At 44.5% G+C, this 65,695-nt stretch overlaps 1 protein-coding gene and 2 non-coding genes across 3 annotated transcripts; all 3 read right to left on the bottom strand.

Annotated features, from left to right (window-relative positions):
* Positions 1 to 8,643: 8,643 nt before the first annotated feature.
* On the bottom strand, positions 8,644 to 37,221 carry LOC140207889 (uncharacterized). Its single transcript, XM_072276433.1, has 4 exons — positions 37,143 to 37,221; positions 36,833 to 37,042; positions 27,656 to 27,726; positions 8,644 to 9,888 (listed from the first exon to the last, which is right to left on the bottom strand). Exons 1-4 carry the CDS (start codon positions 37,219 to 37,221, stop codon positions 8,644 to 8,646), a joined length of 1,605 nt encoding a protein of 534 aa, XP_072132534.1.
* An 11,701-nt stretch (positions 37,222 to 48,922) lies between these two features.
* On the bottom strand, positions 48,923 to 49,036 carry trnal-cag (transfer RNA leucine (anticodon CAG)). Its single transcript has 2 exons — positions 48,999 to 49,036; positions 48,923 to 48,957 (listed from the first exon to the last, which is right to left on the bottom strand). It is a non-coding gene; the product is annotated as a tRNA-Leu (tRNA).
* Positions 49,037 to 50,825: 1,789 nt separating this feature from the next.
* trnas-uga (transfer RNA serine (anticodon UGA)) lies at positions 50,826 to 50,907 on the bottom strand. The gene has a single exon. It is a non-coding gene; the product is annotated as a tRNA-Ser (tRNA).
* Positions 50,908 to 65,695: the final 14,788 nt, after the last annotated feature.

Here is a 65,695-nt window from a genome sequence, read left to right as displayed (position 1 = left end):
AGTAATCATTTCAGATAGCTGGGGGAATGGGCACAGGAGAATAGAGCAGCCACGATCATTAGATTCAGCAGGAGAATTCCTCCTCATGTTCTAAATTGAGGTCCCTCTATTCTGAAGGTGGTCCCCCTGATCCTGGACTCTGCACTGTAGGAAACATCCTCTCCTCATCCACTCTGTTTGTGTCCTCTGGTCCTAGACTCCCCCATCATAGGAAATATCCTCTCCATATCCACTCTATCTGTGTCCTCTGGTCCTAGACTCCCCCACCATAGGAAATATCCTCTCCATATCCATTCTATCTATCTGTGTCCTCTGGTCCTAGACTCCCCCACTACAGGAAACATACTCTCCACATCCACTCTATCTGTGTCCTCTGGTTCTAGACTCCCCCACTACAGGAAACATCCTCTCCACATCCACTCTGTCTGTGTCCTCTGGTCCTAGACTCCCCCACTACAGGAAACATCCTCTCCACATCCACTCTATCTGTGTCCTCTGGTCCTAGACTCCCCCACCATAGGAAATATCCTCTCCACATCCATTCTGTCTCTGCTTTTCAATATTCGAGAACCACCCCCCAGCCCCCCCACCCCACCTCATTAAACTCGAGCGGGAACAGGCCCAGAGACATCAAATACTCCTTGTGCTTTAACTCTGTCAGTCCTGGAATCACTCGCATGAACGTCTTCTGGACCCTCTTCAAATCCAGCACATCTGTTCTGAGATAAGGGGATTCTACCGTTGGTGTCTCCTTCCAATCAACTTTGGTGAGCTCCTCTCTCGTGAATCTGCAGTTCATCTTACCCCACTAATCATGATGAATCTTTTTGTAGCTTTGCCTCTCAAACTGCAGGGTGAATTCTATCATATTGAGATGACTGACTCCTCAGCGTTCCCTTACCTTGAACTCCCAAATCAAATTTGATTCATTGCACAACACCCAATCCAGAATTACATTTCCCATCGTGGCACAACCACTGGCTGTCCTAAAAAGCCATTTCATTGGTATTCTCCAAATTCCCCCTCAAGAACAAACACCAGCCTGATTTCCACAATCTACCTCCACCCTCCCAGCTCATGGACAGCTTGTGCCGTGACCATCAGGGAGGAGACTACATAGCATGAACATCAGGACTACCAACTCTGAAACACCTAATTTCCCCAAGCAATAAGGCTGATCAACAACTCCACCCACTGATACACCCTTCCATACCGCTAAACCGCTAGTTTATCATTTCCTGTCAGTCCACTTATGGACAGGCATCGTGTGCCTCGTGTCACTTTATGGACATACAGTCCATCTGCAGTGTATAAGCTGTGGATATATATTTTTATTATTGTGTTTTATTTTGCTGCACCGGAGCCAGAGTAATAATTATTTTGATCTAATTTACACTTGTTTGCTGGAAATAACATTAAACAACCTCGAATCTTGAATAAACATTTCCTTATATATTGGAGACTGACGTGTTAGATGCTATTATGAGTATGAACCCTTCGACGAAGGGTTTTATTGAAATAATTTATGACTTATTATTACAATGGGATAAGCGTCCTTTATCTAAGATTAAACAGGATTGGGAAAAAGAACACAATTTGACTTTTATGATGGACGATTGGACGCGAATTTTGAAGTTGGTTAACTCTTCTTCGATTTGTGCAAGTCATTCATTGATTCAATTTAATATTGTACATCATTACCATTTGACGAAGGAGAGACTCTCTGAAATATTTTCTAATCTTGATTGTTATTGTGACAGATGTAAATCTGAGATAGTTACACTGACACATATGCTTTGGTCTTGTTATATATTAGAACAGTTCTGGAAGTCAGTTTTTTTCAACAATTTCTAAAGCACTTAAAATTAATCTACAACGTAATAAATTAACTGTGCTTTTCGGAGTAATTCCTCAAAATAGTCATGGTATTTCTGTGTCTGACCAACATGTTATTGCATTTGTTACATTGATAGCTAGGAGGGCCATTTTGTTGAAGTGGAAGGATACATCAGCTCCCACTTTGTCGCAATGGTTCTCTCAAGTGATGCTATGTCTTAGTTTGGAGAAAATTAGAAGTCGAGCATTTGAATCTTTATTTGATTTTGAGAAAAGATGGGGCTCGTTTGCTCGTTATTATCATTTGAGCTGATTGTTAGATTGTCTCCACAGTCTAACTGTAAATTTTCTGGTATATTTTTCTTTCTTGCTGGCGGTTTGATGTTTATTTTTAGAAACTTTTTGTATGACGCCTGTCTCCGGGTTGTACACCTAATGGGTCCCCCCCCCCACACACTTTTTCTGTTTAGTAGTGCTTTTTTATTATAACGTTTTGTTTTCAATCTTTAAAATAATGTCTTTTTTCTTTGAGACATTGTAAGTGTTGTTTCTTCGATGTACTGGTGTTATTTCTTTTGTATAATATAACAGTAAAAAGATTTGAAAAGAAAGGACATTTCAGCAGGCTGCAATATCAGATTTCTCTCTCTCACCATTAATATGGCAGAGCAGAAGCTGGTGACAGCGGTGTCCAGAAATCACGAGGGCCTGTTATCACCACCGGGTGGCAGTGTTGTCCACAAAAGGGAGAGGTTTACAGCGATAAGAAGGGTTGTAGGGGCTGGAAGTCAACCCTGCAAGTGGCTGAAACGCTACACCTGCCCCAAACCGCTCTCCTCACCACTACTCAGGGTCCCAAACAGTCCTTCCGTGTGAGGCAACTCTTCACCTTCGTGCCTGTTGGGGTCATCTACTGTTTTCTGTTCTCCCGGTGTGGCCTCCTCTACATTAGTGAGACCCGATGTAGTTTCTGCACTCTCCACTCTGTCCCGATGAGATTCTGCAAATGCTGGAAATGCAGAGTAACATACACAAATTGTTGCTGGAACTGAGGAGGTCAGGTAGCATCCATAGAGGGAGGGGAGAAGCATAGCAGACATTTCTTGCGAAGACTCTTCCTGGGAAATGGAAGGGAAGGGGTGGGGGTGTGCAGAATAAGACGTTGGGCGGAGAAGAAGGAGAACAAGCTGGCAGATGATAGGTGAAGCCAGATAAGAGTGAAGGTGAGTGGGTGGGGAAACGGGGAGATGAAGTGAGAAGGAGTGAGGTGGTAGGCAGAATATGCAAAAGGCTGAAATTAAGGAATCTGAGAGGAGGCGAGAGCGGACCATGGGAGAAAAGGATGGAAAGGAGGCATCATAGGGAGATGATCGGCAGTGGGCAAGAGAGGAGGTAAGAGGGGAGACAGAACCGAGAGGGCAGGGTGTGGATGGAAGTAAAAGTGGAGGTAGAAGTTAAAGATATCGATGTTCATGCCGTCAGCTTGGAAGCTACACAGATGTATTATGAGGTGCTGCTCCTCCAACCTGGGAATGCTATCATCGCGTCAGTCCAACAATGATCCGGCATGTTGGAATGGGAAGGGAGAGTGGACTAACCACCGGGAAATACGTTTTATTGTGGACGGAATGAATGTGCTTGACAAGGAGGTTTTCCACTGAGGTACAGACGGCTGCACTGGGAGTTCTGGGTACAGTAGGTGAACCTGGCAGACCCACAGGCGAAGTGTTCCTCACCTGGACAGACTGTTGGTGATCCTGAATGGTGCTGAAGGAAGAGGTAACTAGGAACGTGTAGCACTTCCCCCGCTTTGCAAGCATACATTCCAGGAAATAGATTAGTGGGGGGAGACGAATGGACAAGGAAAGCAGAGAGTTGTGGCGGGGTGTAGGAAAAGATGTGTTTGATGATTGAAGATAAGAAAAATTGTGGAGGTGTGAGGTAGGCATCAATGGTGGTGGAAGGGAAAATGTATTCTTTGAAGAAGGAGGACATCTCTGACGACCCAGAAAGGAAAACCTCATCCTGTCAACAAATGTGGCGAAGACAAAGGAACTGAGGAAAAGAAATAGCTTTTTTACAGGTGTCAAGGTGCAAGGAGGTTTAGTCAAGATATCCGTGCAAATAGGTAGGTTTATAAACAAAAATCGTGAGGGTGTTTTATAAGCCCTGCTATCCGCCACGGGCAGTGTCTTTCTCGGGTCAGCTGTCGCCTGAATGCACCAGGGTGGATGGTGGAGAGTTTTGCAGAGATGGTGAGTGCTGTAGAGGTCGGGGGGTTTACAGAAATGGGGTGTGGTAACTAACTTCCCACCGTTGCTTGGTCTGTTATATGCCTTCTTTTTTGGCTCTTATGTTAGCTTTGCCTTCTCTTTGGCCACAATTGTATCATTTTGTCTTTAGAACACTTCTTCCTCTTTGGTACATATGGTTTATCCTGTGCCTTCCGGATTGCTTCCAGAAATTCCAGCCATTCTGTCATCATCCCTGCCAGTGTTCTTTTCTGAAAAAAATGGACAATTCTTCTCTCTGTAATTCTCTTTATTCTACGGTTATACTGACACATCTCACTTTAGCTTCTCCTTCTCACATTTCAGGATGAATTCCCATATTTTAGGATCACTTGTCCCTGTGGTTCTTCGCCTTAAGTGTGCTAATTAATTCTTGTTCATTGCACAACACCCATTTGAGAATAGCTGATCCCCAGCTGGGCTCAACCAGGAGTTGCTCTAAAAAGCCATCTTGTGGGCATTCTAGGAAACCCCCTCTGGGGATCCTGCGCCGACCTGATTTTCCCAATATATCTGCTGACTATCTCCCATGACTCTTGTAACATTGCTGTTTTGTCATGCACTTATTTCTCCCGTTCTAATTTGCAGACAATATACTTACTACTGTTTGGGGGTCTCCCAAAAAATCAAGATCTTTTCACTCTTGCTATTCCTTAGTTCTATCCACGTTGACTCAACACATTCCAACACCATGTTAACTTTCTGATGATTTGATTTAACTTTTTTACCAACAGAGCCACAGCACCCTCTCTGCCTACCTGCATGTCCTTTTTGGAAACATACAAGAATATGGGACACAAGAGATACTGCAGATGCTGGAAGTCTTAAGCCATACTCACAATGTGCTGGAGGAGCTCAGCAGGTCAGGCAGCATCTATCGATGGGAATCACCGTTTTGGCCCAGGCATCTGTAATATAAACAGGCAAAGAAAAAGAAAATACCGCGAAAACGAAAAAAAAGACAAAATTAACTTCAGGGCTTAATAAGATTTCCCAAGCTGATCTCCATGGCATAGCAAATATAACAAAGGCAATATACATCTTTGTTATACCCATTATTAGCGTTTTCTTTCAGCAAAATATCTTGGTCCCATTCCAATCTGGAAACTTCACAAATAAAAATAAGAACTTAAATGACATATTTAGAAAAGACTATTCACACTCAAACACATTTAGATTAATACCACTGAGATCATAGTCATAGTCATAGTCATACTTTATTGATCCTGAGGGAAATTGATTTTCGTTACAGTTGCCCCAACCAAGAATAGAGTATAAATACAGCAATATAAAACCGTAAATAATTAAATAGTAATATTTAAATTATGCCAGGAAATAAGTCCAGGACCAGCCTATTGGCTCAGAGTGTCTGACCCTCCAAGGGAGGAGTTGTGAAGTTTGATGACCACAGGCAGGAATGACTTCCTATGGAGCTCTGTGTTGCATCTCGGTGGAATGAGTCTCTGGCTGAATGCACTCCTGTGCCCACCCAGTCCATTATGTACTGGATGGGAGACATTGACCAAGATGAAATGCAACTTGCACAGCATCCTCCTTTCAGACACCACCGTGAGAGAGTCCAGTTCCATCCCCACAACATCACTGGCCTTACGGATGAGTTTGTTGATTCTGTTGGTGTCTGCTACCCTCAGCCTGCTGCCCCAGCACACAACAGCAAACATGTTAGCACTGGCCACCACAGACTCGTAGAACATCCTCAGCATCGTCCGGCAGATGTTAAAGGACCTCAGTCTCCTCAGGAAATAGAGGCGGCTCTGACCCTTCTTGTAGACAGCCTCAGTGTTCTTTGACCAGTCCAGTTTATTGTCAATTCATATCCCCAGGTATTTGTAATCCTCCACCATGTCCACACTGACCCCCTGGATGGAAACAGGGGTCACCGGTGCCTTAGCTCTCCTCAGGTCTACCACCAGCTCCTTAGTCTTTTTCACATTAAGCTGCAGATAATTCTGCTCACACCGTGTGACAAATCTTTCTACCGTAGCCCTGTACTCAGCCTCATCTCCCTTGCTGTTGCATCCAACTATGGCAGAGTCATCCGAAAACTTCTGAAGATGACAAGACTCTGTACAGTAGTAGATCAGAAGGAGGAAGAGCTGTAACAGACATTTAAAAAAATCAACCAACTACCTGATAATATTTCTAAAGTATATATTTTCATACAAAATAAAAAGGATTCAGCACTCCATGCAGGTATATGCAATTCTGAGAAGAAATACAGACCAGAAAACTTAAATGAGAGGCCAACTCAGAAAAATGAATCATCACTATGGAAGAGCACGTTAACCGGTGGAATGAGTATGACCCTCCATGGGAGGCATCTCAATGATCTCAGCAGATTAGCTGGTGACAAGGAAGTATAGAGAGCCCGACTCAGAGTTGGAGACCTCTTCCCAGAAACAGGGTTTCCTTGGGGAAATACAGGTCAAGGTGGTTAACATTCTCAAACATTAAAAAAAAATCTTCGGCTGTCCATTAATTTTCGATGATGACTGCTGCATGGGCAAGGTTGTATGGAAGACCGGCAGTTGCCCATGCTGCAAGTCTCCCCTCTCCACGCCCCTGATGTTGTCTAAGGGAAGGGCACTAGGACTCATACAGCTTGGCACCAGTGTCGCCGCAGAGCAATGTGTGGTTAAGTGCCTTGCTCAAGGACACAACACGCTGCCCATATGAGGCTCGAACTAGCCACCTTCAGATCACTAGACCGATGCCTTAACCACCATGCCATATACCACATATATATCAAAACTACATAAAAGACAAACAGACAAGGCAATAAATGCAGAAAATGCCAAGAGAAACCAGACACAATCCGACACATTCCAGAATCCTGCAGCAGTTTAACTCAATCTGATTACTTACAAAGGTAAAATCAAGTGGCAAACATCATTCACCAAAGTCTTGCTTTAAAATACAAACTCATGAATGACCACCTAAACTTCATTAAGGCACCATAAATTCAAGCCTGGTTCAGCTTTAGAGTCAAAATCTTACAAATTTTATGATAATAAATACATTGTTACATATAGGACAATCCATAATAACCACCCGGATATAATATTACAGGATAAACAAGCAGGAACAACTCCCTCAATAGATATAACCATCCCAACACACACATGTTCCTCGAACAAAGGAGCACCTCACAACAGGCATTGCTTGTGTCATCAGTCAGACAACCAAATTGTTTTCTCTGTCAATCAGCTTCCAAATGTTGCTCCTCTGACATACGTTGCCACGCCCCGCTGCTAATTCCCTTCTCCTCATCATACGTTCTTACCCCGACCATCGTCTAGAGCCCCAAACTCTGCCCTGTGCAGACCCGCCTCTGGTTTCTGACCCTGCTTTGTTGAACATCCAACCAATGGTTTCCCATTCTGCTTTCAAACTTTAGAGGACAGTGGTGTTTTCTAACAACCCTTTAGAAGCAGGGAAAATGACCCATGATGTGGAAATCAGCCATGATTAAGGAGGTTAACTACCAATGTTATTCTTCCTCAGCAGAGAGATTAGAGGGACGAAGAACATCTCAGACAGAACTGCAGTCAGATTGACTTCTTCAGTCTGCAGAAAATTCAAGGGAAACCTCTTCACCCACAGAGTGATGACTGTTTGGAACTCATCACCACAGGGAGAGTGAGAGGGGAACAGCAGGGGAGGATTTAAAAGGACCGTTGTGGAACAGAATCACTGGCAGGGTCCAGCCGTCCTGAGTTGACTCTCTATTGTACACTAGGTGTGTTATAAATTCACTAGTACCAAAGACAGTGTTTAAAATAGAACTGATTTGTTTGTCTCAGATCCAGAATATTAAACTCCAGTCCCATTAAAGGTGAATATGCAGCAGAAGAAACTCCTCCCATACCCAGTGACCAGGGTGCAGAACTGGGTGTGGGGAGCAGCAGCAATAATTGCAGAGCTCAGCTCCAACAGTCACTCTCGAAATTGCATTCAGCAACGGTGATGGACAAATATACAGCATGCAGCTTATTGAAACTTTCTCCCCGGTGTGAACCCGGTAGTGTGTCACAAGTGTAACACGTAGTAGGGTTTCACTGTTAAAGTAACGGCCTCTCAGCAATGTTTCACTGCTGAGGTAATGGTTTCTCTGTAGCAGCAATGCTTAGGTTATGACTAGAGATAACAGGGTTTTGGAGTTCGGTCTTTTGCCAGGGGTAGATAAAAAGATGCGAACAGAGAGAATGGACCCTTTTGCTTTTTTTTTGTTTTATTTTCTTTACTAACCCTATAGTCAAAGTAAGAATTATAAGGCTCAATCATTTAATCACATATTGTGTACTGTTTGTTATTTCGGGGTACTGATTTGTAACAGGGGACACATCGCGCAGCATACACCCAAACGAGATTTCTTAAGTTTGGCTGGGCTGGGGGGCAATTACCCCCTATATTAACCTGCTAGCCAACCGATAGATAACTGAATGAATCCCTTCCCACATTCACAGCAGGTGAACGGCCTCTCCTCAGTGTGAACTTAATGATGCACATTTGGTTGATTTGGTTGAGAGAATCTCTTCCCAATGTCTGAGCAGGTGATCGGCCTCTCTCCAGTGTGAATTCTCTGGTGTCTCAGTAGATGAGATGACTGAGTGAATGCTTTCCCGCAGACTGAGCAGGTGAAAGGCTTTTCACCAGTGTGAACTCGATGATGTAGCTTCAGATTAAATGACCTAATGAATCCCTTCCCACAGAATGAGCAGGCGAACGGCCTCTCCCCTGTGTGAACTCGCTGATGTACCATCAGTTGAGATGACTGAGTGAATCCCTTACCACAGTCTGAGCAGGTGAATGGCCTCTCTCCAGTGTGAACTCGTTGATGCAGCTTCAGATTAAATGACCTAATAAATCCCTTCCTACAGACTGAGCAGGTGAATGGCCTCTCCCCTGTGTGAACTCGCTGATGTACCTTCAGTTGAGATGATGAAATGAATCCCTTCCCACAGTCTGAGCAGGTGAAAGGCTTTTCTCCAGTGTGAACTCGTTGATGTACCTTCAGTTGTGATGACCAAGTGAATCCTTTCGCACAGTCTGAGCAGATGAACGGCCTCTCCCCAGTGTGAACTGACTGGTGTACTTGTAGGCCAGATAACTGTGCAAATCCCTTCCCACAGTCTGGGCAGGAGAATGGCCTCTCTCCAGTGTGAACTCGCTGATGTACCTTCAGTTGAGATGATTCAGCAAATCCCTTCCCACAGTCTGAGCAGGTGAATGGCCTCTCCCCTGTGTGAACTCGCTGATGTACCTTCAGTTGAGATGACCGAGTGAATCCCTTCCCACAGTCTGAGCAGGTGAACGGCCTGTCCCCAGTGTGAACTGACTGGTGTCTCAGTAACTGAGATGACAAAGTGAATCCCTTCCCACAGTCTGAGCAGGTGAACGGCCTGTCCCCAGTGTGAACTGACTGGTGTGCTTGTAGGCTAGCTAACTGTGTGAATCCCTTCCCACACAATGAGCAGGAGAATGGCCTCTCTCCAGTGTGAATTCGCTGATGTAACTTCAGTTTGGTTGAGCAAGTGAATCCCTTCCCACAGTCTGAGCAGGTGAATGGCCTCTCTCCGGTGTGAACTGACTGGTGTCTCAGTAACTGAGATGACTGAGTGAATCCCTTCCCACAGTCTGAGCAGGTGAACAGCCTCTCTCCGGTGTGAACTGACTGGTGTCTCAGTAACTGAGGTGACGAAGTGAATCCCTTCCCACAGTCTGAGCAGGTGAATGGCCTCTGTCCAGTGTGAACTCGCTGGTGAGCCATTAGGTCAGATGACCAAGTGAATCCTTCACCACAAATTCAGCAGACAACCAGCCTCTACCCACCGTGAACTGACTGGTGCGTCCACAGGTGGGAAGACTGACTGAATCCCTTCTCACACACAGAACAGGTGAATGGCCTTGTCCCAGAGTGAACTTGCTGATTGAATCTATTCCCAATGTCTGAACAGATGAATGAGTTCCCCGCTGTGTCAAATGACAGGCATGCCAGTCGGTCAGATAATTGAGTAATCCCTCCGCACAGTCTGAGCAGGAAGGATGATCGAGTGAATCCCTTGCTCCACTTCTTAAATATCTGGACAGAGACAGCAAAACTGGTGTGTTTTGTTCGAGGTTCCCGTAGATAAATTCCTTGTCATTTTTAACCTGTAAAAAGATTTACAAAATCCATCAATGGTTGTAGGACAATATTTCAGATGCGATCACTTGAGTTGCCAAGGTCTGATCTGGCATCACATTGTTACAGTGAAGTTTAACCCAAGTTGGAGAGAGATATCATCTTCTAACTGGGCACAGTGCTGGTTTCTGGAATGGCCATCAAACTCTCTGATGCTCTTCCTGTCTCTATGAGAATGGGGCATTTCTGCCATCTCCAATCTGTGACCTGGCTCAGTTTGACTCTCTCCATTGGTATTATTCCCTGTTCCCACTGAACGGCATGGGTGCCTGGCCCCACAGTAACTGAAACACTCTCACACGAACAGCCAGCAGTGAATTCCACACACCCACCACTCTCTGTCTAAAAAAGTTACCCCTGACATCCCCTCAGTATCTATTTCCAAGCAACTAAAAATTATGCCCCTCGTGTTAGCCATTTCAGCCCTGTGAAAAAAAAAAAACTTCTGGCTGTCCACACGAACAATGCTCCTCAACATCTTATACACCAAAAAAAGGCTCTAAACATAAATGAGGAAATTATACATAGCTTTGAGGATTTGTTAGAAGTATACAAAATTATGCAGGTATAGATAGGGTAAATGCAAGCAGCTTTTTCCACTGCGGTTGGGTGGGATGACAACCCGATTCATGGGTAAGTGGGGAAGTTGAAAATTTAACGGGAACATTTGGAAAAGCTCTTTACTGAAATGGTCATGAGAGCGTGGAATGAAATGCCAGCACAAGTGGTGAATGTGAGCTCAGTTGAAAAATTTAAAAGAAGGTTGGATGGGATCCTGGATGGTGGGGGTACGGAGGGCAATGGTCCCGGTGCAGGTCGTTGCATTAAACAGCTTAAATGCTTTTTCGGCATTGACTAGATGGGCCAAATGGCCTGTTTCCATACTGATCTTCTCCATGTTTCTATGACAGAGAAGCTGGCCAAACTTGTTTGGAAGGGAAAAGGTAGGAGTGACAATGGAGCAGCAATGGCTGGTGTTTCTGGGAGCAATTCAGAAGCTGAGTGATCGATACATCCCAAAGAAGTGGAAGCATTGGACAGGCAGGAGGACACAACCGTGGCTGAAATGAGAAGCCAAATCCAATATAAAAGCCAAAGAGAGGGAAAATAATGAGCAAAAACTATTGGGAAGCTGTTAGAAACCAACAGAAGACGACTAAAACAAAGTCAGTTGAGCTCAGGGGGTGGAATTATGATATTGTAGTCATTAATGAGTCTTGGTAGCACTCAAAATTCTAGGTATTTAGAGGAACAAAGTACTCAGGTCCTCAATATTTCTGGAAAACCAAGGTTCCCTGCATCAGTTACCTTTCCACTTTTATTTTGACAGGCACATACAAACTCTACACCCTCGAAACTTCACTTCTGAAGGCCTCCCACTTACCAAGTACTCCTTTGCCAGAAAACAGCCTGTCCCAAACCACATTTGTCAGATCCTTTCTAATACCATCAAAATTGACCTTTCTCCAATTTAGAATCTCAACCCGTGGTCCAGACCTCTCTTTTTCCAAATTTACTTTGAATTTCATGGCATTATGATCACTAATTTCTGTCACCAGACCTGGATCATTTCCTAACAGATTATTGGACACTTTTACGTCAGGACTTCTACGTACTGTTTAAGGGCACATTTGACAAACTCTACCCCATCTAGTCCTTTTACAGTATGGAGTCCCAGTCAATATATGGAAAGTCAAAATCAGTTACTGAATCAGGCTTTGCTTCTTGGCATGGTCTGCAATCTCTCTACAAATTTGTTCCTCTAAATCTCTCAGACTGTTGGGTGCAACCAAGTCCCAATAATGGCTACAATATCATAATTCCATGCCCTGGGCTCATCTGGCTTTCCTACGATGCTTCTTGCATTGTGATATACTCAGCTCAGCACATTCATCGCACTATGCTCAGCCATTCGATTGCTGACTCTGTCTGAGGTCTGAACAACATCTGACTGGTGTCAAGAAACCAACCGCTCCCTCATTGTCACAAAAACAAAGTAGCTGATTGTGGACGACAGGAGGAATGGAGACAGTCTAACCCCTATTGGCATCAAGGGATCTGAGGTTGAGAGGGTGAACAGCTTTAAGTTCCTCAGCATAAACATCACCAAGGATCTCACATGGTCTGTGCATACCGTCTGTGCTGTGAAAGGAGCACAGCAGCACCTCTTTCACCTCAGATGGTTGAAGAAGTTTGGTATGGGGTCCCAAATCCTAAGAACTTTCTACAGGGACACAATTGAGAGCATCCTGACTGACTGCATTACTGCCTGGTATGGGAACTGTACTTCCCATAATCACAGGAACCTGCAGAGAGTGGTGCAGACAGCCCAGCGCATCTGCAGATATGAACATCCCACTATTCAGGACATTTTCAGAGACAGGTATGTAAAAACGTGCCGGAGGGATCATTGGAGACCTGAATCACCACAACCACAAACTGTTCCTACTGCTACCATCCCGGAAACGGTACCACAGCAAAAGGATCGGCAGGCTCCGGGACATCATCTTCCACCAGGACATCAGACTGTTTAATTGATTTCTATGTTATATTCACTGCTCTTTGTACAAACTATCTATTATAAATTAATGTAAGTTCCACATTGCTCATTTAGATGGAGTCGTAACGTGAAGATTTCTACTCCTCGTGTATATGAAGGATGTCTGTAATAAAGTCAATTCAATTCACCCTGTCCATTATCTGTTCTGTCATTCTGGCTCCCATTCCCCAAAGAACTTATTTTAACCACATCACCACCCCTCCCCCCACACTAGCGCCAGCAAACCTTACCACTGGGATATTAGTCTCCTCTTGTTCTGTTCCGCTAACTAACAAATCCCATTTCACCCCTTTGACTTTCCTCTGTCAGTAATCCCCTCCAACAGTTTCTAAAGTGTTTCACCTGATGTTTTGCGGGATAGCAACAAGAGTACTCTGCGATGGCTGTTTAAACTCATTCCCCTTCCTGACTCTCACCTAGTTTCCTGTGTCCTGCACCTTGGGTGTAACTCACCTCTCTTCATGTCATATCTATCACCCCCTCCAACTCCTGGATGATCTGGAATTCATCCATTTCAAGTTCTAACTCCTTAAAGTACAGGGTTACAAGCTGCAGCTGGATGCATATCTTGTAGGTGAGGGCATCAGGGACACTGGAGTCTCCCCACCTTCCCACCAATGTCCCCTTTAATTTGTAATGACCAGTGTGGACATATATCTTGTACTGTGTATTTTTTATGCCGTGACATAATGTGCACAGTGAATTTTATATAGGGTGGTATTCATTTTAACAGCTGGCAAATAACTGTCGAAAAGAACTTTGATCTCCTCTGGGTTCGATGGAGTTAATCTGCACTCTCACACAACCTATGTAGCAGGCCTGAAACGGGTAATGAATGATCTTCTCACCAGAGCTTTTGCACACTGTCCGTATGAAGTTTGCCTGCTAAGTTAAGCTTCAAATAGTCAGATTTCCAAATATCACTCCACTTCTTCCCACTTGTAGATTCTCCAGAAACTTTTGCATCGCCACAATACACACAGGTAACAGCAGTTTCTATATTGGACATAAATATTTCCCCTGAATCCTCCTGAGGAATTGAGGATATATATAAAAAAATCATTTTGAATCAATGTAACCTCTGGGTAAAAGAATATTAGGGACTGAATTGGAATGTTTGAACTGAAGTAAACTCTGTCTTCAGCGGTTAGCTAAGACATGCTCATTACCAGTTCTCTGCAGCTTGCAGAGAGACAGACTGAGAGCTGATAACATTATACATTGTATTCTCATTAGATGATAGCATTATGTATTGTACGCTCGTTTGAGTAAAGGGAGGAGGACTCGCCGATAAAAACAGGAATGAACATTTGTCTGTAAGTAAATCAGGGCCTTGCAAAGGGAATGACTGATACAGACTGGACAGTACATCTATCTGTAATTAAAACCTTGATTTAGCGAACGCTCTTATCTAGTTAATTAAGTTTCGCACCAACAGACTTTGTGGGCGTACCAGTTTAAATAACATCTTCGAATAGTAATGTATGGGGCTACTATGTATAAATACATGGCTGTAACCTGACTAAGTCATTCCACTTGTCAGTTGGTGACAGAGCTTACGTGCCTTCCCTTTGACAACTGGGTCTCAAACTCCTGCAGGAGAACGTGCAATAAACTGTGGTGATGATCTGGTCTCCCGAGTTTTATTCAGATTCGACTTTAACATTTGGAGTCAAGAACAGGATCCCAATATCGGGAGTGCCAAGCAGACTGTGGTGGGATATTATCTCATGAGAACAAGCAGTAAATTCGATATGGAAAAAGAACTGTGGAAAGAAGTGGAAATTGTTAAAAAGGGAATGGAAGGAAAAGGCAGATGTAAAGAGGAACAGTATATTATTAGCAAGTTGGAGGAATAATGCACGTGACAAAGGGATCGAAGTATGTACTGCAGAAGGAACGCCAAAGGTTGGGAGACACTAAAAAGCGGAGTGTAAATGGGTGGATGGGCACCGGAAAACGAGAGCAGGAAAAACAATGTAAGCAAACCAAGGCTGGCCATGATAGGAGAGAAGGGCAGGAACGTCAGTCTAAAGTTCGAACTGATAGGGAAACAAGTGATCCCGAACCCATGTCTGGCATACTGACCCTGTTTGAGGGCAGTCACCGTGATGAGGAATGGGCACCCACCGTACCCTCCCCAGCTTACCAGGGGCCAAGTGCACCCAGTGCCCGTGAACCCCAATCCTCGGGATACTCAGATACGGTGGCGGCTCGGGTAAAACAGCAGCAGCAGGGAAGGGGAGGCTCTCTGTGCCCTGAGATCCAGAAAGGGAATACCGAGGATTATTCCAAGACAGGGAGGGAAGAATCCAATAAAACCCCAGAGTTAATGGCTCCACAAAGACAATTGCCCACCCGAATGCTGCCCAATCCACGAGCAGGAGGAGGGACAGCCCTCAGTGATTCCTGTGTATGCACCCTGGAAGCCTCAGGTAATGATAATGATCATGAATCAGGCCCCAGATAGAAAAGAAAAACCAGCACTCTAACGGTGGAGACTGGACTCACTTGGTTGAAGGCCCCACTAGTCCTATTCCACATGAGGGTTACCCCACCGGGGAAAACAGGGTTGTCACCAGCTGAAGTATTTTATGGACGGCCCATGAGGACACTCTGAGGACCAAGACCTTGTGTACCATTGTTCCCGGAAAGTCTACCAGCAAAATTGGATATACATACACTAGGGGAAGAGATGGGGAAATATATATGCCAACTAACCAAAATTCTCCAAGCATTACATTCACAGGTACGACAGGCTTACAAGGAAGAGAACTACCCCGCAGAGAGGGGTGACTATCCTACCATAGGACCTGAGAATTTTGTCCTGATCAAGAACTGGGATCGAGGGAAACTCGGACCTCGGTGGAGAGGACCATATCAGGTGTTACTGACCACTCCCACGGCTGTGAAACTGAAGGGGGAATCTCGGTGAATACATCAAACAGACAACAAACGTGTTACTGAAGGAACATTGTGGATGGACTCTCTCGGACTAAAGGAAAATGTATTGGTGTACGTGTTTATGTCTTTGAGAGGGCTCACCCCAGAATCCGGGGGCCCCCATGTTAACACCTTTCTGTCTCTCTGTCACACCTACGCCAAACAGATAGAACTAGGGGCCTGCTGGGTTTGTGGTGAAATTCCCCAGCATGGTAAAACTATGATTCCAATGTCAGTAATCCCACTCAACCAGAGTGAGGAACTCTCAGCCTGGGCTTTCTTAAATAACACCCGGGGAAGTGAGGTGACGAACTGTGGTCCAGTCAGAGATGACTGTGGCTGTCAGTGTTCTGAGGGATGGTATCTCTCAAACAGAACTTCCTATACTGGGAAACATGCATCCTGGCCATACTTGCAGGTGCCCAGCAGCAGAGAAGCTGAGACTGAGTGATTTTGGATGATCACTTTTCTCTCCTATGGAGTAGCCAGGAATTCATGAGAGATAATCAATTTGGCTACAGCACTTGAGGAGCTGGCCACAATACTGCAGGGGCCCTGACAGAAACATAGGCCCAAGTAACAGAAATATCCACTGCAATGATTGCAATTCGGCAAACATTCCTACAGAATTGTATGGCTTTAGATCTTATCCTGGCTGATAAAGGGGGAACCTGTGCTATTATTGACACAGAATGCTGCATCTATATCCCTGATGACTCTACTAACATTACATCCCTCTCCGAGCACACTGCCAAGGAGACTGACAACATCAAGAAAGTAGGGCAGGATTTACACGGGTTCACCGAAGGGTCGAAATGGTGGTCTTCGAAGGCCTGTTCGGTAATATGTGGGGCGAGATATTGCATTATGGCCTAATAGTTGTACATATCATTGTTATCATTACTGATGTCTGCTGTTTTTACCCACTGATGAGTCAATGCTGTACTCGGTTGCTTTTTTCTGTAAATAAGTTACTGCTTTGTTGATCATGTAATGATCAAAATGAGGGAATGATAAAGTATGTAAAAGGGTTAACACTTCGTTAAACAATAGCAGCCTGTTCTTCTGAATGAAACTGCTGAGGATCAATAGATGTGCAAAGCCATGCTGAGCCATATTTCTTCTTGAGGGTCGCTAGCTAGGGTTTCAGGATGCTTATCTCCATGTGCACTCCTGAGTAGAGATAGGACAGCTTCAGTCTGTTCTCTGTGTTTAAGCCATGATGAATATTTTGTAATTTGTCTTTAGGGTCTATCATGTAGTAAATTACTTTGGCTCCAGCCTGTCTTGCTGTGGCGGGGGGGGGGGGGGGGGGGTGTTATCTGGACAGATATATCTGAGGTGTAAGGGGAATTTTTCGTCATTTAGTGGATTGGGCGGGAACAATCATAGACTGTTCCTGTTTGAGTGACTAACTGAGTAAGTCCTGGGTGCTTCGAATAAAGAGTTTGTACTTATACGGTCTCTGAGTGACATTATTTGGATTCGACTTCCACAGAATGGGAGTGGTTTTAAAGGGCTGAGCTGCTGGAAGCACATTACCAGACCTGGAGTGATTGCAACTTGATCTGCCAGAGGTATAGCTGCTTCTTTTGGGGACATTCCTACCTTCCTTTGTACAGGTATGTAATGTCTACAGGACCAGTGTTTGAGTAAATGAGACTCACCAAACTTTCTCCTGACTGAATCACTGGAATTTCCAAGTCAGATGGGTTCTCTCTAGTTGAGGCTCTCAATCCTCGGGCTGGTTCACTTATTGCTGTTCTCTCGTCTTCAGTTGTGCTTTGCTTCCAGTTGGGGTTTTTCTTCCAATAAATCTCTCACCGCAGGTCTAACTTTAACATGAAAGATAACCAAGCACATTAACAATAGAAAGGAGAACCAAACATTTCTGCTTAATGTTGCTAAGAACAAAACTCACTGAAATTTAAACGTTGAAGGCAAATATAATGATCTCAGTGAGCAATCTTTTATTGTCCCTCACACGTCACAAAACGATATGGGATAAGAAGGAGCCATCATTCAGACATGGTAAGACATAAGACACAGGAACAGAATTAGGTGTTTCGATCCATCTGGTCTGCCCCACCACTCAACCATGGCTGAGTTTTATTCCAACACCATATTCCTGCCTTCCTCCTGTAACCCTAAAGCTACTTAGCAATCATGAATATATTAATCTCTGTCACAAATATACCCAAATGGCAACAAATTCCGCCGATCAGATATCTCTTAGCCAAAAATTTTCTTATCTCAGTTTTAAAGGGAAGCACCTTTATTCTGAGACTGTGCTGTCAGATCACAGGCTCTCCGTCTAATGGAAACATCCTCTCCATGTCCACTGTGTCCAGGCTTTTCAGTTTTCAGTAGATTTTCTTAATCATACATCCCTCCACCACACCACCGTCCCTCCGAATTCCATCAAGCACAGGTCCAGAACCATCAAATGCTCCTCATACATAATGCCGATCATTCCTGAGATTATTCTTGTAAACCTTGTTAGCAACAGTTCCAGGAATAACAAATTGGTACCAAGACAATTTACAGGGAAAATTTGTGCTTTCTTTACTGTTCGACTATCACAGAACAAGCTATTTCCATTTCCAGGTTAAATGAGGTCCATTTCAGGAAATATAAACCATTGCAGGGTGAATGTAATAAAAACGAATCTGGAATTACCACAAACTCTCAGCAGGTAAGGAACAGCTGTGGGGAAAGGAATAAACTTTACAATTCAGGTTAATAACGTTTTGCCATAATAACTTTTTACGTATCCCGTAATGAGTTTAAGGAACCAGCAGGAATGGAACACACCTGGAGTCTGGTTCTGCTGTGAAAACACTCTAATTTTTATTAGTAACGACGCAATACAGTGGTATAAAACCGAGATAAAGCCAACAGGTTAGCACAGTTTCTGCATATATACAGGTGTGTAAATATAAAACCCAAACTTCTTCAAACTTAGGTGGTAAAAGGTACAGTCTTACGATGGAAGGTAAGACAGTTCAGTTCAATGCTCAGGTTAATTAATGAGAGATATTTGTGACCCAAAAGGCGAATGTTGTGAGAAGGCAATTACGTCGACATTCCACAGATCCCACAATAACAATACAAGATAACAACAGCAGAGTAGGTTTTATCTCCGAAGTTGTTCCACCCCACACACGAAGTATCACCGACAGTGATCTTCAACGAATATCCTTTCAACACAAGTGGTACCACACCAGAATTCAGCTACGGGTCATCCCAAAGTGGTGGTCACAGGATACTCAAACAGAATCCACGTATGGATTATCACCAACAGTAGCTTATCACAAAGGGAACTCTGTTCTAGGGAACCACCACCCAGGCAAGGGTCGACACACCGGTGGATTCCACAAGGTTACCCACAACGTGATAGCCACTTATCCATTTCCGTGAATTACGAAATACCTCCAACAGTGATTTTCCACAGAGGTGCCTTTCTTCAGTGAACTACCACACCCAGACAAGGGTAACACACACGTCGCAGGTTTCCCCTCACCAGAGAACCCACTCCTGTGGATTAAATACGTGACAGTCACACCTTCACATTCGAATTGAACTCAAACTCACCCCTTACGAGCTACTTGGAGAGAGAGTCCAAACAGTAACGTCTTTGTCACTCGGTTTCTTCTGTTTCAAACGTTCCTCTCCTCTCTATTCTGCAAACTTCCATTTGCAGCACTTGTGGGAGTCAATTATCAATACTCCGGATCGATCTCAACTCACCCCTTTGGGTTACTGAAAGTTTAAACCAGGACCTCACTCACTGGTGTCCTTCATTGACCGAATCCAACTTGACTCTGAGCATCTGTTTCTCCGTGTCTGTAAGTGCCCTTGAAAAAAGCAAACACGCTGCAGAGAAACCATAACATGAGCTGCTCTCCATAGCAACCGAGCAATTCTGCAGACAGTAGAAATCCAAAAGTGTCCCAAAAGTCAGACCATTTCTCTCGGCATCTTAAAGTGACAGTCCACCTCCTAGGAGTACATAACAGACTCAAACATGTTCACTTTTTCGTGCAGATCTCCATCAGCTTGAGATTCTGCTTGATTTCCACGGAGTGACAGACAAGTGACAGTGAATGTGGTGGATTTCCAAACATAGTTTGAACGCCAAACTCAAGGGTCTATAGAACAGCCTATTTACTCATAGCCTCTCCCTGTGAGAATGGAGTAGCAGCTCATCCTCTCCTCAGATTAGCAGTCATTGCTTCCAAAGGAACTCCAGAAACAAACATCTGATCCCAGACCAGAAATACTCGCTCAACACCTCATGAGCCCAAACAGCTCGATCCCTGGGTCCATTTTACCTGGATCAAAAACAGTGATATCCCAGGACCCAACCTCACAGAGTCACACAGCTGAATCTGCCACTCACCGACCTTGAGAGTCTCACACATTGTCCCCACGTCTCACACTGGGTAGTGCAATCCGGGATTTCCCCACAACCAATGTCCAGCTGCTCGAAATTTCTGCTTCACTGCAGAAGGACAACCATCCAGCCCCATCTGTAGAAGCACTAACCAAAGTCAAAGCCAAAACACCGACAGTCCATTATGCCTGGAATGTAGATCACAGGATTATAGCCCAAGCACCAACTCCCCCAGTACTCTTTGCTGCCAGTAAAATTCTACAGTGTGTCAGCCAGTCACAGTTAAAAACTAGCTCCTCCACACCAATGTACAACAGAACTGGTACCTGATGACCCTCAGGCATTCCAAAAAACGATTTTGGAAATAAATCAGCGAGGCAAAAGGTGCAAAAGAACAGTTCACAATGAAGACAAAGGTTAGAAGAAAGACTGCTGAGGAGGTGGGATGCAGGGTGGACCGAGGTTGATGTATATCACTGAAGCGGGGTGGGGGGGGGGTGTGGAGGAAGGTGGGATGAGCAGACTGGACAGAGTTTGAACAAGATGGGCAGAAATGAGCATATGGAACCAGGTGGGAGAAGGGATCACGGACAATCACTGATGGTCCTCCAGCAATACACAGATACTGTATGAATAGTACTTATAGTTTATACTTTATTGTCGCCAAACAATTGATAACAGAATGTATAATCATCACAGCGATATCTGATTCTGCGCTTCCCATTCCCTGGATTACAAATATTGAATATTAAAAATAGTAAAATTAGTAAACATTAAAAATTTAAATTATAAATCATAAATATAAATTAGAAAAATGGAAAGTAAAGTAGTGCTAAGAAAACGAGAGGTGTGTCCGGATATTTGGAGGGTACGGCCCAGATCCAGGTCAGGATCCGTTCAGCAGTCTTAACACAGTTGGAAAGAAGCTGTTCCCAAATCGGGCCGGACGAGTCTTCAAGCTCCTGAGCCTTCTCCCGCAGGAAGAGGGACGAAAAGTGTATTGGCTGGGTGGGTCGTGTCCTTGGTTATCCTGGCAGCACTGCTCCGACAGCATCAGGTGTAAGGTGAGTCCACGGACGGAAGATTGGTTTGTGTGATGTGCTGAGCCGTGTTCATGATCTTCTGCAGCTTCTTTCGGTCTTGGACAGGACAACTTCCATACTAGGTTGTGATGCACCGTAGAAGAATGCTTTCTACAGTGAATCGATAAAAATTACTGAGGGTTTTAGGGGACAGGCCAAATTTCTTTAGTTTTCTCAGGAATTAAAGGCGCTGGTCGGTCTTTTTGGCAGTGAACTTTGCTTGGCTGGATCAAGTCAGGTCATTTGTGATATTGACCCCGAGGAACTTAAAGCTTTTGACTGTTCCACTTGCGCACCACCGATATAAATTGGGTTGTGCGGTCCGCTACTCCTTCTAAAGTCAACAACCAATTCCTTCGTCTTGCTGACGTTGAGGGATAGATTATTGTCTTCGCACCATGCCACCAGGTTCTTAATTTCCTCTCTGTACTCAAACTCATCATTACCCGAGATACGGCCTACAATTGTTGTATCATCAGCAAACTTATATATTGAGTTTGATGGAAACTTGGCTACGCAATCATGGGTGTACAATGAGTACAGCAGGGGGCTGAGTACACAGCCTTGTGGGGCACCGGTGCTCAGAGTGATTGTAGAGGAGAGCTTGTCCCCTATTTTTACAGCCTGGGTCCTGTCTGTGAGGAAGTTGAAGATCCAGCTGCAGATCTGAGCGCTAAGGCCCAGGTTCCGGAGCGTAGGAATCAGTTTATTTGGAATGATGGTATTAAAGGCAGAGCTGTAGTCAATGAAAAGGAGCCTTATGTATGCGTCTTTATTCTTCAGGTGTCCTAAGGAGGAATGTAGGGCCAGAGAGATGGCATCTGACGTAGACCTGTTGCTCCGGTAGGCGAATTGCAAAGCGTCGAGGTTGGCTGGTAGGCTGTGGTTGACGTGTGCCATAACCAATCTCTCGAAGCACTTCATAGCAACTGATGTCAGAGCCACAGGTCGATAGTCATTCAGGCATGCCACCTTGCTCTTCTTCGGCACTGGGATTATCGTTACCTTCTTAAAACACGAGGGGATCTTAGACTGAAGCAAGGAGCAGTTGAAGATGTCAGCAAACACTCCAGCTAGCTCGCTTGCACAGCCCCGGAGAACCCGTCCTGGGACGCCATCTGGGCTCGTCGCCTTCCTTGGATTTATCTTCATGAAGGCCCTTTTATCGTCCTCCTCGGCGACGATGAATCTCGATGCCACCAAGTCCGGATCATCCGGAGGGAGCGGGACGCTCCTCTTCTGTTCGAATCTTGCGTAGAATACGTTAAGTTCGTCAGGAAGAGAAGCGCCACAGTTATTGATATTCCCAACCTTTTCTTTGCGCCCAGTGATCTCATTTAGACCCTGCATCCCTTTGGTTATCCTGGGCTTCCAACTTGGCTCGATATTGCCTCTTGGCGCCCTTAATGGCTTTCCGGAGTTCACGCCTGGATTCCGTGTAGTGACTGGTATCCCCGGACCCAAAAGCAGCAGCTCTAGCCTTTAAAAGGGACTTGAGCTCATAATTCATCCAAGGGTTCCGGTTAGGGAATACCCGGATCGTCTTGCGAGACACACAGTCCTCCGTGCATTTCCAAATAAAGTCCGTGACAGCTGAGGTATACTCATCGAGGTTAGCTGCCGAGTCCTTGAATAATAACCAGTCCACCAATTCAAAGCAGTCACGGAGGACCTCATCCGTTTCCTCCGTCCAACGCGACACTACTTTTGACACCGTTTCCTCCCGCTTCAGTTTCTGTTTGTAAGCCAGGAGGAGGAGTACGGCCTGATGGTCCGATTTTCCGAAGTGAGGTCGTGGGACGGAACGGTAGGCATCCTTGACTGCTGTGTAGCAGTGGTCAAGTATATTCGGGCCTCTAGTGGGGCAGGAGACATGTTGGTATAACTTTGCAACGCCTTTCTGAGGTTGGCCTGGTTAAAGTCGCCGGCTGTAATGAGCAAGGCCTCCGGATACCTGGACTCAAGTTCACTGATGTTGGCATACAGTATGTTCAGAGCACACTTCACGTCCGCCTGGGGGAAACGTAGACCGTTGTCAGTATGACAGAGGTGAATTCCCGTGGCAGATAGCAGGGACGACACTTCACCGACAGGTGTTCCAGGTCCGGGCTGCAGGAGCTTGTCAGTGCCACTGTGTCCGAGCACCACCCAGTGTTGATCAGTAGGCAGACACCACCTCCCCTCGTCTTGCCCGAAGACGCCGTACGGTCCATCCGATGGATCGAAAATCCTTCCGGTCGGATGGCACAGTCGGGGGTGGCAGGGGAGAGCCAGGTGTCGGTGAAACAGAATACACAGCAGTTCTGCATCTCCTTGCAGTAGGTGAGTCTCCCTTTAAGATCATCCATCTTGTCCTTTCCTGTAATACCATGGCGCCTTAACTTGGTAAGCAGCCTCATGTGTGGCACCTTGTCAAAGGCCCTCTGAATGTCTAAGTATCCACGTCCATGTCCCCTTTAGTATCGAATGTTTAATTTCCTCAAGAAGTCCCAACAGGTTCGTCAGATAGGATTTTCCCTTTAGGAAACCATGCCGACTTTGTCCTGTCTTGTACTGTGTGTCCAGGTGCTTCACAACCTCTTCGTTGACAATTGACTCCAAAACCTTGGCAATCACTGTTGTCAGGCTAATTGATCTATAATTTATTTTCTGCTGTCTTCCTGCTTTCTTAAAGAGTAGAGAGACATTTGCAATTTTCAGTCCTCTGCCTGATTAATGTTTGAAAGATCATTACGAATGCCTACACAATCTTGAGCGCTACTTGCTTCAGAACCTTAGTGTGGCTCTGACATCAATTGCTATGAAGTGCATCGAGCGATTGGTTTTGGCACAGATCAACCACAGCCTACCAGTCAACCACGACGCTTTGCAATTCGCCTACCGGAGCAACAGGTCAACGGCAGATGCCATCTCTCTGGCTCTACATTCCTCCCTAGAATAAAGACGCATATGTAAGGCGCCTTATCATTGACTACAGCTCTGCCTTTAATCCAATCATTCCAAATTATCTGATTCCTAAGCTCCGGAACCAGGGCCTTAGCACTCAGATCTGCAGCTGGATGTTCAACTTCCTCACAGACAGAACCCAGGCGATAAAACTAGGGCACAAGCTCTCCTCTACAATCACTCCGAGCACCGGTGCCCCACAAGGCTGTGTACTCAGACCCCTGCTGTACTCACTGTACACCCATGATTGTGTCGCCAGGTTTCCATCGAACTCAATATATAAGTTTGCTGATCAGAGAACAATTATAGGCCGTATCTCGGGTAATGATGAGTTTGAGTACAGAGAGGAAATGAAGAATCTGGTGGCATGGTGTGGAGACAATAACCTATCCCACAACGTCAGAAAGACGAAGGAATTGGTTGTTGACTTCAGAAAGAGCAGTGGACCGCACGACCCCATTTACATTGGTGGTGCGCAAGTGGAACAGGTCAAAAGCTTTAAGTTCCTCGGGGTCAATATCACAAGTGACCTGACTTGGTCCAACCAAGCAGAGTCCACTGGCAAGGAGCCCCACCAGCGCCATTACTTCCTGAAAAAAAATAAAGAAATTTGGCCTGTCCCCTAAAATCTTCACTAATTTTTTTGATGATCGCAGAAAGTATTCTTCTAGGGTGCATCACAACCTGGTATGGAAGTTGTCCTGTCCAAGAGCGAAAGAAGCTGCAGAAGATCGTGAACACAGCGCAGTACATCACACAAACCAATCTTCCGTCCGTGGACTCACTTCACACTGCGCGTTGTCGGAGCAGTGCTGCCAGGATAATCAAGGACACGATCCACACAGCCAACACACTTTTCGTCCCTCTTCCGTCCGGGAGAAGGCTCAGGAGCTTGAAGACTCGTCCGGCCCGATTTGGGAACAGCTTCTTTTCAACTGTGATAAGACTGCTGAACGGATCCTGACCCGGATCTGGGCCGTACCCTCCAAATATCCGGACCTGCCTCTTGTTTTTTTTTTTCTTTTTTTTGCACTACCTTACTTTCCATTTTCTATTTTCTATTTATGGTTTATAATTTAAATTTTTAATATTTACTATCGATTTGTACTCCAGGGAGCGGGAAGCGCAGAATCAGATGTCGCTGTGATGATTGTATGTTCCGGTATCATTAGTTTGGCGACAATGAAGTATAAAGTATAAAGTATCTGGTCCGGCTGACATATGCACCCTCAGGTCTTTCAGCCTTTACTGCACACTCTCCTTGTTATAGTCACTGCACTCACGTCTGTTCCCTCACAGCCTTTAACATCCGGCTTTCCACAGTGAAGTCTTGTGCAAAATATTCACTTGGTTCATCTGCCATCTCCATGCCCCTCGTTATTTTTTCTCTTTCCTCATTTCCAGTTCTGCAGCATAACACCGATATGTCACTCTCCTTCATTCCCCAGGTGTGTGACATTTTTGCCTTTTTAATAAAGGGTTTCAGTTCAAGAGTCAGGAAGCAATGCTGCAGCGTTATAAAACATTGGTCAGGTTACATCTGTAATATTGCATTTAGTTTCGGTCGCCCCGCTATAGGAAGGATGCCGAAACTTTGGAAAGTAGGAGTTGCACAATTTTGTATTGTTCTTCGCAGAGTGCCAGAAGAGAAACGGAGACAGAAATGTTTATACCATTCGTAAATAGAGTAGGAAGCTGGTATCATTCTCACAGCATCAAAATACCGAATACCAGGAGGCATGCAGTTCGGTGAGAGGGGAAAACGTTCAAAGCACACGTCGTTAAAAGAAAGCAAACAAAGAGTTGTGGGTGTCTGGAACCCATTTCTGGGGTGGTGCTGGGGGTAGGTGAAACAGTGGCGTTCATGAGGCTCTTAGACAGGCAAAGAAACACACAGGGAACGAAGGGATATAGACAACATGCAGGTGGATGGATTAGTTTGTGGGGATCTGGGATCTGGTTCAGTCTCTCCACCTGTACGACACAGTGATACAGAATGCAATTAAGATAATGAACGTGTGTGGTTCAGTGTAACAGTGGAATATGTAATTGGCTTTTGCTCAGTGTGAAACTGAATGACTTCTGTCCGAGACAGTGGAACTGATGAGCTGTCGGTATCCCTGTGTGTGTGTGTGTCTGTGTGTGTGTGTGTGTGTGTGTGTGTGTGTGTGTGTGTGTGTGTGTGTGTATGTGTGTGTGGGGTGGGGTAGGAGCAGGAGGGAATTGAAGCACAATAGGACAGTTGAAAATGGGAAATCGAAGGGACAGAAGCACAGTGTCGGTGAAATCTGTTTGCTGATGAACAAAAGCATGAGCGCTGTAAATTGGCTGCTCTGAGAGAAAACTCAGACATCGACATTATTTCCACCGAATGAGTCACAGCTGACGTAACACCCAAGAATTTTGATATATTTCTCTTCAAACTGCCCAATATTTACATCAGAGTCAATGGTGTTGATTTAAAGTGTTTGTTCAAGTAATTTTAACTAATGAAGTTAGTCAGAGGTATCTCTGGAGACTGATCCTTTGTATAAATCAGGAACGTCTTGAATACATCAGCGCAGAGTTTCTGCCGGAGCTGTGAATTCAGGAGCGACAGGTCAGGTTCTCACTGAAATGGGGTATCCAGTCATCTTGAGAATAGGGGAAGTTTACTATCCTTTTATTTCAGCCGTTGGAATTCCCGGTAAGCCGCCGTTTCAGCCTCTGTAGGTGGGAACTGAAGTTGAATTCCAATGTTGTGATTGTTTCTGTCGCTGGATTCCACTGCTACATGTCTTTTCCCAGTCTTCCACATTTCAGGAATGTAATGAACACCGGGAAAGTGGATTTGGGGATCTGGATCTAAAAACAAACCGACGCTGGAATTCAGCGATACTGGAATTCATGGATCAGGCAGAGTTCTCCCAGCTGCTTCGGTTCAACAGTGTGATGTTCGGGTTTCTGTGCTTTTGGTCCGGTAGTGGCTGCACTGAAATCGCAAATATTGTGTTTACGCTGCATCCGGTGTTTATGCGATTGATTGTCTGCATTTGTATGTCAGCGGTCGTGAGAGGTGCAATAATCAAAGCTTCGACTGGTAGTGACACTTTAGTAAATGTGAGGAGTTCCATATTGTAGCGTGAAACTTGTGGATTTTTAATAAATGTGTGCGCTGTGACTGACTGTGAAGCAGTTGATGGACAACTCAGCGAAGTCATTACTAACCCAACTATCATAACCGAACCACCGTGTGGCTTCATTGTTATCAATACTATGAAATGTATTATATTATATCTACATCTCACACCGATACAGTTATCTAAAAGCGACACTGAGTTGGCTACTGGACGATGAATTCCTCTCCCCTGCTTCCCTGTGATGGTTTCAATGGGAGGTGTCCTATCTCTCTCTCACGTTGTCTGAGATTGCGTTGTAATTGTGGTAACAGTCAATATGCTGTTGTAAAGTCACTGAGGTGGCAAATACTGGATTAAGAAAGAGACTGGGAAATACTTTAAACACTAAACCCTAATCTGCTTGAATGGAAAGAGAAATTTTAAGAGGTTTTTCAGGGTCCCCTCTGAGAACATTTATGAGAAGATACAATTTAACAGTTTATCCCACATATTCTGTTTTGACTGGTCGCGTGTTTCTGCATTTCTCGTATATTTTTGTACCGTCCTTCGGTTGTCCTGACAGGGAGAGCCATGGAAGTTGATGATTGTCTCACGGAAGTATCCCGCAGTCAGGGTGCGGATTTATTCAGTTTATGACACGAAACGCGGAGGCGCCGTTAGAAAATGTTCCATCCAGTATGGACTCTGAGGAGGTAATAACCCAGTTTTAACGTTCCACTGCCACTTCATATTTCGGTCATCAGTAATGAATCCGTATACAAATTATATTGATTTTATTTTACAGTGTAAAATCCTTCTCTCTCTCGTCCAGATCTGCGCCCTCTTTGGACCCTTCCACGACTAAGCGCAACAATATCATTGAGTTATTAGAGCATCCCCTCACACTGCTGCATTGGCCCCAGTCAGTGTTTTTTTCTTCAACTTGCTGCTCCCTGTCTCTCTTTCAGCGAACCTGCTGGCCATTGTGATTGTGTCCCGGGGAAGGTGCGGTCTGTCCAAATGCGTCAATCGTTACCTGATGGGAATGGCCGCGGCCGATCTCTTGATGGTTATCTCCTATCCGCTGCTGACGTGGACTGCTTGGATTTATTTTCCCCGATCATTCCGGTTCATCACTCCTGTGTGCAGATTCGGTGCATGGTTAATTTTTTCGAGCACCGCGGCCTCTGTCTGGCTGACTGTCGCTTTCACCGTCGATCGATTTGTGGCTATTTGCTGTGAGAAGCTGAAAACAAAATATTGCACCGAGAGAACGGCGGCTGTGGTTATCGGGACAGTGAGTGTGCTGGCCTGTTTGGAGTGTGTCCCCTGGGGATTTGTATACGAGCCTTTGGTAGTAATTGATGGTGTTCCCTGGTATTGTGTTTATACATCGAGCTACAAAAGTTCCCCCTCATGGGCGGCATTTGCAATGTTTCACCGCATTTTAACCCCTTGTGTCCCATTCTTTCTGATTTTGCTGCTCAATATTCGAACTGTTAGGAAGATTCTAGCAGCCAGCCGAGCCCGCCGGGGGCTCCGGGGACGAAGGAATGGAGAGAATGACAAGGACCGGGAGATGGAGAACCGACACAAATCCATCGTTTTGCTCTTCAGCTTAACCGGTAGTTTCATACTGTGCTGGATAACACGGCAGGCATTTTACATCTATCAACGGATTTCAATGAGTTTTGTTTATTATTCTGTGACAGATCCCCGCTACCTCACTGAAGAAATATCGGGAATGCTGCAGATTCTCGGTTCCTGCACCAACACTTTTATTTACGCTCTGACCCAGAGCAAATTCCGAGAAGAAATCAAGAATATGCTGAAATACCCAATGAATCGGATTTTGAAACTCGTTAAACGTTCGAAATAAATACTGTAAATTATTACAAACAGACTGTCTTCACGATCCCTGTTCTGTAAAGCCACTTGTGTATAAATGGAAACAATGTGATGAACAGACTTATAGAACGAAAACGGGAGAAAATCTGCTGATGCTGGAAATAGAAAACAACACACACTATCATAATTTACTCTTTTATATATTTTCTGTCTGGTCTGCTGAGTTCCTTTAACATTTTGTGTGTTTTGTGTTAGAGCAATAAACCAGTTGCTTACAGCTGATTCCGGCGGCATCACTTGCTTCAGCGTCCCAGAGAAATCCACCTTGTCCCTTACCTCACGCCCCGATTACATTGAACATTGTGGCAAATCTGTTACCCTTGTTTCCCTGTTCTAACAAAACTGCCTGATCATGTGGTATACTTTCGTCAGTAACAACCACTCCTGCTCCTGTCATAACCCGGCCTTTCATTCACCCTCGTTTTCTCCTCTTTCTCAACCTGTAGGTTCTCTTTCTCTCTGACATCATGAACTATCTTCCAGTAGCACAATTGTAACTGTCTTACATACAACAACAAAATATCATTGTCTTTACTGCAGAGAGTGTGTGTGTGTGTGTAAGAGAGAGAGAGAGAGAGAGAGAGAGAGAGAGAGAAGTGAAGACAATGTAAAGTTTGGGATGCTGAAATTGTACTGGGTCTCGGAGGAATATGAGGAATCAACAAGCAAGTCAAATTGTGAATCGCGAGAGAGAATAGAGATGAGGAAATGACTAGAGTGAAGCGTATTGACAGGAATCCCAGGCAATTTTATCCATACAGTGTAAATAAAAATGGAAACATTATAAACACACCATGATTAAATTGAAGCTTGTGGTGAATCTGTTACCCCTGCTTCCCGGTTCTGACAAGAAGGCCTGACCTTGGAGTATATTTTCATCTGTAACTATAATATCCCCCATATTGACTGGGATCTTTAGTGTAGAGGCTCAGAGGAGAAGAATTTGTCCGCCGATATCCTGGAAAGACTGAGCAATATTTACCGTCTATACTACGTCGGTTTGTACAGATTTAGCATGTCACCTGAACTTAGGCCAACTTCTAGAGTGGTATAGTGGAGAGTACCCTGACTGGTTGCATCATTGTCTGGTGTAGAAACACAAAGTTCCTTGAATAGAATAAACAATGGAAAGTTGTGGATGCAGCCAGTCCATCAGATGTACATCCCTCCCCACCGCTGAAAACATCGACAAGGAGTGAAATCACAGGAAAGCAGCATTCAACATCAGGGACGCCCATCACCCAGGTGATGCTCACTTCTCCATGCTGCTGTCCAGAAGGAGTGACAGGAGCGTCAGGTCCCATAGCAACAGGTTCAGCAATACTTCTACTCGTAAATGATCAGGCTCCTCCAGTAGAGGGGATAATTTAACTTACCCCAACTATGAACTCACATGAGAGTTCCTTGCCCTTCCCGTCGCCTATTGTTGTAGAAGGTACTTCACAACGCCCAGAGTCTCACCAGTGTCCTCTTTGTCCTATTCCTCCTCTTCACCCCGGCCCATCGGTGCCTCCCCCACCCCCGAGGAACATATGTACACATGTGAATTCAATGAGTCAGTTTTTAGAATTAAATCATATATACGCAAGACGATATTAAACAGTCCATTACTGTTTCAAGGTTAAATACCGCTATTGCCATCTGGAACACAGTCGATCCCGGATTGTATCGGTGGACATTGGATGTTCTTTCGCCAGCCATTCTGTGTCCGGCAGTAGCCACTGTAAGTGAATGTCTCACCGCATCCCTGACGCTCACATTAACCAGGGATTCGCCCATTTTAAGTCAGTACGTCACTCCAAACTTTGTGCTCATTTCTACCATCACTCCCTTTCCAGTGACGCGGCGGGCATTTGGAGTCATTCTGGGCTTCTTCTCGTCCCTAGAAGTCAAATGTGATTGTTAACCGCTGTGGTTCTGAAATCCACCCGTAGCCTCTCTGTGTCACAAACACGGATTCGGCAATTGCGCTTGTTGACATGCACGTGTTAAGTAATTATTACTTCATTGTGGTAATATTGAACTCCACACTCGTCTTCGTAGTGCTTGTTCGAGACTTGGACATAGCTACGCTTTGTTATCTGTATTCCATCTTGGCTGAAACATTGGACTGTGGATTCAGCTGACTCTGAAGACTGGCGGTGTTCGTTTTATTCTCGGTTGTTCTTTTCAGCCGCAGTATTGGCTTCGTTTTCCATTTGAGCAGTTTGGTCAACGGCCCTGTTTGGTCTAGTGGTTATTGTTTTCTTTTTTCCCTTTAACACTGTTCGCATTAAGGTCTGTGAAATATCGACCGGCTCCAGTGTCTCTCACTCCGCACTTGGGTCATATCCGAACCGGGTGACGCTCTGCCCCTTCCGCGTCCCTCCTTCTCCTGCGCCCCTGCCTGTCTCAGTGACTCTCCCTCTTCCACACCGCTCTACGTCTCCGCTGACCTTTTGATGTGTCATTCACACATTCACTCCTTCTCTGCCGCTCACTTTAACCAAGGCGTCACTAACTCCTTGGTGCCCCTGTCAACACAACCGACGGGTTCTTTTTCAGCCAGTACACCTCTCCCTTTGCCTGGACAAAATTAACCGTTGTGACGGTCGTTTTCAATCGACGTTTTACTCCTTTCCTTCCAGGCTCTCTTTTTAACCAAGTTATCACTAACCCAACCAGCCCATCAGACACTTTCGGTCAGTGCGTCATTCCTTCCCAATCGACCATTTTACATCAACCCATTACCCTCTCTTTCTTCTCAATGTGTCAGTCCTTCTCCTTTGGCCATTTTATCCGGTGGGCCTCTCCTTCCCTTTTTGCCCGTCACTCCCTCCTTTCGGCCAAAATAACAAAGGCGTCAGTGATCATTTCATGTCGGCCCGCCACGCCCTTTGGATTTCAGTAAGTCGCCACTTTCCTGATATCCATTTTCTGTCTGTGTATTTTCCATTTTCTTTCTGTGTATTTTCCCTCCCTGGTGACCATTGTCATCCCGCTTCCTAGTGACGATACTAACTCGGCGCTTCACTCTCTCCCTGGTGACAATTTTAAAGTCTGGCTTTTTAACTCCGTCCCTAGCTCCAACACATAACTTCCTCCCTGGTGTTGGCCAGAAGAGACTACATTCTAATCAAGGACAGGAGACGCAGGTAGACTAGTTGTCATTGTTTCCCCCTATTTTGTGGACGCTGAATTGATTCTTGCTGTTGGATAATCTAATAGGAGTATTTGAATATGGATATAAGCAATAAAGTATTGACCTGCTAAATCTGAGGCGTTCTCACGGGAGTATCTACTTGTTATGTACAATGCCAGATTTACCAAAGAAGCAATCTGTAATCTCGTGAATCTCTGCCTGGGTTGCCTTTTTTAACTGTACTGGACCAGTCAGAGTGTAAAGGCAGAAAGATACAGGGCTAGGGTGGGCAGAATCACGAAACAATGTTGGTTGTAGCCCTGTACAATGACCAGTGAGAAGGTCACCCAGGTAGTTCAGCTGAGCTTGAGCCAAATGGACGGAGATCCAACAGTCCAGTTGATGAGGGACGTTATAAGACTCAGGAGCTCCAAATACGCAGGGGCGATAACTCTCCAGCAACCAGAGACCTACCGCCGCGGATAAGGTGGATCCCAGGGACACGTGGTGATCGGGACCACAGGCAATGCCTGGACAGCCAAGTCACCTTTTCCAGGGTAATAACTTTTCTCTTCATTCAAGTAGGGTGCACGCCTGGGAGATAGTTTGTGAACCCGCGCTTTTTAGTTCAGAAAATAGCAGATACTTTTCGGCAAACACTGATTCTCTGTGCCTCACTGATCATTATTACAAAGGGTAATTCTTGTAACAGAACTGGCGTCCCTGTTGGGGTTCGAGGATAAATCTCTTTGTTCAGCTGGAGACTCGAGTCGGACCCCGTGTGTGAGGTACAGAGAGATCTGAGACTGGGTAGTTAGCGGTTGCTTCCACCTCCAACCCCCCAGGAAGAAGAATTCAGGAAATTCAGAAAGTCCAAAAGACTTGGATTGTTTTGAATGGAGGATGACTGGCAGAAAATTTAAACAATTACAAAAATCAGTCGTAGTTGCTAGTTTAATGGATGATTTGATTAAATTACGAGAAAGTGCTAACGCAGAATGGCACAGATTAGAAGGGGATGACGAATGTCAACATAAAGCAGAAGCCGAGCGACATAGGTTACAACAGGAAGTTCTGGAATATCTGCAAAGAGCTGACGCCAAGCGAGAGAGGTTAGAGGGAGAACACAAAAGGTTCCAAAAGGACATAGAAACCTACTATTTGAGATTGCCTTGGAGCCCTTGGCAATCACTCTTCGTGATTCACCCAATATTTTTGGCATTATTCGTGGGGATGGGACGCATAAGGTATCATTATATGCAGATGACCTGTTAATATATATCTCTAATCCAGAGAAATCCATCCCTGCAGTAATATTACTACTTGCTCAGTTTAGTAGTTTTTTTTCTGGTTATAAATTGAATCTTAATAAGAGTGAGCTTTTTCCATTAAATATTCAAGTTCCAATCTATTAACAATCACCATTTGGACTGGTTACAGATTATTTTACTTATTTGGCTGTTAAAATTATTAAGAAGCATAAGGATCTATTTAAAGTTAACTTTTTACCCCTCATTTGTCATGTTAAACAATTGCTTACCAACTGATCCCCATTGTCCTTATCATTGATTGGTCAAGGTGACTATTTTACCTAAATTTCTGTATCTATTTCAGGTGGTACCAATCCTCATCTCTAAATCCTTTTTTGATATTATTGATTCTAAAATTTCTTCATATATATGGCAGAATAAAAAATCCTAGATTAGGTAAGAAATATTTACAGAAATCAAAAAACGATGGCGGTTTGACATTGCCGAACTTTAGATTCTATTACTGGGCAATTAATATTCAATGTCTGATGTTCTGGATACAAGATTTGGATGAAATTCAATGTCCACGATGGGTGAACCTCGAGTGTGAGTCTGTACAGGGGTTCTCATTGGCTTCTATTTTACGGGTTTGTCTTCCCTTTGTACTTAATAAACTAAATAAACAAAAGATTAATCCAATAATTAAACATACAATACGAGTATGACTTCGATTTCGTAATTTTTTTTAGATTGAATAAATTTGTCCTATCAAGTCCTATTAGATCCAATTTTGTTTTCTTCCAACCATCCAGAACTGATCGAGCTTTTCTTTTATGGAAAACGAAAGGAATAACATGTTTTCGTGATTTATTCATGGATAATTATCTCATGTCCTTTGAACAGTTGTCCAATAAATACAATTTGCCTACATCACATTTTTTGAGATATTTACAGATTAGAAACTTTTTGAAGGTTATTTTACCTACTTTTCCAATATCACATCAAGCTGAAATTTCAGAAAATATTTCAGGTTTAAACTCCTATCAGAAGAGTTTAATAGCAATTGTTTATGATTTAATTACGAAAATACCTTTAGGTATGGCTGATAAAAATAAGAATGAATGGGAAAGAGAACCTCAGGCATCTTTACCTATAGAGAAATGGAAGAAAATTATCCAACTAGTTCACACTTCTTCAATGTGTGCCAGACACGCTTTGATACAATATTATGTGGTTCATAGGGCCCGTATGTCTAAGGATAAGTTAGCTGTTTTTTATGGTCATATAAATCCTGTCTGTGACAGATGTAATTCTGAGCTAGCTCCCTTGACACATATCTTATTGTTTTTCATGCTTTTGGAAAAATATTGTAAAGACATTTTTGATATTATTTCAGTAGTTTTGCGGATTCATTAACAACCTCATCCTATTACTGCATTTTTTTTGTACTGCCAGTGATGGACTCCAGTCATTTATCCCCTTCAGCTTGTCGTTTGATTGCATTTGTTACATTAATATCCAGAAGATCCATTTTTTTCAATGGAAAGATTCTAATCCCCCTACTACATTTCAATGTTTTTTTCCCCAAACCATAACATGTTTAAAGTTGTAAAACAATTAGGAGAGGTACTATCGATCCTTCCATTAAATTTGAAAAAAAAACGTGGAGGCCATTTATTCAACATTTTCATATGATGTCAGCTGACCTTTTCCAAATCTTTTTAAATAACTTTTTGTTTGTGTATAGAGGAGCGGAGTTAATGACAAATAATGACTTTAACCGATGAAATATGGCAGCCCAGTCTTTGTTTTGTTTTATTTTGTTTTTTTTTAGTGTAGGGGGTAAAAATTTGCTTTATTTTCTTTTCATGTTCAGTTATTAAGAGATTGGGAGGTTTAAATGAAATATATTACTCGGAGTCTGTGTCTGTACACGTTAATCGTTATCAATGTAATCCCGATCTATTTGTATTGTTATCATTGTTATGTTTATCAATTTGAAACTCAGTATAAAAGATTGAAACAGAAAGAAAGGAGGTAGAAACCTTCAGAGGAAGGATTACTGAGTTACAGGGTCAGAGAGGTACGGGCTTGATGCATGTGAAACAGCTTCAGTTGAAGTGTGAGAAATTACTTGAAGAAAATAAAAGTAAACTAGATATCAGTGATGCGTCACCGGCGGTCTGATCGTTCCGTTTACTGTATGTTGAAGTGATGGGTCACTTTGAAGGAGGAAGTCCTGCCAGTGACCTCACTCACGTTCGAGAAGTGTAAAGAAATTAATTGCTAATCTTCACGCTCGATGGCGAAACTTTGCTTTCATTCATGAAATACCTGAATCTACAGCATATTGTTTGCGCGCATTCACAGTAACCTGTCCAGTTCAGGAAACTGTCAATATGACCAATTGGAGATGAAGGGAATTCCCTGGCTGACGACATTAGGATTAATGCAAAGGTTTTTTTTCAGCATAACATGGACACGCAAACGCTGATGGAAAGTGCTGGTACCGTAGAGGTACAATATATTCAATCTAAACGGAGAGCAGAAGTTCTAAACATAGAGACAGGACACAAAAATAATACTTCCTGTCGATATTCGTCAGAAAATCGGTCTTTGCAGTTGTAGTGCTCACTAAAAGAAAGAGGAAATTCTACCGCTGTTCTCCATAAATAATTATCGATATTCTCATGTCCGTAAAAAAAGAACAAATTCCCAGGGCTGAGACAGATCTTATCCCATGGCGTGTGTGGTAGTCTGGGTGGAAATTTCTAAACACATGGAGAAACACAGCACAGAAACAGCCCACTCGGCTCGTGTAGTCATGCTGAACTATTCTGCCGAGTCCCATTGACCTGCACCATGACCATAGCCCTGCACTCCATTTCCAAACTCCTGTTGCATCTGTACTTATCCAAACTTCTGTTGCATGTGTAGCCGACTAGGCTTGCCCGCACGTTCGTCTAGGGAAATCAGCTTTCGGCCCCACCAAAACAGAGCATTCAAACTTGGGTGGATGTTGTGTAAGTACCCCAGTTCAAGCTCACAATGCAAATTTCAGACAGTACGCAATAACCGAGTCAATGATGACACGTTATAACTCTTATTTTGTTGTGTGGTTAGTAGAAATATAAAAGACAAAAGCGCCACTCTTATTAAAGTTAACATTTCGTGCACACAATTTGTTGAAGCTCACGCCTCTGGGGTCCCTCCTTTAACGACCTCCGCCGAAACGCCACCATTCTCCGGACGCTCGAATTCCCATATTCTCCGTCCGCTGAACACCGAGCGCTCCCCGCACTCGTTCTTCCTGTTTCCTCGCCTCGACCGAAAGCCCGCGAGCAAACTCGGTTCCCAGACATACAAGATAGAATAACATGTCTCCCATTGGTTAGTTTCCCGTTATCTGTAAGTATAACCCAAACATCGCAGCTACAGAGAAACCAGTACATCAGCAGTTCGCAATACAAGGAAGCCACTACAGCAGTCTTAGCAGCTAACATTACTGAGAACCCCACACATGTTGTAATCAATCCTCCGCTCGTTACTCCCGAAGCCAGCCTGTTCCACTCTCACCACCCGCATGTTCCCCTTAAGAATTTCACCCTGCACCCTTAACCTCTGACCATTAGTCCCACCCAGCCTCAGTGGGAAAGAGCCTGCCCACAATTACCCGATCCAATCCCTAAAAATCTCTATGAACTCATTCAATTTCATTGCTATCTTTCCTTCCGAAAGGTGACCAGGACTGCACACAATATACCTAATCGGCCTCACTAACGTCTTATTCAACTCCAACATAACATCTCATCTCCGATACTCAATACCTTGACCTATTAAGGTCAATGTACCAAAAGTTCTCTTTACCACCCTGTCGACCTGTGATGACACCTTCGAGAGATTATGGATCTCTATTCCCGGATCCCTCTGTTCCACCGCACTCATCGGTGCCCCAACATTCAACGTGTAAGCCTCCCAAAGTTCAACGGCTCGCAGTTCTGTGCATGAAATTCCATCTACCACTTTTCAACTCAATTTTCCGGCTGATCCAAAGACGCTAAGTGACTCTAACAGATTTTCGGGAAGTCTGATAAATTTAGAACTCACGCCAATGACATTAAATCTGTGATAAGTCTGAAGGAACGAGCTGTTCCAGAGTTTTAAGTCTACAGATCCCCATAGGCAAAACACCAAAGAATATGCGCTGTATTTCCCCCGCGTTTCTTTACCCAGACCGGGGTGAGAACAGAACGGCTTCCTGGATGTAACAGATTCCCGGAGCCAGTGAACGATGAATCCCCAGCCCAACATTTCCATCTAAACTGGAATGCATGCTTCCTTTAATTACATGAGACACGGCGCACAAGAACAGAGACATGATATTGTTGTACATCCTTCTACTCAATACACTGTGTAATCATTGGAGTTTCATGGAACAAAACGCCAGACACAGTTCCACTGTATCTCGGTACACGTGAGAGGACTAATCCGAAACCAGCACGAAACCGATGAGCCGGATAGGTTTGTGACTGCTGTAGCGAAACACCCTGAGGCTGAGAGGATCGCGATTATTGGCAGATGATAACCAGTTTGTAATGTATCCCACGCAAGGAGGCGTCAGCATCCAGGCACCATAGCTGGTTCTGAAGTACAGCGAACACAGAGAATATCGGATCGCTTTGTTCCTCACCGGGTGAGTTGCTGCAGATCTGAAACCGATTGCGTGAGCGCCCGGCGGCGGCAGAGAGTCTGACAGATCAGAAGGATCTGGGTGAGGATTTGGATAGAAGGGGCATGAAAGTTTCGGTATCCACTTCTAGTCATGGAGAATACCTTTCCCGGAAATGACGTGACGCCGTTTCGTACTCTGAGAACTTGCGAACCTGTGATATCCAAGTAGCCGCTCACTTCTCACTGTGATCCGGAAAAGGGAACTCCATGTGAGCGGCCTGATCTGTCCACGTACTGTGACTCCCCCATGGCGGGGAGACCGATTCAGATTTGCTCTCCAGATAGATGGAATTGGAATCGGTTTAATATTGTCACATGTACTGAGATGCTGTGAAATTCCAGTCCTGTGTACAGTTCAAATCATTGTATAGAGCCGTGAAGTAGAATAAACAGAACAAGGTCAAACAATAACAATGCTGAATAAAATGTAACAACTACAGATACACTGAACAACTAGGAGACAAAAAAGGAGGAAAATCACAACGGAATAAACTGGGAGGTGAAGAAACAATATTATCGTACTCGGGATCATTTCAACAATATTTTATCAGCGGAGTAGAAGACCTGCCCGAGCCTGTAGTTATGTATTTGCTGTACTCTGTAGTTTTACTCGTGCTTTCCTGATCTTTCCAGAAAACAGCTCCTCGGTCAGCTTTCCTTCCTCTCTGCTCAGTGAGACACATTCAGTGATACAGTTTCGGTCTAATCCGGCCTCTGTGATGGCGGCAACCCGTAGAGTTTCGGCTCTCTTCAACCAGCCGCGTTCGATAAAACCTGATAGCGGCCGTGCTCTAAAGAAATTGTTAATTTTGTCACCACACAGTACCGTAAGATCGAACAATTTAGCTGGGAAAGACAGACAAAGCTGGAAATCTGTACCAACACCTGTTCTTTTGCCCAGGCCTTGCAATAGCCCTGTCGGGAGAGACTGCAAATGCAATGCAAATCCCTCGACATGTCTGCCCTCGGATGCCGCTGCGGCCAAAGTAAAACTAAAAAAACCGAGAGCAACTGCACCCCTCATTGCGGATTGGCATTCGCATTTCCTCAACACTAACATCGATTTTTCAAACTTCCCTTAACATTGTGATCGCATGATGCTTCTGGAATGCTAGAATTTATCAGAGCGGTACCCGGGACAAGAGCTAATTTCCAGTATGACCTGCGAGCTGGGTGAACCGGACCGTCCGCAGTCACTGTTAAACGGGAGAGGTATCGGGAACACAGGAGAGGGTTCACGCTGGAGCGGAGCAGGGCGGCTGGAACGGGCGAACAGTGGGACTTTGACGTCAGAACTGTGGGTCACAACGATGGCGCTGGTCTACACTAACAAATATAGGTCGTTCCACTGGGGAGGAGAGGGGGGATAGAAACTGGTGAATGCAGGAAAAAACGATTAAAATGATCTTCAGTGAGCCAGTGCGAGGAATCATGCCGGCGATGAATGAGACAAACAAGGAGAACGCCTGTCTCCATTGGTGCAGAGATTGCCTGCAATGGGTAGTGAATTATTTGGGCCAGGCAGGGAAACATCACTAACTCATGACATCCTTGCAGCAATGAAAGCCAGGGGATGTTTTATCGCGTCCTTCAGTTGCTCCCTGAACTTGGTCTGGGTGACGGCGTAAAGAGCCGTGTTTGTGCAGCAGCTCAGAAGCTGCAGCATCGAGCCCGGTTCTCGCAGAGAATTATCTGGAAGCGTCACGGCAGACAAAGCAGACAGTCGGTTCCAAGCAGTATAAACAGTGAACGGTGCCCACAGCAGGACGAAATTGCCAGAGATGATCAGCAGTAAAACGAGTGATTTTCTGCGGTTCTCCATCTCCGGGTCTCTGGCACTCTGACCCTTGTCAGCACACCGGAGTCTCCTGCGCCCTCTGCTGGTGAATAGAACATGCCGGATGGTTAATGCATTCGTCAGGAGGACCAGCAGGAATGGGATTACAGGAGTGAGAAGATTATGAAATAAGTCAATTGACATTGCGACAAATAAAGACACATAATCTGCGGTATCTATACAAATAAATGGAGCGATCAGCATTGCATAATACCCCGAGAGTCGAAAATACCGCAGTCACTGTCCCCAGAATCACAGCCGCAGTTTTCCCGGTGCAATATTTTGTTTTCAGCTTCTGGCAACAAATGGCCACAAACCGGTCAAATGTGAAAGTGACGGTGAACCAGACCGAACAATCGGTGGCGGCGTAAAGTAGGACGGCGTGGATTTGACACACTGGTGTGTCCGCAGCCCAGATGAGAAGTTCAATTGGCACGTAAATATTCGGAATCTTGCTTAGTATCAGGTCCAGGACAACAACCATAAGATCCGCCGCTGCCATGGCAACTAGGTAGCGAGTGACAACTCTGGAGAGACCGCACTTTCCTCTGGACAGGATTAAAATCGTCACCAGGTTCACTGCAAGAAGCATAAATCACAATGAATGGAGACACACCCGGAAACATTCTCTATTATCATACAATTTATCGGATTTGTTCTCTGTGTCTAGTCACATGAGTGAATAAATGTTCCTCGGGAAGTCTACCAAGAAAATTAATTATTAGAATCAAATCGTAAGTGAAATCATGAAAAATCAACCGCAATATTTTCGGGCCGATATCGCACAGGAAACAGCAGTGAATAACACAGATAACGATCACTGGTAATTGGGAACTTTGTATATGTTGAGGGGAAAGATGCAAATGGAACTTCAAATAGGAAATCTACAGAAACTTAAATTCCAGTTGATAAATTTTCTCAACAATGACTGTTTAGATGAAGGGCAGACTCCCTCCCCTGATCATTATACACTACTCTGCAAAAGTCTTTGGCAAACATATATATAGTTCGGTAGTCTTAAGCGTTTTGCACAATACCATATTGTCAAGGTAGAGCGGAGAACCAGGTTGCAGATCTGGCGGACGAAAATGATGTTGAAAATTATTGCCAATTACAGAATGTCTCCCCGGTGCTTCCCGCTCCCTCCCTTCCTCCGAGTTGACAGTCAAATGTAAACGCCGACGATAATAACATCATCAGTTGAGGACGGTTTTGAATTTCAATAGGAGAATGGAATCAGTTTTGTACCAGGACTACTCTAGATTACTGAGATCACAGCCAATTTTCGCGGGTCAAAAATTCAAAAAAAAATAAAACACACAGAAATGACAGTGGCATTTTATAATTGTTGAGTTCCAATCATAGAGTCAAATCCGATACAGGTATGGATTGGAGGTGGATCGTCAGAGGAGAGCGAATGATTGTGAGAATATTTTAACGATAATATAGTAAAAATGAGATCTCTTTCCTTTTTTTTTGAATAAAATGCCACTGGAATTCAAGGAAGAATTCTGAACTTCGAATGGGATTGCAGAATTCAGTTCATACAGACAACTACATTTTCCGCTGCACAGTGTTATTCAGATTAATGTTGTTTGAAATAACCAGAGAATAAGAGAGTCGAGAATATTCACCATAATGTAACTTCGCTCAGGAGAAGACAGATAATAAGCAGTCTCTCTTTATCATTATTATAACCCAGTTCTGCGAAAGCCTAGAAGTGACATTTGAAAAGCGAATCAAGGATTGTTTTAAATCACGTGAATTACCGCAGGAGAGGGCAGAGGTGAAACAATCCAGACATTTGCTGACAAATTCCGATAATGCAGAGATGGAGCTGCAGCGGGACGAATGCCAATGGTGATCCGTCAGGAAAGGTCCACGAATTCCCTGGACAGCCCGAGAGTTTTAGAACAGACAGTCGGTTCTGGGAGAAGTGGGAAGGCGGAATGTTCTGTTCGATACCGTGGCAGGCACGTACGAAGCTTGGCGGCGCTGGGTGTGCAGTGAATATGGCGGGTAGTTGATAGTCAGAGCGGTTGTCTGCGAGAATAATCCGTATTTGGAAGTCAGATTAAATTCCGTTGCAAACACAAGGAGCTTGAAGCAACTTGATTCAAAAGTCGATATTTTCGAGCGGATGATGGAGCGACTGAAAGGAAGCAACGCTTCCAGAGGCAAAATATCAGAACCTCGTTCATGAACTGATGTGAGCAACGATTGAACGGAGTTTACTGTTTGGATCATTGGTCATTACACCCGCACAATTACAAGAGCCACAGTGAACAGCATCGTTGCAGAATTTGAACGTTTGGAGATTTCTTACCTGGAGTGTGCGACAGTAGCAATAATTTCGAAAGGGTGATAAACATTAGAATTGTAAATTTAACATTGTATAGTTGAGCTTTGAAGAGACACTCACCGGGAAGAGCAATGATAGCGAGACCAGGGTAGTAAATCACTTGAATGACTTTTAATGCGTGAGCGATTCGAAGATCCAAGGTCATCCATTCATACTTCGCAAAGATCAACTGAGCAGCCCAGAAGACATTCTTCGTAGCTTCTGTCGCATTCCACGCTGCTATTCCCGGATTCTGGCCCATTACGGAACGAGCAAGCCTTCCTTCCGCAGATGTGCTCTCTCTGTCCCGCTGTGTGGATCAGCGAACCGCTGTGAGTTCCGGAGCGGCTGTTCAGTGAGAGCTCAGTGATTCCGATGCTTATTAGTAATAGAGCGAAACTCTCTTGTGACTCCAAAACCCTCTGTGGAAATGACGTCATTGGCATTTAATGAAATAACAGATGCAGTTAACCCCTTTTGCACAGCAGCTGAGCAGCAGGTGTGGGGAGCTGTTGTCAAATAACTTCCAGCATTAAAGTTTTATATATTCATAATTTACTTGGATGCCTTTCAGCAGATTTAGCAAAAAATGAGGCAAAGTAGATTTCGAAGATGAAGTAAAATGTGTAGTTTCCCTTATTAATCACGTTTAAAAAGAAAACGATATTTGTTTCACAAGATTTCTTTTGAATCTTATGATTGTAAAGCAGAGGGGCTTGAGTCTGGCTGAGAGAGAGAGAGGGGGGAGAGAGGATAATGGGAGAGAGAGAGGGGAGAGAGAGAGACAGGAGAGAGAGGAGGAGGGAGAGAGAGACTGAGAGAGAGGAGGAGAGAGAGGAGTGAGAGAGAGAGAGAGACAGAGAGAGAGAGACGAGGGAGAGAGGATAATGGGAGAGAGAGAGGGGGAGAGAGAGAGAGAGAGAGAAAGAGAGACAGACAGACAGACAGACAGACAGACATTGTTGTAAATTGCAAAATCAGTTGCATTGGAACAGTTTCACTCTCTTGACCTCAGAAGTCTGTGTTCAATGGTACAAACAACCGTCACAAACTGACCTCTTTCTTGTTTCCAGTGAAGAACCGTGCGGTCATCTGTGTCTTGTCATGTCCATCACTCTCTCCGGATGCAAACAGATACTTACAGAATCAGAATCAGGTTTATTATCACCGGCATGTGCCGTGAAATGTGTTAACTTAGCAGCAGCAGTTCAATGCAATGCATAATATAGAAGAAAGAAATAAGTAACTCAATGACAGTATATGTGATATTTAGGAATCGGATGGCAGAGGGGGCGAAGCTGTTCCTGAATCGCTAACTGTGAGTCTTCAAGCTTCTGTATGGTACCAATGAGAAAAGGCCGTGCCCGGGGTGCTGGGGGTCCTTAATAATGGACGCTGACACCGCTCCTTGCAGATGTCCTGGGTACTTAGTAGGCTGGTACCCAAGATGGAGCTGCCTAAATTTACGACTATCTGCAGCTTCTTTTGGTTCTGTGCAGTAGCAACCCCCCACAACCCCCAACCCTCCATATCAGACAGTGATACAGCCTGTCAGAATGCTCTCCCATCTATAGAAGTATTTGCGTGTATTTGTTGACATACCAATTCTCTTCAAACTAAAGTATAGCCACTGTCTTGTCTTCTTTATAGCTGCATCAATATGTTGGGGCCGGGTTAGGTCCTCAGAGATCTCGACACCCAGGAACTTGAAACTGCTCGCTCTCTCCACTTCCGATCTCTCTATGAGGATCGGTATCTAATCCTTTGTCTTGCCGTTCCTGAAGTTCACAATCAGCCCTTTCGTCTGACTGACGTTGAGTGCAAGGTGGTTGCTGAGACACCACTCCACTAGTTGGTGTATCTCGTTCCTATGCGCCCTCTCATGTTAACTTAGCAGCAGCAGTTCAATGCAATACATATCATAGAATAAAACATTAAGTAATCAATTACAGTGTATGTGTATTGAATAGACTAGAACATCGGGCAAAACAGAAATTGAGGCAGTGTTCACGGATACGGAGCCCATTTAGGAATCGGATGGCAGAGGGGAGGAAGTTGGCATGTCGCAAAGGTAATGCTACATTTGTTATGGGGGACTTCAACATGCAGTTAGAGTGGAGGAATTAGGTTGGTACTGGATCCCAAGAAAGGGAGTTTGTGAAGTCCCTCCGAGATGGATCCTTAAAACAGCTTGTACTGGAGCCTACCAGAGAGAACGCAATTCTAGATTTAGTGTTGTGCAATGAACCGGATTTGATCCGGGCCCTCGAGGTAAAGGAGCCATGAGGAGGTAGTGACCATAAGTGAGGGCGTGGAATAGCACGGTAGGCATACTTGATGATGGTGTGACAGTGTTTCAGTGTGTTGTTTCCTCTGCTATTGCAAGTAATCTGTTGACAGTAAATCATCGTGATTTTTTTCCAGACTGGCCTGGCTGACGTCCCCCAAAACACGGGTGAAGGCGTTAGAGTGCGCTGTTTCGTGCATGTTGATCCCATTGTTCCTTCCTTATGCCACTGAATGTAGGGTTCACACCTTTTAGATTTTTGACTGAAATGTATGTTCTCGCTCTTCTCCCTAAGTTCGTCAAGTATTATTATTATTATTATTACTATTACTATTATTACTATTTATTATTATTATTAATATAATATTACTACCCGTATACCTATCTTTGAAATCCACACGCATTATCACCTTTACTTCCTGCTTCGGACTGGGTGTCCTGGTGTGCTATCCCATGTATTATGGATTGCCCTACACATAATACTGGATCGGTCGTCATGTTATTGTAGGACCCTGACTATGAAACATGACGAGGATTTATAGTAATGGATGGCACCTTTTAAAGCAAGATTTTGGTGAATGAAGTTTGCCGCGTGATTGTGTCTGTGTAAGTAACCAGATGACGAGCTCCCGCGTGGGAGGTTGGTCACGAGGATTCAGTCGCTGGGCATTCATGATAAGGTAGTAACTAGGATAAGACATCGGCTTTGTAGCAGAAGCCAGAGAGTGGAGGTAGATTGTTGCAGCTCTGACTGGAGACCTGTGTCTCCTACAGTCCCTCAGGGATCAATGCTGGACACATTTTTGTTTCTCGTCTATATCAAGCACCTGAATGATAATGTTGTTTCCTGGATATTTGCGGTTGACAGTATGATTGGAGCTGTAGTGGACAGCGAGGATCTGCACCAGCTGGAAAAATGAGCTGAAAGATATCTGATGGAATTTAGAGCATAGAAGTGCGTGGTGTTGCCCTTCGGTAGAAATAACCGGGGAGATTGAACGGTAGGGCACTGGGGAATGCAGTAGAAGAAAGGGAGCTGGGAGCTGGGAGTGCAAGTCCATAATTTATTGAAAGTGGCGTCACAGGTAGTTTCTACTGTAGAGATACTTCCTTCATTTTCATCTTCGTACTTTCAGTTAATTTCAGTTTCGTGTACTTCCTATCACAATAGTATATGTTCGTTGGAGTTGTTAGTCATGTTTCTGTTAATGAAAGTATATCCTTAGAAGTTTTATCTGACTGTTCTGTAAAGTGTTTATGTCTTATTCTGTTCATCCCTCTTCTGTCCCCTCTAAACCATTGGAACTAATCAGGTGCCGATCAATATTAGGGAATTAAAAGTTACCCATGATAACAACACTGTTATTTTTGCACCTTTCCAACAGCTGCCTCCCAATCTGCTCCTCGGTATCTCTGTTGCTACCACGCGGCCGACAGAATACCCCCAGTAGAGTAACTGCTCCTTTCCTGTTCCTGACTTCTACCCATATCGACTCAAAAGAGGATCCTGGCATATTACCTCCCCTTTCTGTAGCTGTAATAGTATCCCTGACCAATAATGCCACCCTCCTCCCTTTATCACCCCTCTCTATCCCTTTTAAAACACTGAAATCCAGGAATATTGTGAATCCATACCTGCCCTGGTGCCAGCCAAGTCTCAGTTATGGCCACTGCATCATAGCTTCATGTATATATCCAAGCTCTCAGTTCATCACCTTTGTCCCTGATGCTTCTTGCATTAAAGTACATGCACTTTAGCTCTTCTACCTAACTGCATTTACACCTTTTATTCTGTTTCTCTTTCATCAAACCCTCTTTATATTTTCGATCCGGCTTTTCTCCATACACTACAGTTGCATGACCTTTATCCCCCTCCACCTCACTATCTGCTCTAACACTGCGGTTCCCCTCCCCCTGCAAATCTAGTTTAAACCCGCTGGAGCAGTACAAGCAAACCTTCCCGCAAGGATGTTAGTCCCCCTCCAGTTCAGGTGCAACCCGTCCCATCGGAACAGGTCCCACCTTTCCTGGAACTAGGCCTAATTGTCCAAAAACATGCAGTCCCCCCTCCTGCACCAACTCCTTAGCCACGTATTTAGCTGAATTATCTTCCTATTTCTAGCATCACTAGCACGTGGCAATGGTCGGCTTCCTGCGATTGTAACCCTGAATGTCCCGTCCTTCAACTTTGCACCTAACTCCCTAAAATCTCTTTGCAGGACCTCCTCCTTCTTCCTATACACGTCATTGGTCCCTACATGGACGGCAACATCTGGCTGAACACCCTCCCTCCTGAGAATACCGAGAACTCGATCCGAGATATCGCCCACCCTGGCACCAGGGAGGCAACAGACCATCCGGGATTCTCGATCTCTCCCACAGAACCACCTATCTGTCCCCCTAACTATCGAATCCCCTATCACTACTACTCTCCTCTTTTCCCTCCTTCTGTTCTGAGCTAAGGGTCCAGTCTCATTACCAGAGACGCGACCACGGCAACTTGTCCCTGATAGCTCGACCCCACCAAACGGACCGTGCTTTGATGACTGCAATAACATTGCTGTGATTGAATTGTGCATTTGTAAAGCACAGTTGTTGTCAGGGGTGGGGCTCGATCCCACCCCTCTAGGTGGCGACCAGAGCACTCGCGTTTACAAGGAAGCGATGTTCTCGCCTTAAGTCTGGGGCCTTAGACCACTCGGCCACCCTGACAACCCTGCAGTAATCTCTTCACATCGAACATAAACAGCTGTGTCTCAGAAGATTCTGTATGACTGTTTTGGTGAGAGAGTATGCATACAAACACACAGTATATCCTGGGATTTGAAATGAAAATGGAATGTTGCATTTCCTCAGGTTGCCAAGCATGTGCGAAATTAAAACATACGGCAGTACAGCACTGGAACATGTAGTGCATACAGTTCAGGCTAATGGTCATAGAAAGAGTGACGAGGCTTTCGAGAGTGCAGAAAGGCTTTACCAAAATGCTACCTGAATTAGACGATTTGGGCGATAATGAGACTTTGGTCAAACTTGGGTTGTTTTCTCTGGAGTAGCGGAGGGCGACCGGGAATCTGATAGATGTTTCTGAGACTATGAGAGGCATAAATAAAGGTAGAGTACACAGAGATTATCTCCATCCCACGGTCGACATGGCTTATACCATCGGGCATACATTTCAACTAAGAGGGGATAATTTTAAAAAAGATGTGGCAACACCCCGTCACTCAATGTCAGCAAGAACAAGGAAGTGATTGTGGTCCTCGGTAGAGGGAAAAATGAAATTCCATGAGCCAGTTCTCATCCGAGGATCAGAGGTGGAGAGCCGAAGTTACTTTATATTAGTGGGTATTACAATTTCCTCTACTTTCTCAGGAGACTGCGGAGATTCGGCATGAAATTAAAAAGTTAGACGAACTTCTAAAAATGTGTAGTGGAGAGTATATTGTCTGCCTGCATCACGACCTAATACGCAACAGCAAGGCCTTTGAAGAAAAATCTCAAAAGCAAGTTAGTGGATTCGGCCCAGTCAATCACGGGTAAAGCTTTGCCAAAAATTAAGCTAATCTACATAAACCGGTGTCATCGGAAAGCAGCATCCATCATCAGAGATCTTCACACTCAGGCTGTTGTCGCTGCTGCCCTCAGGTTGAAGGTAGAAAGTACACGCGCCTCAGGACTCACTAACCCCACCACGTTCAAGGACAGTCACTGCCCATCAATCATCAAGCTTTCCATACAAAAAGGTGACCTCTTACACTCACGTGACTCACATTTCCGACAACAAATGATTTCACTTTAAACACTTTTATATATTGATTAGCTGAGTATGTCTGGAGGAACTCAGAAGGCCAGGCAGCATCTGTGGAGAAGAGTAAACAGCCGACATTTCGGTCCTAGATCCTCCACCAGGGAATTCTTTCTGAAGAAATCGGGCACCCAGTACTCGATGAACGATGATCTGTTGTGCTGTGATGTGCCGTGACGAAATCACAATCTTGTCTTTCCACCGTTTTTCTAATCCACACAAACAACCCACGTTCTCCTCGCAGTAATAACATCCCTCGATTGAATATTTAAGGACAAAAAATGTCAGGAGTGGGATTCGAACCCACGCCCCCAGATGGAGACCAGAACACTCCTGTTCGTAGGAAGGACTTTCATTCCCTGAGTCTGGCGCCTTAGACCGCTCGGCCACCCTGACAACTTTCCATCACCCGCTTCACATCCAAAACAAGTGGTTGTGTTTGAGAACAGATTGAATGCCTGAGTTGAGAACTGAGTTATATACACACAAACACATCCTGGGAATGAGAAATGAAAACGAGCTTGTTACAGATTTCTCAGGTTAGGCAGCATCTGTGGAAAGAGAAGCAGTGTTAAAATTACAGATCAGAACTCGTTAGACGCAGAGATTTAGGAAGGAGGCTGTAATAGTGATGAAAACGCTTGGAAGACTCGTTGTCTTCTCGTGCAGGGAAGTGAGGAAATGGACATTTATACATAGGACGGAATTTGACACCACTGGGTGGGAGGCGGTCATGACAAATTCTACCAAACTTGAACACAAGAGGTTCAATTGTAACGGGGAACGCAGCTTTACAGATGGATGCTGATAAATAGAATATAAAGTCTAATTAAGAGTCCGATGATTATGGAAGAAAGGGAAGCTGTGACAAGATTCAGAAGAATATAAGAGATCTTGCAGTAAGTCCATTCAGTCAACTCTGTCTGTTTCATCATTCCATCATGGTTGATTAATTACCCCTGTACATCACATTCTCCTAACTTTTCAGGCACAGGGAACTTTGATTTTCAAGGGATATTGGCGATCTTGTTAAGAAAAAGATAGAGGTGCATAGCAGTTATAGGCAACAAGGAATAAATGAGGTACTTGAGGAGTATAGATTATGTAAGAAAATACTAAAGAAGAAAATCAGAGAGACGAAAAGGAGACACGAGGTTGCTTTGGCAGATAATGTGAAGGTAACCCCGATGGGTTTCTAGAAGTATATTAAGAGTAAAATGATACAAAGGGACAAAATTGGTCCCCTGGAAGATCAAAGTGGTCGTCTATTTGTGGAGGTTCACAAGATGCGGGAGATCTTAAACAGTTTTTTGCATCAGTATTTACTCAGGAAACGGGCATGTTACAGTACAGTGCTAACTTAAATAGGGTGTGGGTGCATTTCTGACATGTTAAGGAAATCACGGGATTGTGAAACAGCCAAAGAAACGTCGACTAGAACGTAGTCCCAGACTAGAAGGAACGTTTCGGAATTTTCTATTCAGCAAGAATTTAAACTCATGGAATCGGCCTCCCCGACTGATGTGCAGACGGAACGGCGACTTAAAATGCCAGGACCCGATTTTCAATTAAATAGTGTCAGTTTGGCGAATAGCATCACCGTCAGGAACTGTACTACGTCAAATCTCAGGGACTGGGGCATTTGTAGTCAATGACAGTGTGTGCCACTCGTCACGCATTGCTCGCTTCTACCGCTTGCTGCCCGTGATCTGCAGCATCTCCAGATGCAGAGACGTACCGGAGATTTTATCGGGGAATCCTCCAGCTACAGCTGAGGGAGACACTAATACTCTTGGGTGGACTCTGCCAGAACTGCAGTAACACAGGAATTGATGAAGCTCAGAGCCTGGCAGAGGATGAGAAGACGTCGCCATATGTATCGTAGAGTGAAAGGATGGAGTCCGCTTCACTCCACTGACGCTGAAGGATCCGTTCTGCGTGCTTGATTATTTTAGAGTTACGAGATAGTGAAGCTCCAAAATGCAAAGAGTTTAATATGCCTCAAGGAGATTGATCAGAGTTGGAAAGAGATGAACTCAATGCAATACATTGTATTGGATAATGTAAAACTCATAAAATCTGCCCCCTGGACTTCGAAGAGGATGCAGCACACAGACAGCAGCCAGGGTGTTAAATCTGATTGGCAGTCAATTGTATTTCTGGTCCTTGATGCCTATACTATGACCGCTGCGAGCAGGGCTCGAACCGGCGCGGGGATCCCCCATTGGATTTCAAGTCCAACGCCTTAACCACTCGACCATCGCAGCTCCAGCTTTGCTAAGCACCCACCGCAGAACTACACCTGAAGTGAGGGTTGAACGTGGTTTATTTTTAGTCCCAGAAATGGTGAATTATTTTTTTCCGATACAAACAACATGATGGACAGTTTGGAAATTTGTTTCAACATCGTTTGGTCAGAACTTGAGTGTGGGCGGATAACATTGGCGTCAGTGTCGTAAATGAAGGAGATTTGCACGGTTTGGGATAAAGGTCACGTTGAAATCAGGCTACCAGGCATATAATTTCCTTTCTTTAGCTTCCCTCCTTTCTTTCAGAGTGCAGTGACAATTGCAATTTTTCTGTCATCAGGAACCATTCCGGAATGTAGTGATACTTGAAGGAGTACTACTAATGCCTCTAGAATCTCTTCAGCTACCTCTTTCAGAACTCTGGGGTGTAGTCGTCAGGTCCAGGTAACATCTATCTTCAGTACTATTAGCTTCACCAGCACCTTCTCCGTTGTCTTAGCATCTACTCTCACTTATGTCCTCTCCCATACGTTTATTGGTGCCATTATGCTGTTATCTTCCACAGCGCAGACTGACGCAAAATATTCATTCAATTCGCCCGTCTTTTCTTTTTCCCTCATTACTACGCCTCCCGCGTCATTTTCCAGCTTTCTGATAACCACTCTCGCCTCCCTTTTATTCTTAAATCTGAAAAAATTGGTACTTTCATCTTTATTATTTTCCATTTCATGTTTCCTACTCATCAAATTTTAATTGCCTTCTTTTCGTTTTTGAAAGCGTCTCAATCCATTAGCTTCCAACTAGTGCTTGCTATATTATAAGGCCTTACTTTTGTCTTTATGCTGTCTTTACTTTCCATTTTCGGCCACGGTTGTCTCCTCCTCCCTTTCGAATATTTATTCTTATTTGGGATGTATCCGTCCTGCGCGTTGCCAATTGCCCCCAGGAACACCAGTCATTGTGGATCTGCCGTTCTCCCTGCTCCAATCCACTTGGCCATCTCCGGACTTTGGTCGCTGTTCTTTTCTGCGAGTGACGGCGTCGAGGATTGTTATCGTCCCTGATTTTATTTCTGCGAGTGACGCGATCGGAGACTGTTATTGTCTCTATTTTTGTCGCTGTAGTGGAAGAGGCACTTTGGGGTCTGCGCAATTTGTTTCTTTTCCTTTTTCGGGCCGGCGTTGATGTCGGTCCTTACATCTACACCCATGGTCTCTCTGTATTTAATAGCTATCTGGAGTAGACAAATCTCAGAGTTGTATTGTATATGCAGATATTGACAATAAAATTAAACTTCTGAACCTTTTTATTTTCTTCTCTCGTACCACTGCAGTTCTACTTACTGCAGGTAATACTCATATGTGTGATTTTAGCTTCTCGCTCTCAAACTACAGGGTGAATTCGATCATATCGTAAGCATTCCTGTATCTTAAACTCACAACACAACACACGATTCACAATTTCCTTTTCCTAATGGGTTCAACCAAAACTTGTTCTAAAAAGCGATCTAGAAGGCATTGCACAAATTTCCTTTCTGGCGATCCAGCGCCAACTAGTCTTTTGAAAACTATCGGTATATTGAAATCCTACAATGACCATCGTAATATTGTCACTTCCTACATGCCTGTGTATTTCCCGTTTTCATTTATATTCACAGTCCACTGCTCGAGGCCTGCATGTAACTCCCATCCTCTGATCTTATGATTTCTCTAAGGATTTGATTTATTTTCTATTTATCACTAAAAATGTCAATAAAATAAAGTTACTAGATATTTAAAAACGGAATTGTTAGTGCTTATGTGTTCGGAAATGTCTAAGCAGAGGGGAAGAAGCACTTAATTAAAAAAAATGATTATCTATTTTCAGAATATGTTTCCACCACCTCACGCCACCACACTCCCCACCCCGAAGAGGGGATGTTTGTTCTGGTGTAAGTTCTGAATGATGCACTCAGCCTTCTTTTGGCATCGTATTTTGAGCATCATGTCCTCAATGATGGCGAGGTGTGTGTCAGTGATGGGGATGGCTGAGACTACAGCACTCAGCAGCCTCCTTCGATCCTCTGCAATGGATCCCCGCCGCACACCAGGCTACGATGCAACTACTCATAACGCTGTCCGCGTACGTCCAGAGAAATTAATTGGATTCATTGCCGGCACTAAATCTCGTCAACTGTTCCGTGACTACGTCAACATCTGGGGATCAGTATGAATCCTCTCGGATGCTGAGGCACAGGGCCCTGAAGATGTTCAACCTTCTGAACCCCCAGTAAGGATTTGTGTTTGTTCTTCTGTCGTATTTTCCCTGGAATACACAATCAATTCCTTTGTCTTACTGACATTGACTGCAACATTGTTTCTGTAACTCCACCCAACCAGCAGATCTGTCTGATGCTTGTACGCCCACTGGCTCCATTAGACGCGAGATGCCCTGCAGAGTGAACGAAAACCATGTGTTCCTTCAAGTTCCGAGTGCAGTGTGGTTAGCAAGGAAAGTCACTGCCTCGTCGATGCTTCACCCGTCCCAGACACTGTTCAGCAGTCCAGTCAACGCACTGGCCATTCCGCTGGACTACCCGGTGTGAGTGACTGTGAGTAACTGTCCATGGTCGTTGCTGGAATGGTTCAGTACCTACAGAATGGAGCAACGAGCGGCGTCACGGAGAATGAGACACTTCATGAAGATTTTGCACATTTCCGTGCAAACGCTAGCTAGACTGAGATTGTCACTTCCGCGTGATTTTCGGCTGATGGTGCCCTCTCTTTATCTTGTCAGATATCCCTAGCATCCGTCTCAGATTGTCACTTCCACGTGAATTGTGGCTGATGGTGTCCTCTCGTTATGTTGTCAGATGCTCCTGGTATCCGTCTGAGAGTTGGTGTATAATAAATTATCACATCCGTAGCCTTCAAACAGAACACAATCTTGTCAGGGCTTGGCGGCTTGCATGCTTCCATAACCCGGCGAGCGAAGCTGACAGGAGTTCGGAGTTTATGATTTGGCTCTTGGTAGGATCATTCATGTCAAACATGTTAAAGGGTAGAGGGCAGACTAAGAGTGGTCCATCGGTCCTCTAATTTCGAAGGTTCAGCTCAGGGTGAACAACCCTGACCGGTCAAAGAAAACTTTACGCAAGCGACAATGAAGAGTCCGTCTACAATATGTATCCGTTGGTATTTCTGACCCTCTACCCGGGACTTGGCTGGTTGAGTTGGGAAAACCGAGAGGAAGCTATTGCCGCGATGAATGAATCCATGAACATCGCCGACAGACAGAGATGCAGGATCTTCATTTCTGCCAAAAGCCTCAGCGGGGAAACAGGCAGTAAGTTATGAAATTAGTCAGCTCCGTCGTAGCCAAGAAATCTTCAATGAGCGCTGCTTCAGAAAAGCAGCGTCCAATATTCTGGTCCCTCATCACCCAGGTCATGCCCTCTTCTTATTGTTACTGCCAGGGTGGAGATATAGAAGCCGGAAGGCACACACTCGACAATTCTGCAACAAATTATTCCCCTCTGCTATTCAAGTCCAAATGGACATTGAACCCATGAACATTACTTCACTCTTTTATCAGTTTTGCTCTATTTTTAATTTAACTATTTAATATAATAAGTCACATTGGTAATATCAGATCTGACACTCGCAATCTGGATTGGCAGAAAATGAATTTAGTGTTAAAGTTCCAGCTATCAAAATCCCAAGGGTTTGGCACAATAATGTGACTGGAGTGCGTGATGACGTTTGTTTCGGATTTGTAACCCAATCTCTGTCTGCACCGGCTCGAAATTCCACGATATTTAGAGCCACTTGTGTCCTGATCAGAAAGGGGGAAGAGATTAGGCAATATAATTTCACTGGCCAGATTCTTGTTCTTCCACATCAATGCCTTCAGCGCTCATCAACCTGCAGACCCATCGTTTTCCACAGACTTACTGTGTTCTTTACATTTTTACACTTATTTCCATAATAGAGTGTAACAGCAACACAATCTCCCAACTCCTATAGTCGATGCCCTGACCACGGGCCAGCGCGCCGTACACCTCTCTTGTCTCTCTGCATTTGACAGAGTTTTCAGCAAACTGTGCGCTCTACGACTCTGTCTCCCTGCTGAGTTGCACTCCCCGGTGCTCTACCATTTATAGAATAAAAACTCCGCTGGTTTGACATTCAAAATTGTGGCACTTCAGACTTATCTGCACTGAAGTCTGTTTGCAATTCCTTCTTCAGTGTTTTTGTTTGATGCTGCGAATTATCTCGAGCGTCGATGCAAAAATCGTGAAGCAAATCGTTGATAACGTCCAATAACAGGGCTCATCCGGGATTTAAACCCGTGACCTCTCGAATATGCTATGCTTTCTCACCCGAAGTGAAGAATCATACCGCTAGACCAACGAGTCCACATTCGTAGATTGCGTCACGACTGAATTCCGTAGCCATTTAAAGTTAATTGTGGGAAAACATATTGAACTATCCGTTGTTGAGAGGAGGGGGTGGTGTCGAAATATAACGTATTCCTGTGCGATTAAGAGAGTAATCGTTACTTGATACCGTTAGAATAAAAACATAACTGACTCCGGTAACGGAGGGTGGTTTTTCGATCCAACAAGGACACTTGGAATCAATAAGGCTTGCTTTTCATTCAGGAAATCAAATGTGGGCAATTAGAGTTCGTTACCAAGCTGCTGCAGTGGGAACGGCGAGCAAGTCGGGATAAGGTGCAATGAGATAAGGTTTCTCTCTACCCATGCTAGTTCAGCCTGTTCGCAAAGCTGAGCAGCGACTGCTGTTGACCGGGGTGGCAGTCGAGTGCGCATTTCATGACGAGGGTGATGTTGAAATCTTTCTAAACGAACGAAAGAACGCGGCGCTGATCAATGTGCGAGCGCATCGACACTGGGTCAAATCCAGCTCGAACGGGGATAGAGAAAGAATGCAGCACTGTCCAGACCGAAGAAGAGAGAAGCCACAAACGCTGCCAAACAGCTCGGGAATCAACAACAGCAAAATAAACAAAAAGAGAAACTCATTCTGAAGGAATTTTCTTTGCAGCTTCATAACTGCTATTTCCCCTTCATCTAAATCCCAACTTCCAATGTACAGTTTTCATATTCTTTTCTCTTCGGTTCCCCTGATGTCGCAGGTCATATTTGTACCGTCCGTTTTGCACCTTATTAACACACACTCTGCTGGGATTAATGGTAACAGGTCGAAATGTTGGGTCCTGATAACAGGCAAATGGGTTTTACCGATCCAATAAAGACCATAAGACCGTAAGATATAGGAGCAGAAGTAAGCCATTCGGCCCATCGAGTCTTCTCCGCCATTCAGTCTTGGGCTGACCCAATTCTTCCAGTCATCCCCACTGCCCTGAATTCTCCCCCCATGCTTGAATATCCTGGTTAATCAAGAACCTATCTATCTCGGCCTTAAATGACCCAATGACTTGGCGTTCACAGCCGCTCGTGGCAACACATTCTATAGATTTACCACCGTCTGACTAAAGTAATTTCTCCGCATTTGTCTTCTAAATAGTCGTCCTTCAATCTATAAGTGGTGCTCTGTTGTCCTAGACTCCCCTACTATGGGAAATAACTTTACTATATCTAAACTTTCCAGGTCTTTCAACATTCAGAATATTTTTATGAGATCCCCCCTCATTCTCCTAAACTCCAGGGAATACAGCCCAAGAATTGCCAGACGTTCTTCATACAAGAACTCTTTCATTTGTGGAATCATTCTTGTGAATCTTCTCTAAACCCTCTGCAATATCAGTATATCCTTTCAAAAATGAGCAGCCGCAAAACTGCACGCAATACTCCAAGTGTGGCCTCACGAGGGCTTTAGAGAGCCTCAACATCACAACCCTGCTCTTATATTCTCTACCTCTAGAAATGAATGTCAACATTGCATTTGCCTTCTTCACCACCGACTCAACCTGGAAGTTAACATTTAGGGTATCCTGCACAAGGACTCCCAAGTCCATCTGCATCTCTGCATTTGGAATTCTTTCCCCATCTAAATAATAGTCTGTTCGTTTATTTATTCCACCAAATTGCATGACTATTCATTTTCAAACATTGTATTTCATTTGCCACTTCTTTGCCCATTTTCCTATTCTAACTCTCTCTGCAGGCCCTCTGTTTCCTCAACATTACCCGCTCTTCACCTATCTTTGTATTATCGGCAAATTTAGCCACAAATTCATTAATACCATAGTCGAAATCATTGATGTACATCGTAAAAAAAAGCGGTCCCAACTGACATCTGTGGAACTCCACTGGTAACTCCCAGCCAACTAGAATAAGATCCCTTTTTGCTTACTCTCTGTTTTCTGACGATCAGCCAATGCTCCTCCGATGCTAGGAACTCCCCTGTAATCTCATGGGTCCTTATCTTGTTAAGCAGCCTCATGTGTGGCAACTTTTCAAAGGCCTACTGAAAAGTCCGAGGGCATCACATCTACTGCATCTCTTTTGTCTACCCAGCTTGTAATTTCCTCAGAAGATTTGCAGTAGGTTAGCCAGGCAGAATTTTCCTTTCAGGAAACCATGCTGGCTTTGGCCTAATTTGTCATGTTCCTCCAGGTATTCCGCAATCTCATTCCTAACAATCGATTCCAACAACTTTCCAACCACTGATGTCAGGCTACCAGGTCTATAGTTTCCTTCCTACTGCTCCCCCTCCTTCTTAAATAACGGAGTAATGTTTGCAATATTCCAGTCATCCGGTACAATGCCTGAATCTATCGATTCATGAAAGATCATTATTAATGTCTCCACAACCTCTCCAGCTACTTCCTTCAAAACTCGGGGGTGCATCCCATCAGGTCAGGGAGACTTACCCGTCCTCATATCATTTAGCTTCCCGAGCACCTTCTCAGTCGTAATTTTTACTGCACATCCTTCACTTCCCTGACCCTCTTGAATGTCCTGTCTACTGCAGATGTCTTCCACTGTGAAGACTGATGCAAAATATACATTTAGTTTCTCTGCTGTTTCTGCATCTCTCATTACAATATCTCCAGTGTCATTTTATATTGGTCCTATATTTACCCTCAACTCTCTTTTACCATTGACATACATTTAAAAAAAGCTTTTAGTATCTTCTTTGATATTAGTCGCTAGTTTCCTTTCATAATTGATCTTTTCCTTCCTAATGACCCTTTTAGTTTCCTTCTGCGAGTTTGTAAAAGCTTCCCAATTCTCTATCTTCCCACTAGCTTTGGCTTTCTTGTACACCCTCTCTTCTGCTTTACGTTGGTTCTGACTTCACTTGTCAGCCACCGCAGTGTCCTTCTTCAATCAGAAAATTTCTTCCTGTTTGGAATATACTCTATCTGTCTTGCTCCTTCCTCATTTTTCGCAGAAACTCCAGCCATTGCTGCTCTGCTGTCCTTCCTGCTACTATCCCTTTCCAGTCACCCTTGGCCAGTTATCCATCTCATGCCATTGTAATTTCCTTCATTCCACTGAAATAACGACATATTGGAATTTAGTTTCTCCTTCTCAAATTTCAAAGTAAACTCGATCATATTGTGATCACTGTTCCCTAAGCTTTCCTTAACTTTAAGCTCTCTTAACACATCCGGATCATTGCAAAACAGGCAATACAGCGCAGCCGATCCCCTAGTGGGTTCAACAACAAGCTGTTCTAAAAAGTCATCCTTTAGACATTCTACAGTTTCTCTCTGTTGAGGTCCAGTACTTTTACACTTGCCATTTCTTAACTCAAACCAGAGACACTACACCTTCCAACCCTATGTCATCCCTTTCTAATAATCTAATATCATTTCTTATGCACAGGGCTGCACTCCCCCTCCCCCACCCCCCGCTCCTCGCCTACTCACTTAATCTTTCTGATACACCGTATATCATTGTGTGTTCAGCCCTCAATGGCTGCCACCATTTAGCCAAGTTTCAGAGATGGCCACAACACCATACTTGCCAATATGTAGCTGACTTCAAGTTCGTCCATTTTTATTCCATATAAGTCCACATAAGTGTACATCAATGCAACACTTTCAGTCCAGTATTTGATGCTTTCTGTTTTAACTGCATCACGCCTCTATTGCTCTGTAACTCATCGCACTGGCTGTGTTTATGCCTCATCTCCTGCCCTTCCTTTCTATTATCTCTGTTACACGCTATCTGCGATATATTTATGTCTTCTCCTTCCTCAACCCGATGACACCGGTTCCCATCTCTCTGCCAAATTAGTTTAAATCCTCCCGAATAGCTCTATTAAACATGCCTGTTAAGATATTTCACACCTTTTGGTTCAGGTGTAACCCATCCTTTTTGTACATGTCGTACCTGCCCCAAAAGATGCCCCAATGATCCAGGAACCCTGAGCCCTGCTCCCTACACCAGTCTCTCAGCTACGCATTAATATCCCTAATCCTGCTATTCTTGGCTCGTTAGCACGTGGCACAAGCAGCAATCCCGAGATTACAACCCTGTAGGTTCTGCTTCTCAACTTCCTCCCCAACTCCCTGAATTCTGTCTTCAGGACCTCCTCTCTTTTTCTACCTTGGTACCAACGTGTAGCAAGACTTCTGGCTGTTCTCTCTCATCCTTTAGAATACTCTGCACCCGATCCGAGACACCCCGTACACTGGCACCTGGGAGGCGACACACCATACGGGTGTCTCTATCAGGCTGACAGAACCTCCTGTCTGTTCCCTTCACTATGTATCTCAGGAGCGGCATCTCGGTGCACCTGGTGCATATGTGGCCATCAAGGGAGACTGGAAGATTGCCAGGATTCCAACATCCGACACCCAGAGCAAAATACTAACTCTGCCGGCATGCTCTCTATTCCTCAAAATATCATGGCTGCGTATATCTGCATCAGCTTCACGCTCCACCCCTGTCACTCCTCCTATGACGTCTGTCCCACACTCCTCCCGCGGTGCTCCACCCCAGGCATTCCCAAAATCCTTTGCTTCCGCCAGTTTCAATGGGTCACTGTTAGGATTCATCTACCCCTCTGCCATCCGATTCCAAAATGGACAGTAAACCCATGATACTACCCAAGTTTTTTAATATATATTATTTCTGTTGTGACACTTTTTAATCTATTCAATAGCTATATACTGTAATTGAGTTGTTAATTTTTACCTTTTCTTCTATACTATGTATTTTATTGAACTGCTGCTGCTAAGCTAACAAATTTCACGACAGATGCCGGTGTTAATAAATTGGATTCTGATTCTGAACTTAATGGGTGTGTGTTTTTGAAGCCCCACTGACCACTTTTCCCTCACAACTTATGAAATTGCCTAAATCATCAGTGATCTTTATCTGAGTTATTCACTGCAAACTAGTTCGCAGATGAAAACCGAAAATAAGCTATTGTCCCGGGTATAGCTGTGACTGTATTAAGGATTCCAGAAGCACCTCGCAATCTCGATATGAACGGAAGGTTGCAAGTTGTATGGTCGCGTTGTGGAGATGAGAATGCCAATCGGGAATATAGAGTGCAGTTGCTCTAGGATTTTTTTGTCTCAGCTTGGCCAGAAGGGGACGCCGAAGACAGATATGTCTCGGGATTTTAAAGCCCTGTAGATCGGTAAAGGAAGAGGTGTTTTGACAGTTGTTTCACCTTTGCCTGTCTTTTCCGGCTATACTTCCTCCGGCCTCATTCCCGTGCCTTGTATATGCTGAATTTCAAGCGTGAACGTTATTAGGTTTTATGCAATGCGGAGTCGGTTAATAACAGCGAACACTTGTCAGTTATTGGTTAAAGCAAGATAAATAAATAATAACAATAAAGTGTAACATTAATAGAGCAAGTACTGCGTACGTAAACAAATAGGTGCAAATTGATAACGAGGGAGATTGTGCGGCAAGGATTTAATCTGATTGGACTATGGAAACATGTCATGGTCTGATTAGAGTGGGACACAATCTGTGACTGAACCTGGTAACAGGGGCTTTCTGGCTTTTGTATCATCGACCCGATGGACGGTGGCGGTGAGGGTGGGGGGCGGGCGGTGCGAGAGAATTAACGGCGTCGGTCTGCCTTTGATTACGGTGCAAACAACAGGAATTCTGCAGATGCTGGAAATTCAAGCAACACACATCAAAGTTGCTGGTGAACGCAGCAGGCCAGGCAGCATCTCCAGGAAGAGGTACAGTCGACGTTTCAGGCCGAGACCCTTCGTCAGGACTAACTGAAGGAAGAGTGAGTAAGAGATTTGAAAGTGAGAGGGGGAGGGGTAGATCCAAAATGGTAGGAGAAGACAGGAGGGGGAGGGATGGAGCCAAGAGCTGGACAGGTGATTGGGAAAAGGGACATGACAGGATCATGGGACAGGAGGCCCAGGGAGAAAGACAAGGCCGGGGAGGGGGACCCAGAGGATGGCCAAGGGTATAGTCAGAGGGACAGAGGGAGAAAAAGGAGAGTGAGAGAAAGAATGTATGTATAAAAATAAGTAACAGAAGGGGTACAAGGGGGAGGTGGGGCCTAGCAGAAGTTAAAGAAGTCGATGTTCATGCCATCAGGTTGGAGGCTACCAAGACGGAATATAAGGTGTTGTTCCTCCAACCTGAGTGTGGCTTCATCTTTACAGTAGAGGAGGCCGGGGATAGACATGTCAGAATGGGAATGGGATGTAGAATTAAAATGTGTGGCCACTGGGAGATCCTGCTTTCTCTGGCGGACAGAGCGTAGGTGTTCAGCAAAGCGGTCTCCCAGTCTGCGTCGGGTCCTGCCAATACATAGAAGGCCACATCTGGAGCACCAGACGCAGTATATCACCCCAGCCGACTCACAGGTGAAGTGTTGCCTCACCTGGAAGGACTGCTTGGGGCCCTGAATGGTGGTAAGGGAGGAAGTGTAAGGGCATGTGTAGCACTTGTTCCGCTTACAAGGATAAGTGCCAGGAGGGAGATCAGTTGGGAGGGATGGGGGGTGGGGGGGACGAATGGACAAGGGAGTCGTGTAGGGAGCGATCTCTGCGGTAAGCGGGGTAGGGGGGGAGGGAAAGATGTGCTTAATGCTGGGATCCCATTGGAGTTGGCGGAAGTTACGGCGAATAATATGTTGGACCCGGAGGCTGGTGGGGTGGCAGGTGAGGACAAGGGGAACCCTATTCCTAGTGGGGTGGCGGGAGGATGGAGTGAGAGCAGATGTGCGTGAAATGGGGGAGATGCGTTTGAGAGCAGAGTTGATGGTGGAGGAAGGGAAGCCCCTTTCTTTAAAAAAGGAGGACATTCCCTCGTCCTGGAATGAAAAGCCTCATCCTGAGAGGAATTGCTGGTGAACGCAGCAGACCAGGCAGCATCTCTAGGAAGAGGTACAGTCGACGTTTCAGGCTGATACCCTTCGTCAGGACTAACTAAAGGAAGAGTGAGTAAGAGGTTTGAAAGTGGGAGGGGGAGGGGGAGATCCAAAATGATAGGAGAAGACAGGAGGGGTAGGGATGGAGCCAAGAGCTGGACAGGTGATTGGCAAAGGGGATATGAGAGGATCTTGGGAAAGAAGGCCCAGGGGGAAAGACAAGGGGGGGGGGGACCCAGAGGATGGGCAAGGGGTATAGTCAGAGGGACAGAGGGAGAAAAAGGAGAGTAAGAGAAAGAATGTGTGTATATAAATAAATAACGGATGGGGTTACGATGAGGAGGTGGGGCATTAGCGGAAGTTTGAGAAGACAACAGCAGCAGGCGGTGAGGGAAAGAGAATTAACGGCTTGGGTCGGCCTTTGATTATGGAGCTGCTTTACCGAGCTGAGCTGGTTCCACAACTCTCCAGTTTTCTGTGATCATCTGCAGGGCAGCTGCCGGACCTTCCCACAATGCACCCCTGTACGTGTGAAACTGAGTCTTTCCATGTGTCCCTGTTATGAAATTTTCCATTCAGGAACATGCTGTTGAGACTCTGCAGCACATTTGTGCTGAGGATCTTTCTCCCGATAGTGCGTTGTCGAAAGCTGCGACTAGCGTTTCAGTCGAAGCTGAAACGAGCCAAGTACAGTTGTAATAACATATCTCTGAACTTGTACATTGTGCCTCATGAAATTAAAGGAAAACGTGCCCTGATGTGTAACCACTAAGTTTTTTTAAATGTTCCTCCCAATGATCTTGTGACGATTTTAGTCTTGAGCTGATTTAACTATGGTTCTATATGAGCAGAAGACCATAAGATATAGGAGCAGATGCAGGCCATTCGGCCAAGCGAGTCTGTCCCGCCATTCAATCTCGGGCTGATCCAGTTCTTCCTGTCATCCGCACTCACCTGCCTTCTCCCCATATCCTTTGATTATCTGGCTAATCAAGAAAATATCTATCTCATCCTTAAATATTCTGAAGTATTCTTAGAGATGGTATATACAATTATCTGGATAGACAGGGTCTGATTAGGAATAGTCAACATGGATTTGTGCGTGGAAGGTCATGTTTGACAAAACTTGTTGATTTTTTTAATGCGGTTACTAGGAATGTTGACGAGGGTAAAGCGGTGGATATTGTCTATACGGACTTCAGTAAGGCTTTTGACAAGGGTCCACACGGAACGTTAGTTAGGAAGGTTCAATCGTTAGGTATTAAAATCAAAGTAGTGAAATGGATTCAGCAGAGGCTGGATGGGAGACACCAGAGGGTAGTGGTGGATAACTGTGTGTCAGATTGGAGGACGGTGTGTAGCGTTGTGCCTCAGGGATCTGTACTGGGTGCAATGTTGTTTGTCATATATATTGATGATCTGGATGATGGGGTGGTAAATTGGATTAGTAAGTATACAGATGATACTAAGATAGGTGTTGTTGTGGATAATGAAGTAGGTTTTCAAAGCTTGCAGAGACATTTAGGCCAGATAGAAGAGTGGACTGAAAGATGGCAGCTGGAGTTTAATGCTGAAAACTGTGAGGTGCTACATTTTGGTAGGACAAAATAAAATACAACATACATGGTAAATGGTAGGGCATTGAAGAATGCAGTAGAACAGAGGGATCTAGGAATAATGGTGCATAGTTCCCTGAAGTTGGAATCTCATATGGATAGGGTGGTGAAGAAAGCTATTGGTATGCTGGCCTTTATTAATCAGAGCATTGAGTATAGGAGTTGGGATGTAATGTTGAATTTGCATAAGGCATTGGTGAGGCCAAATTTGGAGTATTGTGTACAGTTCTGGTCACCAAATTACAGGAAAGATATCAATAAAATTGAGAGAGTACAGAGGAAATTTACGAAAATGTTGCCTGGGTTTCATCTCAGAGAAAGGTTGAAAAAGTTAGGTCCTTATTCTTTGCAGCGTAGAAGTTTGAGGGGGGACTTGATAGAGGTATTTAAAATTATTAGGAGGATAGATAGAGTTGACGTGGATGGGAATTTTCCATTGAGAGCGTGGGAGATTCAAACAAGGGGACGTGAGTTGAGAGTTAAAGGGAAAAAGTTTAGGGGTAACTTGAGGGGTACCTTCTTTACTCAGAGAGTGGTGGCTGTGTGGAACGAGCTTCCAGCAGAAGTGGTTGAGGCAGGTTCGATGTTGAGGTTCAAAGTTAAATTGGACAGCTATATAGACAGGAAAGGAATGGAGGGTAATGGGCTGAGTGCAGGTCCGTGGGACTAGGTGAGAGTAAGATTACGTCACGGAATAGAATGGCCGAGATGGCCTGCTTCGGTGCTGTATTTGTTATGTGGTTATATGGTTAAATGCACCCAACGACTTGGCAACAAATTCCACAGATTTACCACACCCTGACTAAAGTAATTTCCCCGCATCTCAGTTCTAAATGGACGTCCTTTAATCCTAAAGTCGAGCCCTTTTGTCCTAGACTCCCTTACCATGAGAAATAGCTTTGCCATATGTAATCTGTTCAGGCCTTTTAACATTTGGGATTTTTCTATGGGATCCCCCATCATTCTCCTGAACTCCAGGGAATACAGCCCAAGAGCTGCCAGACGTTCCTCATACGGTAACCCTTTCATTTCTGGAATCATTCTCGTCAATCATCTCTGATCCCTTTCCAATGTCAGTATATCCTTTCTAAAATAAGAAGCCCAAAGCTGCACACAATGCTTCAAGTGTGGTCTCTCGAGCCCTTACAGAGCCTCACAATCACATCATTGCTCTTGTATTCTATACTGCTAGAAATGTACACCAACGTTGCATTCGCCTAATTCACCACCGAATCAACCTTGGAGGTTAAACTGTAGGCTATCCTTCACAAAGACCCGAAGTCACTTTTGCATCTTTGCATTTTGAATTCTCTCTGGAGTTCTCACTCGCTAACTGGTTGCATTGGAAACGGCGGGTCTGCTGATCGCTGTCCTGGACCAGATATTGAGCAGGATTCCGAACGCTTACATGACAATCGAAATGTTCTTCTGGTCTGAGTGTACAAAGGTGTTTGCAATCCACGCTGTTTCTCTTTGTTCGATTTGGTACACAGTCACCTTCACTTTTGATCGATCTGTGGCCATTTGTTGCCAAAACAATTAAAATCAAATATTGCACCACGAAAAACGCGGCAATGATTCTGGGGACACTTACAGTGGATCCTCCTTAAGGAAAATTTACTGGTATTTTCGTTTCTCACAGTATTATACAATAATAACGACTCCATATATTTGTTCGCCTTCTTTATATTATTTGTCCTTATCTTTCGCGATGCCAATAAAATTATGTAATTGCATCCTCACCTCTGTAAATCCCATTACTTCTGTCGAATGGATTAACCATCGGGAACGTTTTAGTCACCAGCAGAGGGCGCAGGAGATTCCGGTGTGCTGACAAGGGACAGGGTGCCAGAGACCCGGAGATGGAGAGCCGCAGGAAACCCCTCGTGCAACGAGGTGCTTAAGGAC

The sequence above is a fragment of the Mobula birostris genome, chromosome 13, assembly GCF_030028105.1.
Source record: "Mobula birostris isolate sMobBir1 chromosome 13, sMobBir1.hap1, whole genome shotgun sequence".
NCBI classification, from domain to species: Eukaryota; Metazoa; Chordata; class Chondrichthyes; order Myliobatiformes; family Myliobatidae; genus Mobula; species Mobula birostris.
This window is presented reverse-complemented; position numbering and strand designations above follow the sequence as displayed.

What these genes read in the sequence shown, in the direction of transcription:
- LOC140207889 (XM_072276433.1), bottom strand. Translation starts at nt 37,221, where the DNA reads ATGCGGGTGGTGAGAGTGGAACAGGCTGGCTTCGGGAGTAACGAGCGG. An exon ending in AAAGGAGGGACCCCAGAGGC is followed by an intron (nt 27,727 to 36,832) that starts GTGAGCTTCAAC and finishes TTCTTAATCCAG; the next exon opens with TATTTGCCACCTCAGTGACT. An exon ending in ACAACGCAATCTCAGACAAC is followed by an intron (nt 9,889 to 27,655) that starts GTGAGAGAGAGA and finishes CACACTGGACAG; the next exon opens with AGGCCATTCACCTGCTCAGA.